The sequence below is a fragment of the Lygodium microphyllum genome, chromosome 5 (genome assembly GCF_053477565.2).
Source record: "Lygodium microphyllum isolate KBCC chromosome 5, Lygodium_microphyllum_v1.1.10, whole genome shotgun sequence".
Taxonomy (NCBI): domain Eukaryota; kingdom Viridiplantae; phylum Streptophyta; class Polypodiopsida; order Schizaeales; family Lygodiaceae; genus Lygodium; species Lygodium microphyllum.
In genome coordinates this window covers 164,890,316-164,962,404 of record NC_141139.1, presented here as the reverse complement: position 1 = coordinate 164,962,404, position 72,089 = coordinate 164,890,316, and the positions used below count along the sequence as shown (strand labels likewise).

Sequence of the window (72,089 nt, the reverse complement as noted above, 5' to 3'; positions counted from 1 at the left end):
TTTCTTCTCATCAGTGCTATGGGGGTAGATGTTGAAGTAGGACTCCAACTTGGACGTCCATTCTTCCAGGTCAGATGGTGAGGAAGATTGCCCATTATACTTTGTGAGAAAGACCTTGTCATGCAAATCATAGGGGCCATGCTGCCCATGAAATCCTTGTTGTCCATACATCCCGTGGTGGCCATACATGCCCTGCTGTCCATACATCCCTTGTGGTGCATTTAGCCCATGTTGTCCATTATAGTCATGTTGTCCATGATTGCCAGGCTAGCCATTTGTACCATATTGTCCTTGATGGGGCTGATTCATATGTGGTGCATGGGGGCTCCTAGGTAGAGCGGGTGAAATTCGACCCAAGGTAGGGGAAGGCCTCAAGTGAATGTTGCCAGCATGGTGGACAGGGGAATTCAATAGGGGCTCATCATGCATGTGAGAGGATTCCCCGATCTCATAAGTAGAAGGGGAAATTCCCTTAGCGCCAAGTATACCCTATGGTCCATGCGACGGTTCCTGATGTGGAGGGCGTCTAGACTCATGTCTAGAGTCATTGGTCTTCTCTTGGGATGAAGCGGTCGCTAACTGAGCAACAAGAGCAGTGAGTTGTTCCAAGGTCTGTTGGGTCTTTGATTTTGAGATGGCCATGTGCTCCATCACTTCATCAAACTTAGACATCATCTGGCGATGGTTGGTGACCATATCATTATGGCGTTCCATATGACGGAGCTCATGTTGACAGAGGGTGTGATTAAGAAGGGTATGTTGAATTATCGAGCTCCACTCGTGATACGCCAGGGTGACCGTTGTGTATTTATGTCACCGACTTGTCAGTTGTTGCAGATGCGGTTGGTACACCGCCCATGAATAATAGCTAGATGACAGCTATCATTATCTACTCTAGTTCTGGCTCAGTTAGTATGCCACCTTAGTTAGTTGAGTTTGGTTTTGAGACCCATATATAGGGTTCTTCTATTTCTATGTACGTGAGTTCTTTTTGGCTTACACAACTAAGAAGAGGAAAAACTGTTTTCAGCCTCCACCTCTGTGTGTATTCCCCCATTGTGCAAGCAAGAAAGCTACGAGTGAGACTCCTTCCTTCTCTCCCACAATCTTGACATGGTATCAGAGCCTTGTTCGTGGTAAGGAGCTCAAGAAAGCAAGCCAAGCTCGCAGTGTTCTGGTAAGAGGAGCAGTGTTGCTTTCATTTTCTGTTTTGGGAGCAGATCTCTGCAGGCAGCACAACCGGAAATTGCAGGAGTGCATTGTCTCAGGTTGAGACGCCCTTCGCGGTGAAGCAAGAGGGCAGTATATGCTGGGGCGAGGGCTTTAGCCCTTGGCGACCCTGTTTTTTTTATTTGAGGCCATTTCGAAGCCTGTTTTGGAGGCGGAAGTTTTCTGCACGCACTCAGGAAAAAGCCATGTTTTATGCTGTGCGACCACTATTCTACAGGTCGGTGAAAAGTTACCACAGATATTGCATCGTATGCTCGTGTGCAGAGACATTGGGAGTTACAGAATCATCCTTGGTTCCTGTATATGCAAAATTGTCACTAGGAAGTGACTGTGTGGTCAAATACCACTTTAGCCAGTTTTGCAGATTTGCCCTTGTGAGGCTGAAGCTGTGTTCTTTACAGTGACAGAATTTTTTGCAGTGTTCTGTAATGGCGTCTGATTCTCTTTCACAGATTGTCACTGAAAAGCTTGACAAGAACAACTTCCAAGCATGGAAGTTTAGAATGACAAATTTCCTTATGGGAAAAGGATATTGGAAATTTGTTGCAGGAAATGAAGAAGAACCAGTTCTTCCTGATGTTCCCAATCAACAACAAATGCAGGCATTTAAAGCATGGCATGAGAGAGCCAAGAAAGTTATGTATTGGCTGTCTATCAGCATTTCAGACTCTATGATTGTGCATATTCAAGATGCAAGTACGCCAAAGGAGGCATGGGATACTTTATCAAAAAATGTATAGCACAAATACGCAAGCCAGGAAAATGTAGCTCAAGCAAGAGTTGCACAATGTGCAAAGAGAAAATATGAGCATCAACGACTACCACATGAAGGTGAAGAAGATTGCAGATACACTTGCTTCCATTGGGTCGCCAGTGGAAGATGATGATTTAGTTTCTGTGACCTTGAATGGTCTAGGAAAGGATTATGCACAGTTCCGAACATCCATTTCCGTCCGTGAAAGATTTCCTGATTTTGAGGAGTTGATTGTTCTTCTAATTTCTGAGGAGCAGAGAAATGGTGGTGCATCTTCTTCAGGAGGAACTTCAAAAGAAGCTGTCTTCTACTCAAATGCTAGAAGAGGTAGAGGCAGAGGTAGAGGAGGCCGATTTGGAGGCCGTGGTAGAAATCAAAATATGCAGCAAACTCAAGAAAACCAGTCCTATGGAGGAGGATGTGGTAACTCTAGAGGCAGGGGGAGCCAAAGAGGTCGTGGTGGATGGCAAAGAGGCCAAAATGCAAACAGTAATGTTGAATGCTACTACTGTGGTAAAATGGGTAGTGCAGAAGAAAGCAATGATGTATGGTATGTTGACTCAGGTGCATCAAACCACATGACAGGTCATGCAGAATGGATGGAGGATGCAAGAAAAATTGAAAGACTAGGATTTGTGGAGACTGGTGATGATACTGCACATCCTATTGTGCAAATTGGAAAATTTCCTTTATCTATGCAGGATGGGAAAAAAAAATACATGTCTGATGTATTTCATATCCCGAATATCACCAAGAATCTGGTTTCTGTTGGTCAAATGGTTAAGCAGGGCTTGCAGGTCAGATTTAATCCTCATGGATGCTTTGTTGAGGATATGAAAAATAAAGGTCGCTTGATAGCAAAAGGAAAAAAGAAGGGCAGAATGTTTACGTTGGATGCAGACATGTCTGAATTGAGTGTAGCAATGTTTGCATATGGGACCGGTGTAGTTGCAGATATTGATATCTAGCATAAACGCATTGGTCATGTTAATGTACTGCGACTTAAATCAATGCAGGCCCAAAATATTGTTGCAGGATTGCCCAAATTCAAGGTTGCAGAAATGCATAAGGTATGTGAAGCCTGTCAGTTTGGAAAACAGGCAAGGAAACCATTTCCTAGACATGTTCAAGAGAGTGAGAAGCCATTGGAATTAATCCACTCTGATGTGTGGACTACTAAAGCTGCATCTCTTGGAGACTGTTATTATTTTGTCACTTTTATTGATGACTATAGCAAAAAAGTTTGGGTGTATTTTATGAAAAAGAAAAGTGAAGTTTTTGGGCATTTCAAAACTCTTAAAGCTATGGTTGAAAAAGAAACAGGTCTGCAAATAAAATGCCTAAGGTCAGATGGAGGGGGAGAGTACCTCTCAAATGAGTTTGCAAGGTTCCTGCAGGAGCATGGCATAAAGCAGCAATATTCATGCAGTCATACCCCACAACAAAATGGAATTGCAGAAAGGAAAAACAGGCATATTGGAGAGGTATCTCGTGCCATGCTCAATGAAAAAGACCTGCTAGATTTTTATTGGGCTAAAGCAGTTGCTACAGCAGTCTACATAATGAACAGGACTCCCACTGCAGCAATACATGGGATGACTCTAGAGGAGAGGTATACTAGTAGGAAACCAGATATTTCTCATTTGAAAATTTTTTGTTGCATTGCCTATGTACATGTGCCAGATGAGTTGAGATCCAAGTTGGATCCAAAAGCTGAGAAGTGCATCTTTATTGGTTACTCTTTGCAGCAAAAAGGGTATAGATGCTATAACCCTTCTACTCGTAAGTTTATAGTGAGCAGAGATGTTGTTTTTTATGAGATGAGTAGCTGGTATAAACCAGTAAATGTGATTGATGATGTAGATGCACAAAATGGTAATGTTGCACAGAATTCAGAGCAGCAGTCACAAAATATTAGTGGACCTAGAGCGTCCTCTAGCAGTGGTTCACATTCTTCGCCATCGACAGGCAGATTGAGATCAAGAGAATCTTCTCAAAGCAATGCAGATAGTGGTATGCAGGTATCACGAAAAGGAAGGAGAAGGTTGATCAGCCCATGTTTGATGTGAATGCAGGTCACTCTTATGTGGATGGTGAATCCAGTGGCTCAGAACAGAGCATTGATGATGAGTTGGGTATTCCTTCTATTGTTACACCTGGAGTAAGGAAGACCAATGATGTTTTGAGAGCACCTGGGAGTGAACCTATTTTGCGCAGGTCTACCAGAGTTAGGTATCCTGTGGATAGGCTGAAATATGATGGATTTACAGCCATTCACTATGCATATATGGTCAAAGTGATACAGGAACTAGAATCCACTTCTTTTGAGCAAGCCATGGGAAAAGAAAAATGGGAGAAAGCCATGGATAAAGAAATGGATGCCTTGGAAGCAAATGCTACATGGGAATTGGTACCTTTGCCTAAAGGTAAAAATGCAATTGGTTGTAAGTGGGTTTATAAGGTGAAGCACAACGCAAATGGTTCCGTGAACAGATACAAGGCAAGATTAGTAGTCAAGGGGTATGCACAAATATATAGCATTGACTATGAAGAAACATTCAGTCCGGTTGCAAGGATGGCAACCGTAAGAGCAGTCATTGCTATGGCTGCATCAAAGGGATGGTCTTTACATCAGATGGATGTAAAGAAAGCCTTCTTGCATGGTGATTTGCAAGAAGAGGTCTATATGGAGCAGCCACCAGGTTATGTGCATGCTGTTCATCCTGAGTTTGTTTGCAGGTTGAAGAAATCTTGTATGGCTTGAAACAAGCACCTAGAGCATGGTCTAACAAGATAGGACAGTATCTTGTTACTATTGGCTTTCATATTTCCAAGGCAGATTTCTCACTTTATGTGAAAAAAACAGAGAAAGGTATTATGCTACTTGTCATTTATGTTGATGATTTGATTATGACAGGTGACAGTGATGAAGATATCTTTCATGTGAAAATGCTATTGAAGCAGAAGTTTGAGATGAAGGATTTGGGAGAGCTGCGTTATTTCTTGGGCATTGAGGTGATTAGATCACCAAGTGGGATACAGCTCTTACAGAGGCAGTATGGATTGGACATGCTGTCCAAATATGGGATGACAGGCTGTAAGCCTATTTCAGTTCCTTTGGAGCAGAATGTGAAGCTGAGCACAGATACAGGTGAGCTTCTAGAAGACCCTACTATGTACAGACGCATAGTAGAAAGTTTGATTTATATGACTATTACCAGGCCAAATTTGAGCTATGCTGTTGGATTGGTCAGTCAGTTTATGCAGGCTCCAAGGAAACCACATTTAGATGTGGCTAGACGCATACTCAGGTATGTGAAGTCCACATTGCAGTATGGACTATTTTATGAGACTGGGGTTCAGATACAGTTACATGGATACACTGATGTTGATTGGGCTGGTAGTATTTCTGATAGACGATCTACCAGTGGATATGTGTTCTCTTTTGGGAGTGCTGCAGTCACTTGGAGCAGCAAGAAACAGCCTACAGTTGCCTTGTCCAGCACAGAGGCTGAGTACAGGGGTGCAGCAATGGCTGCATGTGAGGTAGCTTGGTTGCATAACCTACTTTATGATATGCATCAGCCTACAGATGGGCCAGTTGCCATTTATTGTGACAACATGAGTAGTATACACTTGGCAAATAACCCAGTCTATCATGCTAGAACAAAGCACATTGAGGTGCATTATCACTATGTGCGGGAGAGGGTTTTACTTGATGCCAGGAGGCATATTCCACGGTGGATTCCGTGAGGTTTTACGGTGGATTCCGTAAACTTAGATGACCAGGGCTCATACACAAAGTGGATTCTTTGTGCGAGAAGTTGATGGGAACGCCTGTCCTTTTCGGGCGTTTCATTAATTTAGTGTGTACATGGGTGATTCCATAGCGGGTGATTCCGCAAAATGCATATTAAATTAATAAACGTTTATGAGTTTAGAGTGCGCACTCATAATAAATTAAGGTTAGGATTTATTTCTAACCAGTTGATTTATTTATGTAGCTGAAGACTACTAGGTATTCACTTTTGTTGGTTTAATTGTATTATTTTACTAACGATTGTGAATACTTTAGTTGATGTGTAGAGATAGCAGCAGTGGCGGAGGAAAGCATCGGAGTCTAGCGAGTATTCGACCTATGGATTATATTTTTATAGGCGCCACGCCTATAATTTGTTATGTCTATTGAGGCATCGATTATTTATTATTATTTTGTATGTGCCTATGTGCACGGATATGTTATTTCTATTTGGGACATTATGTTGGGCGTGCCAGACTCCATGGGCACCGTCCATTAGCTTTATTTCCTATTTTTGTAAAAGCAAACTCAAAAGCTAAAAGCTTGCCATATTTTTGTAAATTGGGCTATTATTGAGCATGAAGATGGAAATATACATAAAATACATGCTTTGTGAAGCGCTCACACAAGGCATGGGGGGAGATTGAACCCAATTGGTCTCTTGCTCTTGTCGTTCATGCTTTTTACATTGTTTTTTGGTGCAACAAGGTAGAGTTCATTGTTCTTGGGGACCTTCCGGGATTCACTACGTGAGCATACTGCGACCGATCTGCGCACCAGTGGTATCAGAGTGGAGCTGAGATCAAGAGCTTCCAATCGCTACCCATCTCGTGCGAAGGCGGAGCTCCTGGAACGATCGGGCTCTACGGTCAATCTCGTCGCGAACCGTCGATACAAGCAGACTTCTGGCGATCAAGAACCCCTGTTTCTACTCTCCGATCGCGAAGGACCAGGCTGTACAGGCGGAGGACCACGCATTCATCTCCTTCACCAAAATCGTGGATAATAGACAAAAAGAGTAACTTCCTATTTCATTAAGCTTCAAAGCTTCAAGTTAAAACTTAATTAACTTGATTAGAAGCTTAAGAAGGCTTCTCCTAATCAAATCGAAATCAACGCGGCGTGAGGCTGTCCAGGGCAGCGCGAATCCGTTAAGGACATATTTTTGTCCTAAAAATCCTTGACGGATTAAGAAGCTAAAAGCTTCTTAATCCACTAAGTCAATCAAAGCTTTTAACTCCAGCAAGTCAACAAACTCCAGGTCCTGCACTCCAAAAATCAAGTTCTGCAAGTCAACCGTGATCAAGTCCTGCAAGTTCACTAAGTCGGCTAAGTCTGCAACTATGCAAGTCACCTAAGTCTGCAACTCTGCAAGTCAGACTAGTCAACTGGAATCAGAACTGACTTGTGCTCAAAACTCCTAGAAGGGTTGTTCCTGCGCAGAAACTCCGAACTGCAAAGTTGTTCGTAGCAAGGTATTCTACCCATACGCAGGTTCGTTGAAGTATTTTCAGCATACGAAGAAGAAAATATCGCAGATTTTCTGAAAATTTGAGAAAGAAATACCCAAAAACACATAGCCTTGTAACCCCGAATTTGAGCTACGCTCATCCCGCTAACCCGATTTTGAGTGAGAAAGGTCTTTTGAGTTTTACAGGATGACGGAACCACATATGGATGATCCTATGGCTAAAGACGACCTACCTGAGCCTACCATGGAACAAAAGCTGGATCTAATCATGATGCAATTGGAAGAAGAATGAAGGGCTAGGCAAGCATTGCAAGCGCAATTCACAAAATTACAAAGAGCGTCTACCGACAAAGAAGCACCTCAAGCTGAAGATTTAATTCGACGTACCATCGACGCCACTCTTGAAGCTCAAACCATTCGCAAGGAATCAAAGATAAGTAAACGAAGTTTCAAATTTTGCACTTTCAATGGCATACGAGAAGGAAAGACTGTTTTATCATTCATTAGCCAGTTTGATGACTATTTCCATGAGGAAACTTATCCAGAAAAAGATAAAATCAAGTGTGTTACTAATCATTTGGTAGACAGAGCATCACTTTGGTGGACTGTAGTATGCAAGAGCATAGAATGTCCTGCTACTTGGGAAGAATTCAAGAAGTTCATACAGAATTTCCTTCCACCGCAATTTCATGAGAAGGCTATCAAGCAATGGGATCTACTTCAACAACGGGATCGTGAGCCTATTCCTCAGTATACATAGCGTTTTTGGAATGCACTCCTACAGCTACACATGCTTGAAGACGTACCAGAGACGATGCATAAGCGAAAGTATATGTCTGGACTTCTTGGACATTACTACGCTGAAGTGAACATGTTCAAGCCTGCTACCCTTGAAGACGCCATCTCACTAGCCCACGACACTGAAGATAAGCTACGCGGTAGAGACAGACGACCACAGCAATTCCAAGCCAATGGTAATTATGGATCTAAACAATTCAATTCCAATTTTAGAAGATTTAATCCAGGTCGTTTCTCTTCACCATCTTTCCGCAAGAATTGGGCTAAACCACCTGCATTACCATCCAATGTCAATCCTGTGTGATTGTTTTCTTTGATGATATTTTGGTGTTTAGTCAAAATGAGAAAGAGCATTATGAGCATTTGTCATTAGTTTTTCAATTATTGAAAGAAAATCAACTGTTTGCAAATCCTGAAAAGAGTGAATTCTTTAAGACAGAAATTGAGTATTTAGGTCATATTGTATCATCTGAAGGAATTAAAGTTGATCCTAAGAAAATTGATGCAATATTGAATTGGCCTGTTCTTAAAAACGTGCATGAGTTACGCTCATTCCTTGGTCTTGCTAGTTTCTATAAGAAGTTTGTACGTAATTTTTCATTACTTGCTTTACCATTAACCAAACTTCTCAAGAAAGGAATTGTTTATCAATGGACCGAAAATCAACAGAAATCCTTTGACTTACTAAAACATGCATTAACTAATGCCCCTGTTTTACAGTTGCCTGACTTTAATAGACTATTCTTTCTAGTAGTGACTGATGCTAGCGGATCAGGAATAGGAGCCGTACTAATGCAAGACAACCATCCTATAGCATATTCTAGTTGTAAGCTGAAACCCTCTGAGCTGAAATATTCCACCTATGACAAAGAACTATTAGCAGTTGTACAAGCATTAAGACAGTGGAAACACTACTTAATGGGTTCAGAATTTATGATAAAGACCGACCAGCAAAGTATTAGACATTTACTTAGCCAACCCCAAATTTCTGACCGTCATATCAAATGGGCTTCCTTTATTCAAAGTTTTCATCCTATCATTCAATACCAACCTGGAAAAGAAAATGTAGTTGCTGATGCATTGAGTAGAAGACCTGCAATTTATAATATTTCTGTCATATCTTTTGATTCTTTGATTGCTATGAAAGATACATATCACCAGGATATTACTTTTCATTCTGATTGGAATAAATTAGTACAAAATAATCTCATTCCTGTTGATTCATTGTCATATAATGATGGATTTATGTTTTATGAAAAGAGACTGTGTGTTACTATTCCATTCCGATCTTTTGTTTTGAATGAAATTCATTGTCCCCCATATCAAGGTCATAGAGGTATCATATCTACATTACGTATGTTAACTAAAGATTTTTATTGGCCGCATATGGATGCAGATGTATCTAATTTCGTTTCTGAATGTTTGATTTGTCAAAGAGTTAAGAGACACCATGGTAAACAGTATGGATTACTAATGCCTTTGTCTATTCCATCTAAACCTTGGGAACAAATTTCTATGGATTTCATTGCTGGTTTACCAAATACTAAATCTAGCCATGATATGATTTGGACAGTTGTAGATAGATTTAGTAAGCAAGCATACTTCATTCCATGTAAGAAAACTTTAACAGCGTCACAGGTAGCACAATTGTTTTTGAAAACTGTTTTTACTAACCATGGATTGCCAAAAGTGATTATTTCAGATCGTGATTCTAGATTTTGTAACAATTTTTGGATTACCCTGTTTGCTAATCTAGGCACAAAGATTGATTTCTCATCTGCATTTCATCCAGAAACAAATGGACAAACATAAGCCACAAATAGCACCATTCTAGATCTTTTACGTGCATATACTATCTCTAAACCTCAGACATGGGACACTCATTTGCATTTATTACAGTTTGCATATAACAATACACCACACACATCTACAAACAAAGCACCGTTTGAAGTCATTTATGGATATAGATTATCTACACCTGTTGCATCTTTGTCTAATAGAATTCAGAGTGCTGATGATATTGCTAGTATGCATAACACTATTTTTGATGAGGTTAAGGATATGATTGCTAAAGCCCAGCAATCATATACCAAACAAGCCAATAAGAAAAGACAAGCTATGAATTTCAAAGTTGATGATTATGTTTGGCTGAGAATAGAAAAACGTAGACTGCAAAGTGTAGATAGACGTCCAGTTGTCAAACTAGCTCCTAGATTTTATGGACCATTTAGAATCATTCATAAAATTAATGATAATGCATTCAAGTTAGAATTACCATCTCATTGGAAAATTCACAATACATTTCACATTAGTTTATTGAGACCATTTAGAGGCCAATTACCCGTCCACCCTGTTTATGAAAACCCACCTTTATTAGAGGAAGAGGCTGAAATACTTGAACCAGAAGCTATCATAGACACTGACTTTATGACCACTAGAACTGGCCGAAGGTATTCTAGATATTTAGTAAAATTTAAGAACCATCCTGTAGAGGAAGCACAATGGATGCACGTTAGAGACTTAAATGCTTTCCCCACTCTGTTAGCTCCACATTGAGCTAATAGCAATTGAGGTCAATTGCTATCCCACCCCGGGGGTATGATGCCAGGAGGCATATTCCACGGTGGATTCTATGAGGTTTTACGGTGGATTCCGTAAACTTAGATGACCGGGGCTCATACACAAAGTGGATTCTTTGTGCGAGAAGTTGATGGGGACGCCTGTCCTTTTCGGGCATTTCATTAATTTAGTGTGTACATGGGTGATTCCATAGCGGGTGATTCCGCAAAATGCATATTAAATTAATAAACGTTTATGAGTTTAGAGTGCGCACTCGTAATAAATTAAGGTTAGGATTTATTTCTAACCAGTTGATTTATTTATGTAGCTGAAGACTGCTAGGTATTCACTTTTGTTGGTTTAATTGTATTATTTTACTAACGATTGTGAATGCTTCAGTTGATATGTAGAGGTAGCAGCAGTGGCGGGGGAAAGCATTGGAGTCTAGCGAGTATTCGACCTATGGATTATATTTTTATAGGCGCCATGCCTATAATTTGTTATGTCTATTGAGGCATCGATTATTTATTATTATTTTGTATACGCCTATGCGCACGGATATGTTATTTCTATTTGGGACATTGTGTTGGGCGTGCCAGACTCCATGGGCACCGTCCATTAGCTTTATTTCCTATTTTTGTAAAAGCAAACTCAAAAGCTAAAAGCTTGCCATATTTTTGTAAATTGGGCTATTATTGAGCATGAAGATGGAAATATACATAAAATATATACTTTGTGAAGTGCTCACACAAGGCATGGGGGGAGATTGAACCCAATTGGTCTCTTGCTCTTGTCGTTCATGCTTTTTACATTGTTTTTTGTGCAAAAAGGTAGAGTTCATTGTTCTTGGGGACCTTCCGGGATTCACTACGTGAGCATACTGCGACTGATCTGTGCACCATTACTAGGTCTTATTGATCTAGTTTATGTCAGCACAGAGGATCAGGTAGCTGACATATTCATGAAGGCATTGGGCGCAGAGAAGCTGCGCAAGTTCAGAGACCTGCTTGGTCTGCAAGAATTGGGATTGAGCTCGAGGGGGAGTGTTGAATTATCGAGCTCCACTCGTGATACGCCAGGGTGACCGTTGTGTATTTATGTCACCGACTTGTCAGTTGTTGCAGATGCGGTTGGTACACCACCCATGAATAATAGCTAGATGACAGCTATCCTTATCTACTCTAGTTCGTGGCTCAGTTAGTATGCCACCTTAGTTAGTTGAGTTTGGTTTTGAGACCCATATATAGGGTTCTTCTATTTCTATGTACGTGAGTTCTTTTTGGCTTACACAACTAAGAAGAGGAAAAATTGTTTTCAGCCTCCACCTCTGTGTGTATTCCCCCATTGTGCAAGCAAGAAAGCTACAAGTGAGACTCCTTCCTTCTCTCCCACAATCTTGACAGGGTATACATGTCCGTTTCAGGCATGTCCTCCTGTATATCACCATGGTAATCTTGCGCTGAGCTTGGTTCCTCATTCATGGAGGTCCACGAGTCTCTAATCTCCCTCTGGAGTTCCTCTTGGGCCTTGCTTTTGCCTTTCTGGCCAGCCATCTGGATGTAGTCCACAGGACATGGTGCCAGTAAAAAGGGCGTAACTCTTAGTAGGAAACTTCGATTGCTGAGGTTTTGGGCTTAAGTCGGAGGGGAGACAGCTTCTTCGAGATGAGCTATTAACCTTTATGACAGAAAATTATCAGAATTTTCTATAGGGGTTTTACAGTGGCTATCCTGGAGCGGTCTGCAACCTGTCCACAGTGACCCTAGTGCACAAAAATGGGCATAACTTTCATGCCATAACTCTGATTGGGGAGATTTTTTATTCAAACCGGAGGGGACAAAGCCCTCTTTGAGATGAGCTATAGGGTTTACCCCAAGATTTAGGACAAAATTTTCTGCAATTGGATCTTTGTGACAGTCCTGCAGGACTGTGACCAAAAAACATTGTCTATCCCTTAGTGCCAATGTCTAACATGGATAGAGCATAGATCAAGGGGCATGATCTGACACCTCAATAGCATCTTGAGCATACTGAGCATACTCCCGAGCATCATTGCATACCCATCAACATTGCCATTCATGCATAAGTACATTCGCTGCCATACATCTCCATAGACTACATGTACCTCAAGTGGCATACATGGGTGCCATTATCATTGCAGGGTATTCAAGAGGGATCATTGGGGTAGGGAAGTGTGGCTTATGGAAGGACCTGCACTTGCAAACAAGTATTGGGCTCCGGATCACCGGGAGGTGGGCAAAGTTCAAGGTCTTAAGTGGTAAGGGAGAGTTACCTCTCTTTTGTCTTACCACCTCACCTGGCATCGGCCTTTTTGCTCAGCCGGAGTATACATCGTAGACATTTTTAATTAGCAATCAGCATGAGATGCATTGGAAAGGAGACATTGGGCCTTTTCATGAGATGCAAGGAATGATGAGGGTTGGGGTAGGGGTTACCTTGGCAGTCCAGTGACTCACCGGCTACTACTTACCCACTTTACAATGGCTAATATTCTTCCAAGATCATAAGACAAGGTAGGGGTTAATGACAACCATTACAATGAAATCCCGGGAAGAGGTATGATGCTTGTATGCAATCTTGAATCTCTCCAACAATGGATTAAGCTTAGCAAGTAGCTAAATTGAGAGATTAAGATCAGAGTGACATACCTCTTTAATGCTTGTGATGACCGTTGAAGCCCGAATCGTCATGATGCCACTTGCTCCATTGATGAATTCCGATTGTTGGTTGGGCATCTGTGAAAGAGTGCTTCAGCCTTCGAGTGCTTTTGCTGATGAAGAAGGTTCCCAAGCTTATCCCCGAGCTTGAGCTTCAAGGACAGGAAGCTTCAAGTTAAGCTTTCATGGATGCCCGCAAAGCTTCCATGCATGGTGAGCTCAATATCTTCATCCAGGAAAAAGAAATCATTCATGGGCTGAAGGACTTGTGGGGTATGAGCTCTCAAGGTCAGAGATGGTTTAGCTTGAAGAATTCATGGCTGCCCCAAACTGTTCCAAATAGTGTCCACCTTGTGGCTGAATCCCCGGAGCAAGAGTGTCAAGGAGGAGGAGATCAACGTGTGGATTCAGGGCCTTGAATGGCAGAGGGGAGCAGGGAAGGAGGGCTGGGGCAGAGGGGGGAGGTAGGAGGAGCAGGGAACAGCAGCGCAAAATGCATCGCAAATTGCGGGTTGTTCCCTAGGGTCTCTTCTGGCCTGTGACCCTTGTCAAGGGTATGGACTGTGGTCAGGGGTAAGTGGGGAAGGCTCCTGAGGCTTCAGTCTTACCCTCTCATGGCTTCTCCAGGGAAAAAGATGAGTTCTCTCTGTTGTGTGGCTATGGCAGCTTGCCTGGGAGGAGAGAGAAAGGGGGCTAGAGCAAAAAGTAACTAGGGTTTTGCTCTCTTCTAACTCCTGGGACCCTAAAATTGGCCTGGAACCCTTAAAATTTGCGTAAAAAGAAGTGACAACCTACTATTATAACCGTTTTATCTCCAGATATGTCCAAGTCTCCAGCCATAGCTCCTGCTTGCTCCAAAAAGCTGGAGTTAACTGCAGTCATTGATGTACCTGTACTTGTAAGCTGAGTAACTAGGGTTTTTGGGATTTGAAAAAGGAGAAAGGGGAAAGAGGAAAAGGACCAAATCTTGAAGCTCTGATACCACTTGTAATGAAAGAAGTTGAGGGGAGAGAGAAAGAGAGCTGAGGAGAGAGAAAGAGAAGAAGAAGAAGAAGGAAGAAGACTAGAAGAGGAGAGAGAAAGAGAGGAAAGAGGAGAGAAAGGAGAAGGAAGCCATGGAAGCTGGAGATGAAGGTGAAGAGTGTGATCTTGATAATAACTGGTTGCCCTAATCTGGGGCTCTTACACCTTAAATACCTCGGTCAGTGTGATGGGGTGTCTAAACCCTGATCGGTGTGTATCCCGCTTGTTACATTGCTGTGGAGGAGTTGTGGTGGTGGTGCGGATGAAGGTAGTTGGTGGTATTTTGGTTGTAGGATTGGATGGTGATAGGATTGTTGTAGTTGGAGATAGGGTTGTTCTTTGTTGGGAGTTGCACTCGTGGCTATCACAAGTGTTAGTGTTCTAGGGATTCTGTATGTGACAATTCTTTGTAGGCTTGTATCATGATAAAGGATAAGAATACAGAGTTGAGTGTTGATGAAGGGCTGACGACACTTTCATTGGAGTCTTCAATACCTGCAATTGAGAACCTCTCATATGTGGTCTCTCCCTGGGGATAGTACTAGTCTTCTTATTGTGCACAAGACGTAGTGTGATTAGTTTGGGAGACAAGTCGAACTCTAAGCAAGCTGAGAGTATTGTCCTACACTTGAGGACCCAAACTGTGTATAGATTGTGGTGTAGATATTATGTGAGTGCACGTGCATACGTAGATAGTACGTAGTTAGAAGACTGTTGGTTAGGTTCCTTGTAGTAGTGTGTGGATAAAGCAAGGGTTTAATGGGGTAGAAAAATTTATCGATGTTGAGGAGAAGTACACTTAAAGGCTTTGTAAGACATCATTTGTGATTTTGACAACATGATGTATCATACTTAAGCTCATTGATGCCTTAGCTTTTTGTAGCTAGTGCCTCCTTGTAGTGGTTGAAGAGTACATTTTATACTTTCCATGGTCTCCCATGCCTTGCTTACCATTGTTGATTGCAATGGCATTAAGATGGAGTGCGAAAAAGAATTGTGCAAATGGTTCAGGTGACGTCTAACCATAGGCGAGACAAGCTCTCTAGGTATGTCCTACCCTTTATGTGCCCTGAACAATTGTGGGGGATGTGTAAAGTGTAGGGAACTAGGGACGGAGCCAATCAACCAAGGTCATTGGACGTACCCAAATTGAGGACCCCTAGATGTTGTGCTGTGACCATGAGTGCTTTTCTTTTCTTTTCTTTTTGTTTTCTCTTCTCTCTCTCTCTCTCTCTCTCTCTCTCTCTCTCTCTCTCTCTCTCTCTCTCTCTCTCTCTCTCTCTCTCTCTCTCTCTCTCTCTCTCTCTCTCTCTCTCTCTTTCCTTGCTCTTTTTTTTATAAAATGAATACAACCAATTCCATACATTGAGACGATCAGCCTTTCATTTGGACTGAGAAATGTTGAGATCCAAAGGTTGTGAAAAATGGATATTACAAGGAAGATTGAGTTACTAGCCTCAATGCTAGAGTAACGGTTGTTGAGATGGAGAGAAACACTTGAGATTTTGCAAACCTCTTTGTAACATGTGAGACATCGGTACAATTGAGATAGCAACTGCAATGAGCCAGACGTAGAGTTTGGCCAAGAAAGAGAGAGTAGCCAATGACTATGCTTTGGGCTATACTCAAATGCAATTTGTGCTTTATCTGTAGGGGTGATTTTCTCTTCTAGCAACGGGGCTTCCGTCATGGCTCTTTGTTCTTGGTATTTCTGTTGCTTTTTCTATAATGGCTCTTTGTGGGGTTGGTGGTCTTGTGGTGACTTGGACATTGAATGCTTTCATACAGAGACCTATGTCATCCTGCATCCACTTGATAACTTGTGAGAGTACATGCAAGTCATATGCTTCAATCATAATGAGCAGGTGTAGCTCAAAAAGACATCACTTATCTAAATCCCATAGTGTTGACTTTGATGCATATCACTTGCACTTGATTATCATTACTTGTGTGTGTGTTGGCTTTGCTTTTTATTTTTTATTATCTATACACATTCACAAAACACATTGCTTATTTACATACACGTTCATAAATCCATGTGATGCCAGGAGGCATATTCCACGGTGGATTCCGTGCCACGATGGATTCCGTGAGGTTTTACGGTGGATTCCGTAAACTTAGATGACCGGGGCTCATACACAAAGTGGATTCTTTGTGCGAGAAGTTGATGGGGACGCCTGTCCTTTTCGGGCGTTTCATTAATTTAGTGTGTACATGGGTGATTCCATAGCGAGTGATTCCGCAAAATGCATATTAAATTAATAAACGTTTATGAGTTTAGAGTGCGCACTCGTAATAAATTAAGGTTAGGATTTATTTCTAACCAGTTGATTTATTTATGTAGCTGAAGACTGCTAGGTATTCACTTTTGTCGGTTTAATTGTATTATTTTACTAACGATTGTGAATGCTTCAGTTGATGTGTAGAGATAGCAGCAGTGGCGGAGGAAAGCATTGGAGTCTAGCGGGTATTCGATCTTTGGACTATATTTTGATAGGCGCCACGCCTATATTTTGTTATGTCTATTGAGACATCGATTATTGATTATTATTTTCTATGCGCCTATGCGTCTGGATATGTTATTTCTATTTGGACATTGAGAAGCGTGCCAGACTCTATGGGCACCGTCCATTAGCTTTATTTTCCTATTTTTGTAGAAAGCAAACTCAAAAGCTAAAAGCTTGTCATATTTTTGTAATTGGGCTATTATTGAGCATGAAGATTGGAAATATACATAAAATACATGCTTTGTGAAGCGCTCACACAAGGCATGGGGGAGATTGAACCCAATTTGTCTCTTGCCTCTTGTCGTGCATGCTTTTACATTGTTTTTTGTGCAAAAAGGTAGAGTTCATTGTTCTTGGGGACCTTCAGGGATTCACTACGTGAGCTATCTGCGACCGATTTGCGCACCAGTGGTATCAGAGCGGAGCAGAGATCAAGAGCTTCCAATCGCTACCAATCTCGGGCGAAGGCGGAGCTCCAGGAACAAACGGGCTCTACAGTCAATCTCGTCGCGAACCGTCGATACAGGCAGACTTCTGGCGATCAAGAACCCCTGTTTCCACTGTCAGATCGCGAAGGACCAGGCTCTGCAGGCGGAGGACCACGCATACATATCCATCAAGTCGTGGAGTTACAGAGATAAGCTTCATTAATTTTCTCATTACTTCATTGCAAAAGCTTAAGAGAAAGCTTAAGAAGCTAAAAAGCTTCTAATAATTCTAATCGTGGCCTCAGAAGACCCCCGAAAAATCCGCGCGATCAAAAACGGACCCCCCCCTCACGAAATCAGACGCCGCCCTGCTAGTCCACCATTAAGCTTATTAAGCTTAAGCTTAAATCACTGCAAGTTACACAGGGCAGACAAGTCAGTAAACTCCAGGTCTCGCACTTCTGAAGTCAAGTTCAGCAAGTCAATTGGAATCAAGTCCTGCAAGTTCTGCAAGTCGGCCTAAGTTCACCAAGTCAACAACTCTGCAAGTCTGCTAAGTCTGCAACTCTGCAAGTCAGACTAAATCAGAACTGACTAGTGCTTAAAACTCATAGAAGACTTGTTCGTATGCAAAAACTCTGAACTGGAAAGTTGTTCGCAGCAAGCTGTTCTACCTATCTACAAGTTCATTGAAGTACTTTCAGCAAACGGATACAGAAATATTGCAGAATTTCTGAAAATTGAAGAAGAAATACCCAAAAATACATAGCCTTGTAACCCCAAATTTGAGCTACGCTCATCCCGCTAACCTGATTTTGAGAGAGAAAGGTTTGTTGAGTTTTACAGGATGACTACCCCACATATGGATGATCCTATGGCTGAAGACGACTTACCTGAGCCTACCATGGAACAAAAGCTGGATCTAATCATGCTACAATTGGAAGAAGAGCGAAGGGCTAGGCAAGTATTGCAAGCGCAATTGACAAAACTACAAAGAGCGTCCACCGACAAAGAAGAACCTCAAGCTGAAGATTTGATTCGACGTACCATCGACGCCACTCTTGAAGCACAAACCATTCGCAAGGAATCCAAGATAAGTAAACGAAGTTTCAAGTTTCGCACTTTCAATGGTATACGAGAAGGAAAGACTGTTTTATCATTCATTAGCCAGTTTGATGACTATTTCCATGAGGAAACTTATCCCGAAAAAGATAGAATCAAGTGTGTTACTAATCATCTGATAGACAGAGCATCACTTTGGTGGACTGTAGTCCATAAGAGCATAGAATGTCCTGCTACTTGGGAAGATTTCAAGAAGAAGTTCATGCAGAATTTCCTTCCACCGCAATTTCATGAGAAGGCTATCAAGCAATGGGATTTACTTCAACAGCGAGATCGTGAGCCTATTCCACAATATACAGAGCGTTTTTGGAATGCACTCCTACAGCTACGCATGCTTGAAGACGTACCAGAGACGACACATAAGCGGAAATATATGTCTGGACTTCTTGGATATTACTACGCTGAAGTGAACATGTTCAAGCCTGCTACCCTTGAAGACGCCATCTCCTTAGCTCACGACACTGAGATAAGTTATGCGGAAGAGACAGACGACCACAGCAATTCCAAGCCAACGGTAATTATGGATCTAAACAATTCAATTCCAATTTTAGAAGGTTTAATCCAGGTCGTTTCTCATCACCATCTTTCCGCAAGAATTGGCCTAAACCACCTGCATTACCATCCACTGTCAATCCAAATCCTAAACATATTCCACAAGCAAATCCAAATGTACCCAGACTTCCAGCCATTGCAAATAATGTAACCAAAACCAAGCCAATAGTATGCTACAAGTGTCACCAGCCAGGGCATTTCGCAGCAAATTGTCATTCAAAGAAGCCACCAGTACATATCAACTACCTTGGAGCCATGGACGAAGACGAGAATGAGGATATGCCAAATTTTACTGAAGAGGAGGATGATCCTACTACTACTTCCGACACTTTACCAGGTATGCCTACTCCACATTCATTGTTGACTATGAAATGTATGGTGCATGGAAAAGAAAGAATTATCTTGCATGATGATGGTAGTACCCATGACTTTATTTCAGCAAAATTGGTAAAGGAATTGAAATTGCATACTGTACCTACGCATTATCGCATAAAAGCTGCATTTTTAGGCACTAGGTACAATGGCACACAAGAAGTACAAGATTTAGAAATTCAAATTGGTGCATATATTGAAAGAAGAAATTTCTTAGTTGTCCCACTACAGTCAAGCGACATTATTTTAGGAATGCCATGGAGACACCAGCATAATCCAAATATAGATTATTCTACACACACAATGAATATTAATTTTCAAGGAAAATCTATTACATTATATGGTATGCATGCATCTCATATTTTTCCACTGCTTTCGCATACTCAAGCAAAACGTGCACTACGCAAGAATACTAAATCATATCTCATTTGGGTGAATGAATTGCACGCAAGGGAAAATCATATGCACCCTAGGCATAAGGAATTTCTTGCATATTTTAAGGATTGTTTTGCAGAAGACCTACCACCAGGTTTACCTCCTTCACGTCCAGAAGACCATAAGATTGATTTAATTCCTGGCACACAACCACCTTGCAAAGCACCATATAGGCACAATCAAATAGAGCAAAAAGAAATCCAGAGTCAAGTTGAAGAATTACTAAATAGAGGCTTAATTCGACCTAGCAGTTCTCCATTCGGTGCACCTGTACTCTTAGTCAAGAAAAAGAATAATACTTATCGTATGTGTATTGACTACCGAGCATTAAATAAGATCACTGTAAAGAATAGGTATCCTATACCTAGAGTTGATGACCTTATGGACAAACTGCAAGGATCTTCTATATTTAGTAAAATTGACCTTAAGTCTGGATATCATCAGGTGAGGCTAGATAGAACTGACATATTTAAGACTGCATTCAGGACACAGTTTAGCCATTACGAATTCTTAGTCATGCCATTCGGATTAACTAATGCACCTGCTACTTTCAGTAGAATGATGAACCGTATCTTTCTGAAATATCAGTATTGTGTGATTGTTTTCTTTGATGATATTTTAGTGTTCAGTCAAAGTGAAAAAGAGCATTATGAGCATTTATCATTAGTTTTTCAATTACTGAAAGAAAATCAATTGTTTGCAAATCCTGAAAAGAGTGAATTCTTTAAGACAAAAATAGAATATTTGGGTCATATTGTATCAAAAGAAGGAATTAAAGTTGATCCTAAGAAAATTGATGCAATATTGCATTGGCATGTTTCTAAAAATGTATATGAATTACGCTCATTCCTTGGTCTTGCTAGTTTCTATAGGAAGTTTGTACGTAATTTTTCCTTACTTGCTTTACCATTAACCAAACTTCTTAAGAAATGAATTGTTTATCAATGGACTGAAACCCAGCAGAAATCCTTTGATTTACTGAAACGTGCATTAACTAATGCCCCTGTTCTACAATTGCCTGACTTTAACAGACCATTCTTTCTAGTTGTGACCGATGCTAGCGGATCAGGAATAGGAGCCGTACTAATGCAAGACAATCATCCAATAGCATATTCTAGTTCTAAGCTGAAACCCTCTGAGCTCAAATATTCCACTTATGACAAGGAACTATTAGCAGTGGTACAAGCATTAAAACAATGGAAGCATTATTTAATGGGTTCAGAATTCATGATAAAGACTGACCAGGAAAGCATTAGACATCTACTTAGCCAACCCCAAATTTCTGACCATCATATCAAATGGGCTTCCTTCATTCAAAGTTTTCATCCTATCATTCAATACCGACCTGGAAAAGAAAATGTAGTTGCTGATGCATTGAGTAGAAGACCTGCAATTCATAATATTTCTATCATATCTTTTGATTCTTTGATTGCTATGAATACCAGGATATTACTTTTCATTCTGATTGGCAAAAATTAGTTCAAAATAATTTCATTCCTGTTGATTCATTATCATATAATGATAGATTTATGTTTTTTGAAAAGAGACTGTGTGTTACTATTCCATTCCGATCTTTTGTTTTGAATGAAATTCATTGTCCCCCATATCAAGGTCATAGAGGTATCATTTCTACATTACGCATGTTAACTGAAGATTTTTATTGGTCGCATATGGATGCAGATGTATCTAATTTCGTTTCTGAATGTTTGATTTGTCAAAGAATAAAGAGACATCATGGTAAACAGTATGGATTATTAATGCCTTTGTCTATTCCATCTAAACCTTGGGAACATATATCTATGGATTTCATTACTGGTTTACCAAATACTAAATCTAACCATGACATGATTTGGACAATTGTAGATAGATTTAGTAAGCAAGCATATTTCATTGCATGTAAGAAAACTTTAACAGCATCACAAGCAGCACACTTATTTTTTAAAACTGTTTTTACTAACCATGGATTGCCAAAAGTGATTATTTCAGATCGAGATTCTAGATTTTGTAATAATTTTTGGATTACACTTTGCAAATCTAGGCACAAAGATTGATTTCTCATCTGCATTTCATCCAGAAACAAATGGACAAACAGAAGCCACCAATAGTACCATTTTAGATCTTTTACGTGCATATACTATCTCTAAACCTCAGACATGGGATACTCATTTGCATTTATTACAGTTTGCATATAACAATACACCACACACATCTACAAAGAAAGCACCTTTTGAAGTTATTTATGGATATAGATTATCTACACCTGTTGCATCTTTGTCTAATAGAATTCAGAGTGCTGATGATATTGCTACTATGCATAACAGTATTTTTGATGAGGTTAAGGATATGATTGCTAAAGCCCAACAATCATATACCAAACAAGCCAACAAGAAAAGACAAGCCATGAATTTCAAAGTTGATGATTATGTTTGGCTTAGAATAGAAAAGCGTAGACTGCAAAGTGTAGATAGACATCCAGTTGTCAAATTAGCTCCTAGATTCTATGGACCATTTAGAATTATTCATAAGATTAATGATAATGCATTCAAGTTAGAATTGCCATCTCATTGGAAAATTCATAATACATTTCATATTAGTTTATTGAGACCATTTAGAGGCCAATTACCTATCCACCCTGTATATGAAAACCCACCTTTATTAGAGGAAGAGACTGAAATACTTGAACCAGAAGCTATCATAGACACTGACCACATGACCACTAGAACTGGCCGAAGGTATTCTAGATATCTAGTAAAATTTAAGAACCATCCTGTAGAGGAAGCACAATGGATGCACGCTAGAGACTTAAATGCTTTCCCCACTCTGTTAGCTCCACATTGAGCTAATAGCAATTGAGGTCAATTGCTATCCCACCCCGGGGGTATGATGCCAGGAGGCATATTCCACGGTGGATTCCGTGCCACGGTGGATTCCGTGAGGTTTTACGGTGGATTCCGTAAACTTAGATGACCGGGGCTCATACACAAAGAGGATTCTTTGTGCGAGAAGTTGATGGGGACCCCTGTCCTTTTCGGGCGTTTCATTAATTTAGTGTGTACATGGGTGATTCCATAGCGGGTGATTCCGCAAAATGCATATTAAATTAATAAACGTTTATGAGTTTAGAGTGCGCACTCGTAATAAATTAAGGTTAGGATTTATTTCTAACCAGTTGATTTATTTATGTAGCTGAAGACTGCTAGGTATTCACTTTTGTCGGTTTAATTGTATTATTTTACTAACGATTGTGAATGCTTCAGTTGATGTGTAGAGATAGCAGCAGTGGCGGAGGAAAGCATTGGAGTCTAGCAGGTATTCGATCTTTGGACTATATTTTGATAGGCGCCACGCCTATATTTTGTTATGTCTATTGAGACATCGATTATTGATTATTATTTTCTATGCGCCTATGCGCCTGGATATGTTATTTCTATTTGGACATTGAGATTGGGCGTGCCAGACTCTATGGGCACCGTCCATTAGCTTTATTTTCCTATTTTTGTAGAAAGCAAACTCAAAAGCTAAAAGCTTGTCATATTTTTGTAATTGGACTATTATTGAGCATGAAGATTGGAAATATACATAAAATACATGCTTTGTGAAGCGCTCACACAAGGCATGGGGGAGATTGAACCCAATTTGTCTCTTGCCTCTTGTCGTGCATGCTTTTACATTGTTTTTTGTGCAAAAAGGTAGAGTTCATTGTTCTTGGGGACCTTCAGGGATTCACTACGTGAGCTATCTGCGACCGATCTGCGCACCACCATGTCACTTCATGAGGATAAAAACCAATTGTAGAACTTAGGATTGTACTGGAGTGTGGCACACGCATCTAGTACTCGTGGCAGCCTACTCAATAACAACAAATATTTTGCAACATCGAGTAGCATGGTACCTTGTCCGAGTCTATTGGCAACATGTAGCTCCTCTTAGCTAGCTGCAGCTAAGTCCATACCCTGAACGGCAGTTAGTACTTGAAAGGAAGTTGATGCCACATAGGTTGGGTCTCTTTGAGACCGCCATTTGGCCAATCGCTCCTCTGAGACTGTTATAATATGGGCTCCAAGTTCAGCCATTGTAGCACGGTTTTCAAACCAACGTTTTTCAACTTGACTTCGACCCTCTAATTGTCACTTTATTTTCTCTATCTCAAAGAGGTTTGGTTGGCAAAGCACTTCATTGAACGTCACAGTTAAGCGTAGTTCATTGGCTTCCTCGTCAAAGATGAGTTGCATGTGTTTATATAGGAGCTTATCATAGTGCTCGTTAAGATATTCTTGCTCTTCCCAAATTAGCCGATATGACAAATATTCCTCAAGTTGCTCCCTAGGAAATGTGCCCATGTCCACAAGGACGTAAGCACGTGCGAATAATTTGAGTTTAGCCTCCAACTCGGTCGAGCACTCTGTGATACTTCTATGTTCTATGAAGGCTTGTTCGGTTGCTATCTCATGCAAGGTTCTAGGAGTTTCCCTATGCTTTATTATAGCTAGGGGCTCATGCCTAGATGAGCAAGATTGGTCAATGCTAGGATTGCTTATGTCCTCGAGGTTTTCATGTTTCTCCTGAGGCTTTGCTACTATTGTGTCATGGTTCTCCTCGGATGTGACTGGTATAGTTTTGTCTGATTTGACAGGTGTCCGATTTTGAAGTGTCTGATTCTAGATGGTCCGATTTTCATGTCCGATTTTCGTGTGTCTGATTTTCATGCGTCTGATTTCCAGGTAGTCTGATTTTGAGTGTCTGATTCTAGATGGTCCGATTATGGGGTGTCCGATTTTGGTTGGGGTCCAAGTCCCAAAATCAAACTGTCCGATTCTGGGAATCAGACCATCCAAGTCTAATTCCGAGAATCGAACTCTTATAACAATGTCCGATTCCTGCGGGCGAGTTTCCAAGGATGACGAAAATCAACTTGATTCTAACGATTTTGGTTACGAGGGGCCGCACAAACTTCCAAAATGTAAGAATAGTCCCTAATGAAGGATTGTGTATACCTAGAATAGCAAATAAACTCCAAAATACAAATCGGCAAACAAATCAAACCCTCTTGCCCTATTATGACAGCAGAAACCCTAATGCATGTTTTCCCTTTTTTTCTTTGTTTTTTCCTACCCTAATGCATCCAAATCATAAAGCAAACACCTACCCTACTCTAATCTACCTTTCCAAATCCCAAAAACCAAAAACTTACTTGCTAAGGAGATCGAATACCTCTTCAAACTCCCTCGATTTCTACCTATCTACCTCAAGTATCGGTTCGGGGAAAACCCTAATTCAATGCTCGATTCAAAGCACGCAAGCACTCAAGGCTTGAATTCGTTGGTCCCGTCAATGGAGCCAAAATGTAGAGGCAAGTTTAAGCTCAACCACCAAGACCCACTGACCACTTATTATTCAAGTGTTTCAAGCCGAGCACTAATGGCTACCTCTCATATAGCCGACGCGCTATCTATCTCTACGAGTGTAGTGAGCTTATCTCCATGCCCGATCGAGTTGCCTCTTCTCCCAAGCACTCCGATAGCTCCACGATCCAAGTGCAAGCTTCCACGAGCTCAATCCTCAAGCTCCACGCTCCAAGCCCCATTGCCGCAAGCAAGAGAAGATAAGAGAAGATAAGATAAGAAGAGAGGAAAAGAAGCTTCACCACGTTCCCTCACCCTCACACACTCACTCCCTCACACTCTCACACTCCCTCTCTCGAGCACAAGCTCAAGCAAGCAAGAAGAAGAAGAAGAGAGCTACTTTTGGCCACACACAAGAATGAGCTTCTCATTCACTTTTCAACTTTATATACAAAACCCTAAATCCATTTTGGGCGGTTATCCCCTTATCCCCTTTTTTACATGGCCGACTATGGCCTAGGCCATTTTTCCCATTGTCCTCCTATCTTCCTAGCTTTCTTCCTACCACCCATCTACCTTTACAATTTGCATGGGTGAGAGCCCAGCACTCTTAAAATAAATCATGCTGGTCCTTGCGCTCTTTTACAAAAGTATTGACTTATACTTTTTCTTGTGCGCCTCTCTCCTTAATTTAGGACTTTTTTACACTTCTTGTGTTTCCAAATTCTTCTTTGGCACACCTTTGTCTTCCATTTCACTTTTACCTTGGCCTTGTCTTCTGCTTTAGATTTTCCAGATTTTTCACATTGTTCGTTTGAGGGTTAACACTCTTCTACCATCTACCCCCACTCACTTAGCTAATCTTCAATTAAATTCACGATTGGTTGGTGAGATCCAAACCTCCAACAATCCCATCAACCACACTCGCAAGCTACACACTTCTCGCTCCTTCATCCCTTGCATGCAAGAAGTTGATCTCCTTCGCTTGTTCCTTCAAGTTAATCTCTCTCTCTCTCTCTCTCTCTCTCTCTCTCTCTCTCTCCCCCCAAGGCCCTCAAGCTCTCTAGCTTATGTCACATACTCTCTATCCCTCTACCTCTCAAATTGGGAAAACCCAAGAAGGAAAGAAGAAGAGATAGAGAAGTTATAAACAAGATATAGAAGAATAAGCTCACAAGCCCAATTGGAAAGCACTTCCCAGTCTCCATAGTCTAGCTCACATGCAACATAGAAAGCTTCAGTGATGAACACAAAGAAAGAGAAAAGAGATAAGTTTATTATTATCAATCATTTTTGGAATGCTTCCATTATGGTTTTTCCAACCTTATGTTCGACTTTTGAATTTCAAACCTTAGGCAAGGCCTAAACCTCATCAGTGTTGCCCTTCACTCATTCCTTTCAAGTCTACCTTCAAGGTCCTATGACCCGTGAGACTATCTAATTGCTTGAAAAACATGACTCACTTCTCATGTGCTATTAAATGCACCTTAATTTACAATTTGCATAGAAGTGAGTCCAACACTCAAAAAATTCTAATTTTACACATTTTAGTTCCATTCAATCCTTGTGATCATTGACATGGTTGGTTTCTATATATGGATCATTAAGCTCTTGGGAACCTATTGTACATAGACTTCAAACATGGGTGATATAATCATGGATATCTTCCTTGTCATTCTGGCTCACATTCATGAGTTTGACTATTGGGTTATCCGTATACCTGGCTTCTAAGAATCTCTTAATAAAGAGGTCCTTGAATACTTGTCTTAAATTCATGAGAGATTTATAAAGGCAAGCTCTATAAAGATTGACACTTGATTTAGTATCCATAGATATTCTAGATCCAAATCCTCATATTACTTTACAATTTATTCCAATCAGTCTATGTTTATGCTTTGTTTATTGGAAGTCCAATTCAAAAATTCACTTCTTTATCTAAATTCTATTCATTGTTTGTTTTAAATCAAAATTCCTTACTAAAAATGTTATGGACTACACTTTCATCAAGTCCAAACTTAACATCCTTTTTCTAGGGTTCGAGTTCTATGTCTATAACTCTAATCAAGTAGATTCACTAATTTTATTAATCATCAAAATGGTATTTGATTTATCAAGTGCGCCAATCCATAGAATGTGACCTCCATGATTACACTCACCCACTTTCTACCTCACACATTGTATATTTTTTATTTTTTGAGCAAATTATAACACCACATTGTTTTGACATGTAAAAGTGGCTTTATTATTTAACCCTCTACACAATTCCATAATTCTTAGGGATGTGACACAAAGACAAATTAGTCACTCTAAAATAGCTATTTTATTTATAAGTTTCCATTTGTAAGCTCTTTACCCAGAGATGACCCTTTACTAAGTTGATGACCCTTTTATCATGATTGTTCCTACCTCTTTCTAGATTTGAGACCTACCACCCCAAATAATTGGGATATGCATATGTGCAATCATATTCCTTCCTCATTTGTACAAGAACTTTATTCCTCTGTCTCAGCTCCTCACTTAAGTATCATCATGTTGGTTTATCATTTTGAACACTTTGTTAATTCTTTTCTCAAAATACCAAGTAGCTTATCCTCACCTTTTTTTGTGAGCTTTAACTCTAGTTGTCATAGATACATTGATCTTAGGGAGGATCCAATTTTTATCCATTTCTTAATTAATCAATTTGTTTTTAATATAGTCTCTTCCTAACTCTCTAAAGTTACAACAACTCCCTTATGAGTAACTTTCTCTACTCCACATTTCCTAGTAGGGAAAAATATAGTTAAAAGTTAACTTTCTCTACTCTACATTTCCTAGCGAGAAATATTGTTAAAAGTCAATTTAGAATATTAACTAAATGAAGTATCATGTCTATGCTAAGAAGAACCTAAATTTATTAGCTTAACATGGGAAGGTCAATTTCTTCTTTATTGTTGGTGTTTGTAGCAACATCGCTTGCTATCTCATTCGCTTCGAAAATTGTCAATCATGCATCGATTCCTTTTTTTTACATCTATCCTTCTCTTAGGTCCCATAGTCATCTACGAATAAAACCTCATAGCACCTTAAAATGATTGCAGACTTTGCTTGAATTGACATGGGATAATGAAACAAGGTTGATGTAAAAGTTGAGAAGTAGAGGAGATGAAACTAGGCCAAATTAAATAGAGCTAGCTCTCTCTCTCTCTCTCTCTCTCTCTCTCTCTCTCTCTCTCTCTCTCTCTCTCTCTCTCTCTCTCCATGCAAGCAATATCAATGTTGCAAGATAGCAACTAGCAAGTGATTCTTTTCTTCAATTTGTACTGTTGTTTAAGATCTCAAGGTTTAATCATGTGACTCTTTAGGCCTTGTTCATGCATGCAATTGTGGTCCCATTTTTGAATGGGGGTTTTAATGTGGGGAGGAGAGAACATTAGCCTAATACACTACACTCAGGATCCAACTTTTCAGGTGAGGATCCAAACAATTATAGCAAATCTTAAAAACTTCCCATAACACTTTTTTATCCAACTTGACAATGTTGGGAAGGGGGGAAGAGGATGCTCTAAATCTTATCAATGTGCTCCAAGGAAGATCAAGCTAGGGTTATCAAAAACCTAGATTAGATTTCTAACGTTAAACTATCCTAACTAGATAGCTTTGGCTAGTTGGGAGTAGAACAAATAAAGTTGGCATTAGAAAAGGCAATAGAATAGTTAGAGAAACTTGTGTAGTTGTTAGAATTCTTTAGCTTAAAATTATTGGCTTGATTTGAAAGCAAGCTAGTCCAATTGTCCTCAAAGAGAAGAAAGATCTAACTATGCACTTAACAAGCAACATACGAGCCTTTTTTTAGTGAAATTGGAAATCCCCAATCCCCTTTATCCTTACAATACGTACAATTTTTCCAAGGGACTCTGGGAAATTGAAACTAGTTTTGATCTCCACTCGAAATAAAGTTCTTTCAAATTGTGTTAAAATTGTTAATCCTTCAATTTTCTTCACCATCAGTACTCTTCCCACCAAGTGGAGATGAAGCCCACTTATTCATTAGTATTCTTCCCACCAAGTGGCGATGAAGCCCACTTATTTTTTCATTTGTCCTTAATCTTCTTCATAACACATTCCCATCTTTGGTTCCTAGTAACTCCAAAACCTATGGTGAATCCCCAACCGCTTGAAAAGCCACCCCTGCTAAATAGTTTTGTAGCATTGTTGAATCATCCACATAAGGATTTCTTCAATTATGCTTATGATCCCCATTGTTGAATCAACCACGTGAGGGCTTCTTCAATGATGCTTATAATCCCCATACTGTGGTTTACTTTGAAGCTCAAAGTTGGTCAAAACTTGTTGAGGTGGTCCCATAAGCTTCTAAGAGCCTCTCATTTTTAACTAAGTTATCAATGTTGTCTACAAATTGGTTCAAAATCACCCAAGAGTTATAAGAAGGGATGTACATTTTAGTTACCTTGATTAGTTTTATTAACATAATTCAAAATCACCTAGAGTTATAGGAAGAGATTTACATTTTAGCTTACCTTGATTAATGTGATGAATCTCCTAGGAAGGGATATATATTATAGCTTACCTTGACAGACATACATACATACATACATACATACATACATTCATTCATGGAGCTAACCTGGTTTGGAAGCCATTCTCTGGAGACGGACTTAAAACATTGGAAGAAGTTATTTCTGAAGCATTGGATTTTGAGACTCAAAAGTACTTCATGTCTCAAAGCCAACAATTTGGGCATGACAGGAGAATCCGTGTAACAAAATATATCTCTAGCCATTGCTCATGCTTTTTTTGTGCATAATAAAAACTTTGGACCAATACGTTCCCAAAGGCCGGACAGATCTTTTCGAATGCTACAGGTGATTCGTCTCTGTCTCTGTCAATTTTGAGCAAAGGTAACTTGCTTCCTTGGATGATACTTTCGGTTCCATAAATTTGTGTCGAGAAGGCTTATGAGCGCTCTTTCAGCCTCTTTCAACCTTTTTGATATATTGACCATCTTTTTGATGGACAAAAATAGGATTTAAAGGAAAACGAATTTCTAGATAGCTCATAGCAAGTTGCTGATATTTAATCCTAATGAGGCGCAAATCGCACTAACGTCTAGACTCAAGACAGCACAAATTTCTTTCAGCGAGTTTGCGATGTATGGTAGAACTACGAGAGGCAAAAGGTGAGGGTCCAAAGACAAGAAATTTGTATCTTTATGGAATTGGAAGGTTTCCTTTTCTGGTTGTGCTGCTGCTGCACAAACAAAACGAAAACATACAAAAATGCAAAAAGAAATCCCGAAAGCACAGAAACAAACCCCAGCACCACCCCCCTTCACCAAAACCCAAAAAAAAAAAAAAAAAAAAAAAAGACAAAACAAAACCAACCAAAAAATAGAACAAGTCAATGGCAGTTAACGCTTTCATGGACAGTAGTGACAGAAGAGCAGAGGTCTATTCTGAGTAAAGTAGTATACGAGCCTCTTTATAGTAGTTCTCGTTAAAAGAGATGTGTATGTTACAAAGAGTGTGAACTGCTGTTAACTAGCCAATCGGCATTCTAATCTCCAGGTTGAAGTTCCAATCCTTCTCCCGTAATCATTTAATCGGCTTTCAACCTGATTTAAACAGGAGAACTGCGACCTGCCCCAGATAGAAGTACACAAAATGCTTTGTCTCGTGGGTCACATACGAGCCTGCCAACCCAAGACGACGACAATTCAGAATTAGCAACTCTGTATTATGAACACTTACTAGCCAATTGTCCACTCACCAAAATTGCGACCGACAATGCAATGCCAGGTCGGATTGTACTTCTTGTCGAATTCTTTCTTTATGTATGCAGCTATGTCCTTCTCCACATTGTATTTGTCTAGTGCCTTCACAAACATCAAGATTCACAATGTGAGAGGCTTCAGGACACATGCTTTTGTTTCCTGTCTGACAGCAAGCAACATTTCCACCTTACCCACGTGCATACCCTTGAAACTGAACATGAATTTCAAAAAAACTGGGTGGGAAAGAACTGCCTTCCGAATTCCTTGTCAAAAAGCTTTTACATAATGGCACTAATGCTAGCACAGAGGGAGAAACCAGAATTGTATGAACATTGAATGGGCAGGCATCGTGTCAAGCATATTGCAGATCGAAGATCGGCACGACCTTCGCAGAAAACATGGTATGTGTGAATACCTTTCTTACTTCTTACATACAATTGTATACACAAGTGAAGATGTAAACGAGTCTTCAAATCAATGCACTGTTGACAGAGAAAGAGAGAGCCGATACATGCACGCATCCACCAACAAGGTGTGCGGAGCAATACAATGATCGAGTCTGCCTCGTGGCGTGTGCAGACATGCTCCATTGTCTGATCTTTACCTTCAGGCAGATAGAAAATTATTCATATCTTTTCGTTAATTGCACTGATGCCCTTGTGATGTCAAAGACTGGAAGATCCAGATCAACAGCAGTCTGGTGCATTCTTCAAGTTTCTTGTGTTGAACCACACAATTACAGACCCATCACTGGTAATCCATCCCGTTTTTTCACAACTCGAGCATTGCTATAACATGAATGACCTTCGACTAGATCTCCAGACAATTTATCATCCTGTAAATTTAGCACCAGCGACACCAGATTCCCAACCTTGTTCTTGATCCAAATCCAAATACAGTCCCTACTTCTAGCATATAAAATCATCAGTTTCAACACCTTTTTAGGAACAATCAAGGTTCGTAACTCAATCTACTGTTGAAATCTCTTCCTAACTGATCCAAGGTGGCTTGGTGTTCAAACATCTTTCAGTAGTTAATTCTTTCTTCATACAATCCTCTTGTGTGCATATTCTTAGCGCATATTTGATCTATGTTAGCAAAACAGAGGCAGCCCACAACCACCAAAATGTATCTATAGTCAACCCACTACTTTAAGGATGAAACAATCACCCTCACACCTTTGATCGCCAAACCAAGATTTTCCCACAAACATCATTATTGTTCTTCAATCATCAACAATCAATGAGTCCAGAAACTTCACCAGATAAAGCATCCTAATTCAGTCCCCCGTTTCCTAACATTGCTATTGGAAATATTTACTCATTAAAATAAGCCTCAAGAAGGGACAAAATTAAATTTAAATCAAAACTCAGAGTTTTAGGACAAATGCCTTAAAAGTTATGTAAAGAGGAGACCAAGAGGACGGCCACTTTTACCTCCATTCATTCCATTTAATGTATTCATCCCCAAACTTCATTAGCCATAAGCACCACCCTGCTGCTGCCACCACCTATCCAGATCCTCCATAACATGCCCACTGAGCACAACTGCCGTTGCTCCAAACAGAACCTCCTGCTGCCCTCAAGTCCAGATCTCTAAGGCTGAGCACTGCTGGTTCTGCCTCGGGGCTGCATTTTAGCTTACACACCATCTGCTCTTTTCCAGGAATTACAAAGCCCTCCGGTTGTTTCATGTAGATTTCCTCATCAATGTCACCATGCAAGAAAGTTGTTTTTGCATCCATTTGATATAGCTCTAAATCCAAAACAGCAGTAAGAGCAAAAAGCACACGTAAAGTGGTCATCTTCACAACAGGTGAGAAGACCTCTTGGAAGTCAATCCCTTCCTTTTGTGCATACCCCTTGGCATAGTTACCAAGAACGAGGAACAGAGGGAACGGCATTATATATATATATATATATATATAGAGAGAGAGAGAGAGAGAGAGAGAACACTTAAGCCTAGATTCATCTAGAGATATATATTAATTTTAGGCAAGCGAAAGAGGCGTCAGGCAGGCGAGAGAGGTGGGAGTCACGGGAGGTCTGCCTGGCAGTCGAGCGCCAAGTAATCGGGCCAGGCAGTCGAGAGAGGCGCGAGAGGTGGGAGGTAGGTCAAGCAGGCGAGAGGCGAGAGGCGGGCCAACTGGCGCGAGGCGGGACAGGACGTGATCAACGTTTTTTTTTTTAATAATAATGCCCCGCTGCTGGAATGGCCGTTCCAAACAGGGAACGGCCCGAAACGGGACAAGGAACGGGCTGGAACGTTCCACCAGCGTTTCCTAGGCTCGGACCTCCCGGAACGCGTTAATCCGTTCCTAATTGCCGGAACGAGTGTTCCCTGTTTCTATGCCCCTTGGCACCTAGCCTTGCCTTGTACTTGGGTTTCCCATCAACTGTCTTGACTTTGTACACCCATTTGTTTGGAAGTGGCTTCCTTCCTTTGGGCAATGTCACAATATCCCAAGTATCATTTGCATATAGAGATTTAATCTCTTCCTGCATAGCTAGCTCCCACTTACTACTGAACTCACATGACTTGGCCTCTTTGTATGTAAGAGGCTCACCCTCATCTGTAAGCATCACATAATGCAAGGAGGGGTTAAATCTATGCGGTTGCCTTCTTACGCATGTAGACCCGCGTATCCAATTATCAACATTTTCAGGAATTGGGTCTACATCTAGAGGTATATTATTCTCAGCATTTATTGGCTGCTGTAAACCATTTTCAGTATGCTGTTCATGGTGTACGGCACCTTCATTTTCATAATCAGCAAGCCTATCTTGCTGTCCATGACCTCTTTATACTTCTATTTGCTGTCCATCATCATCTAGCTCAAAAATAACCGGTTGATCATTAGTTTCAGCCTGTGGTACAACACCTTGAGGCTCATTTTCCATTAGAGGCTAAGGTGCCTTTCAGCAAATTTGCCTCATTAAACATAACATTACGGCTGCGAATAATTTTCTTGGACTGAGGTAACCACACTCTGTAGCCAAATTCACCCTCATCACCATAGCCCATGAAAAATGCCTTCGATGGATTTTGGGTCAAGTTTGTTCCTCAACTCATCCCTAACATGTACAAAAGCATCACAACCAAATATGCGTAAATGGTCATATGAGGCCAATTTGCCAAACCAAACCTCCTCAGGGATGTCATTATTTAAGGACCTATTTCGATAGCGATTGCAGATGTGAACCGCGGTTTTGAGAGCCTCCCCAAAATGCGAGGAAGATTAGCAATGGACAGCATGCAGATGTGAACCGCGGTTTTGAGAGCCTCCCCAAAATGCGAGGAAGATTAGCAGTGGACAGCATGCACCGCACTCTTTCACATAAAGTCCTGTTATATCTTTCAGACACCCCATTTGAAGGACTGTAAGGGGCTGTAAGCTCCCTCTTAATACCATGCAAGTCACAAAAGGACTTGAATTCAATCAATGTGAACTCACCCCCATTATCAGTTCTCAAGCATTTCAGCTTTCTACATGTCTGAGTGGTCACAAATGCATGAAAAGTTTTAAAAACAGCAAACACTTCACTTTTCTTTTTCAGCAAGTACACCCAAATCTTCTTGGAACAATCATCAGTAAAGGAGACAAAATATGCAGCACCACCCAACGATTTCACGGGCATACTACATATATCAGAATGACTAAGTCCAAGACATTGAACTTATGTGAGACACCAAAGTAAAATGAATTTTTTATTTGCTTTCCAAACTGACACTCATTACAAAAATCAAGTTTAGAACCTTTTCCATCAACCCTCTTCAAAGAGGTAAGGACATCAAGTCCTTTTTGGCTCATATGGCCTAATCTCTTATGCCATAACTCCAAGTGGCTGCAAATTTCAGCAACTGCAAGAAACTTGCCATTCAAGGCTTTACAATGCAAACAATACAAAGTGCCCTTCTTGGTTCCTTTTGCAATCAACATGGAACCCTTTTTCACTTTCCACAAACCACCACCAAACAGTGTGGTGTAGCCATGCAAGTCAAGCTAAACAACAGATAGTAAACACTTTTTAATGCCAAGCACATATCTGACATCTTTCAACACAAGCTCTTGACCATTGTCTAAAGACAAGTATACTATGCCAATCCCATCAATGCTACAAGCATGGTTATTTCCAAGATACACCTTTCCATAACTGCCTGCATTGAACATAGCAAAACACTCCAAGCGAGTTACATGGAAAGAGGCACCAGAGTCTACAGTCCAAGTCTGAGTGACACCATCATCAACTGACAAGAGTGCATCAATCACATCAACCTTGGTAATCTGCATATCATGCATGTGACATACAAGGGCATCATAATCAACTGCACATAATACATCAGCCTCTGTATCTGAAACCTCTTCTATGACCACGCTAGAGGCCACATTGGCCTTCTCTTTGCCTTTGGTTGTCTCCGATGCATGTGTCTTTTCTTCCTTCTTTTTATCTCCTACATTCTTCTTTCTCTCTTGTTCCTTCTTGTAATACCTGCAATCACGTTTCTTGTGGCCCTTTCGATGACAATGATAGCAAGTAATGTCACTCTTTTCCTTTCCTTTGCTCTTGCTCCTATTTCTCTGCCCTGCATTTGCACTTCTCTTTTCAGCCCTGCCTCTTACATTATAAGCTGAATTGCTGCCTTCTCCACTAGACATACGTCTAATTTCTTCATTCAAGATAGAATCCCTCACCCCATCATATGAAAGATTGGGGTTATTGCTAAGTGAAACCACCAAGGTTTCCCACAAGTCCGACAGTGTCATGATCAAAAAGATCGCCCTCAACTTATCATCAAAGTCTAAATTTGTATCTTTGAACTGATTTAGAATCCCTATGAATGCACTTAAGTACTCAGATGCAGGCTTTGACTCATCCAGTCGCATATTCACCAACTTGCGCATTCAATGCACATGATTAACAGGTGTGGTGATCTCATAAGTAGTTTTCAGCTTTTCCCATATTGCATAACCTATATCTAAACCCTTAATGTCTGTCAGAATGTCATCAGTGGCACCCATCTTTATGTAAACCACAACCTTTTTTTTCACTCTGGCCCAATCTGCATCAGACATTAGTGCAGGTTTATCTTCCTGCAAAAGCATCCTCACAATTCTTTAGGAACAAAATGCCTTGCATACGGTCTTTCCAAAGGTCAAATCCGTGACCATCAAACCGTTTAATCTCTATCAAACTCTTGATGTCTGAACTGGAAGAAGTTGCAGCCATTTTATCACGAACATAGGAGTAAATGCACTAATCTACAGAAGCACAAACTGAACCAGTAAAATACATTGTTGTTCTTCCTCAAACAAAAATAAATCTCTATTGTTTGTTCGTTGACCCTGCCCCGTCACGTTTGACACTTGCCCGCCGCCTGCTACATGTTGCCCGTCACGCGTCGCCCGCTACCCACAGAGGTCACTGCCTATCGCCCGCTTGCAGAAAGTCGCATGTTTGCTACCGCCTGGTCCACATTCCCGTCGACCTGTCTGCACGATTGTCGCCTTGAGTCCTGCTACTACATGCTTGCTGCCAATGGCTGCAAGCCCGGTAGTCGTCGTCTGAATCTTGGAAAGCGTGCAGAGTCTTGGCTATGATACCAGTTGTTGGAAACCAAGAGGGGCACAGTTGAGAGAGATGGAGGTCGAGTAGAAGTGAGCGTGAGAGTGTGACAGTTGGAGAGAGTGTAAGCAGAGTGAAAGGTACGAGTCGATTAGAGTGTACCAACAATATGTTGGTACACAAAGAATAAAATGTATTTATACTTAGGGCACGTAAAGGGTGTGTTCACGTGTACAATGTGTGTGTACTATACACGCAGGTTACCGGGCCTTCATATCCCAACATAGTCATTGTAAAAAAAGCATGCCACTACTGCATTTGTTTCCTCTTTTTTCTTTGGTTTCCATGAAGTGTGCAATGAACTTTGTCTAACACCACGACCTGCTGCCACTGATGGCCCACGAGAAGGCTACGTAGCCACTAATCCTAGTGGTCTTCTACATGAAGCACCATGCCCTGCTAACCTTGGAGTCCATGTTGTTGGATCCACTGCTATATTTGGCATCCTCCTGGCATGCGAATTCCCCATACAAGTGGCTATGCGGTCAAGTAACTCTTGCCTTTTCTCAATTGATACATTGGTGCAAAAATGCACCTCTTTTCCCTCCTCATGTAGAAGATGGGCTCTCACTTTATCAGCCCCACTAGTGTGAGCATAAGAGCAAAGTTTGCATTTCCAAGGGCAAGCCCCTCCACCTCTCAATGGCACCCCTACATCTACCTCATCCCACCATGACCTAGTAGTGCTTCGACTTCGTCCAGTTGTTGACAAAGTACCTGCTAAGGATGATGAAGATCCCATAGATGTCAATCTTGCCACCTATATAAAAGTGACAAATAATCACTAAAGTCCAATGAAATTGCAGAAATTTGCAGCCAAAATTTCAACATGCATGTGTTAAATGTTTGCTAAAAATACCGAACTTTAGTGCTACTTCAGCCTATATTCCTTTTACTCAAAATGCCACAAATTTGGGGCATTCCAGCCTGCATTCCCTTGCTGAAAATGCCCCAAAATTTGGCGTATTTTCAGCTCCCAAATTTGGGGCAATGAGTGATTCAAAATGCCACAAATTTGGGGCATTCCAAGCCTGCATTCCCTTACTGAAAATGCCCCAAAATTTGGTGCATTTTCAGCTCCCAAATTAACTCATTGACCATACTGAGACATGGGAAATGGAGCACAATGGCAACAAATCATTCCAAAAGAATGATAAGAAGAGAGTAGCTGATGATGAGGAGTATTCAGCCCCAAATGAAGAACAAAAACAACGGCAAAAGCAGCCATCAAATCAAAAGAAGATGAAGCCCTATGCACCTCCTAATGCTCCTTAATTTCGCTCCAATCTATACCCACAAGCAAAGCAACTTTCCGAAGAAGAAAAGCAGCGCTTCATGAAAGAAGGGAAGTGCTTTAAATGTGGACAAATAGGCCACATAGCAAAGCAATGTCCAAACAAAGGACAAAGCAAGGTTTCTGACAACAAGCCTAAGTCGCCAGTGAAAATCAATGCTATCAGTGATGTAGTTGCAAACACAACTCACACTCCAGAGATGCGCAAATTATTAAAAGCTTGGGGACAGTTGCAAGGTAAGCAAGCACTATTCTTGATAGATCTTGGGGCGAATGAAAATGTCATTTCCTTGCAATTAGCTAAAGAGCTTGGATTAAAGAATGAAGAGATGGATACTCCGGCAGAAGTTCGCCAAGCTTTAAATGTCGATGAAGGTGACACAGTGAAGACTGTGACACCCTACATTGGCAAGCTCAAGTTTCAAATTCAAGGCTACAGTGACGAAGATACCTTCTATATCGGAGACCTTGATGGTTGTGATGTGATTCTTGGCATGCCCTGGAATCATAGAGTAGATTCAACCATCTTCTCTCAGAAAAAGAAAGTAGAACTCACCAACAAAGGCAAGAAGTACGAGATCCAAGCTGGAGTTTCTGGAGACACCATACCTATGGTAAGCCATATACAAGTCTCTAGAGCAATTAAGGATTGTGTTCAATGTTATTTGCTTTATGTCACTGATGTAAAAGATAATATAAATGCTAAAAACCAAGAGCGACTTCAGCTCTTGGAAAAGTACAAAGATTGTTTTTCGAAAGATCTTCCTTATCAGCTTCCCCCAGAAAGGCCAAAAGACCATCATATTGATATTATTCCGGGCAGTTCTCCTAATATAGCACCATACCGTGTGAGCCATCCTCACAAGAAGAAATCAGAAAGCAAGTCGAAGACCTACTCAACCGTAGGCTAATTAGGCCAAGTAGCTCACCATTTTGTTCACCGGTTCTTCTTGTTCAAAAGAAAGATGGCACATTCAGGATGTGTATTGATTATCGAGCCCTCTGTCAGAAGTGGAGCAGCGGTGGAAGCATAAACATGTGCTGAAATAAATTGCTGAAACACAAGACAAAAAGAGAAAAGAAAAGAACACGATACAGATGAGAACTCAGATGTATGCACGGGAAATGGAATCCATATATCTGAACACGAGACAGTCGCATACAACAGTGAGTCACTGGCTGCGTGGGCACTGGCACTGGCTCCTCTCTCCACAGAGTCTGCAGATGGTGAAGTGAAGTGACTCACTGAGGAGGAGCCATTGAGTATAAATAGGCTGAAAAAGTGGGGAGCAATAATGCTGGTCGGACAACATTAAAGCTGGCCGACTGGTGCATAAAATGCTCCACTGGCATAAAATGCCACACCAGAAAAATACCTAAAATACCTAATAAAAATGCCCAACCCAGATCAAGCTCAGACTCACACATGAGCTGACAAATACTCTGCTAACACCCTCTCTCAGATCATGAGTGATCTGATACAATACAATAGTACAATGAAAAGGGATCAGAAACTATACAACATAGAACCACCAAGGAGAACCATGGATACCCAAGCAGTGGGTGATCAAGCCACCACCAAGGTGCCTCGGAGAGAACCTGATGTCGATGTCGATCGTACCAAACACCTGAAAATAGAGAAGATCATAGCATGTCTCTGTGTCCATCACCAATGTCTCGCAGTAGCATACAAGACCAGCCTGTCAAAAATGCCTCTGAACATAGGTGACCATGGATTCCCCGCCTTTGGCCAGACCGCCAAAGTGTCCCCTCATGTGAGCTCTAGACGAAAGCCTCCCGCTCTCTGTCAGATAACCAGCTCAGCATGAACCTGGATGTCAATCCCAGCTCCAGGATTTGATTCCGCCAGACTGAAGTCGATGCGTCAGGGACGTCCCTCTCTGGAACCTGTGCACCTGTATAAAAATATAGATGAGGCGCGGCTGCCCCATCTGAACACCCGCTCACACTCCCTCTCTGGCACAAGAGAGTCGTGAGGGATGACCTCATCACCACCACTAGAAAGCAGCCGAGGAAGGGGCCACCAAGCCCTTCCCGCGATCCAAAGAAGAGGATCCCTTCCGCGCCTTGGACTTCACCTTGGTCGGAGGATCGAAGTCGGAGTCTGATGAAGGAGAGGACTCATTGGTAGAGCCAGCATCCCGCTTCGTCTTCTGCTCCTTCCTGGAAGCCGCTAACTTCTTGCAGTCCTTCCGCAAATGTCCCTTCTTGCCACAGTGGTAACACTGGGCCTTCGACTTCTTCTTCCCGTCAACCCTCTCTGAAGCTACATAAGCCTCACCTCCATAATGTGCCGAAAGCCGCCCCTGTAATCTCAAGGATGTCGCATGGTTGTCCTCATCAAAATCTTCAGGAAGAAGAAAAGGACGGAGAGGTCGAGGAATAGCTCCACAGACGATGTACCATAACCGCTTCTGCACAAACCAAGCTTTCATGACAGCACTCCATGTGAGATAATCAGGTCCATGTAACTTATCATCAGTGGAAGTGCACGGAGGAGCCATATGGAGAGGATAAGAAGAGAAGTAGAGAAGAGATGGAATTTAGAGAGGAAACACAGCCAAAACACAAGCACAGACTGCAGAAAATGAGAGTTCACATGCAATATAACCCAAAATCTGATCAATAGAAGACAAAATCTGCTGCAGAAAGTCAAAAAATCAGTCAAAAACTGCCAAAAACAGCAAAAACGGCCTGAAGTAACAGTCACCCAGCCACGAGAGATGCTGAATCAGCAAAACGCAGGCTGTAAACTGGAGAAAAACAAGTAGAAAACTGTCACCAGCAGCTGCAGATGAAAAACGCAGGCAGCAAAGGGTGCGTAGGCAGCAGAGGGTGCGGAGGCAGCAGGCGATGGCAAAACTGCAAAAAACGCAGGCTGAAAACAGCCCCAAAACAGGTCGCCTGGCTGCGACAGCAGTCGTCTGATCAGCAGGGGTACAAAACAGTCCTGAAATCAGCAAGAAAACACAGCAGAAACACAAATCCTGAAAACTGATACCATGTCAGAAGTGGAGCAGCGGTGGAAGCATAAACATGTGCTGAAATAAATTGCTGAAACACAAGACAAAAAGAGAAAAGAAAAGAACACGATACAGATGAGAACTCAGATGTATGCACGGGAAATGGAATCCATATATCTGAACACGAGACAGTCGCATACAACAGTGAGTCACTGGCTGCGTGGGCACTGGCACTGGCTCCTCTCTCCACAGAGTCTGCAGATGGTGAAGTGAAGTGACTCACTGAGGAGGAGCCACTGAGTATAAATAGGCTGAAAAAGTGGGGACCAATAATGCTGGTCGGACAGCATTAAAGCTGGCCGACTGGTGCATAAAATGCTCCACTGGCATAAAATGCCACACCAGAAAAATACCTAAAATACCTAATAAAAATGCCCAACCCAGATCAAGCTCAGACTCACACATGAGCTGACAAATACTCTGCTAACACCCTCAACAAAATCACTGTGAAGAATCGGTTTCCTATTCCCAGAATTGACGACATTTTGGATCGTCTAGGAGGCTCAAAGGTTTTCAGCCGCATTGATCTAAAGAGTGGTTATCATCAAATTAGGGTAATACCACAAGATGTACACAAAACTGCTTTCCGCACTTCATACGGTCTTCATGAATTCTTGGTGGTTCCTTTCTGATTAACCAATGCAACAGCCACCTTTAATCGAATGATGGAGCGCATCTTTAGAGAGCATTGACAATATGTCGATACTTTCTTTGATGATATTCTTGTCTTTAGCAAGAATGAAGAGGAGCATCATCAGCACTTGGAGATTGTTCTACAATTACTTCAACAAAATCAACTCTTGGTAAATGGTAAAAAGAGTGAATTTTTCATGCATAAAATAAATTACCTTGGGCATGTCATCTCTTCTGAAGGGATTCATCAAGATAATCCAAGAATGGCCTCATCTTCATGATGTACATGAGGTGCGATCGTTTCTTGGCTTATGCTCTTATTACCGCCACTTCATCAAGCATTTTGCACATATGGCTTCTCCACTTCATGACCTTACAAAGAAGAAGACCTCTTTCCAATGGAAGGAAAAAGAGAAGGCAGCCTTTACAAGGCTGAAAACAGCTCTTACTTCTGGACCTGTTCTTATCATTCCAGATTTGGTAAAACCATTTGTGGTGGAAGCAGATGCTTGCAGTGATTGTATTGGTGCAATGCTAAATCAAGAAGGCCATGTTGTAGCCTTTGAAAGCCGCCGTCTAAATGATGTGGAGAAAAGGTATGACATTTATGAAAAGGAGCTCTTAGCAGTGGTTCATGCTTTGAAGATATGGAAACATTATCTTTTAGGCAATGAATTCCTTATTAAAACTGATCATCAAAGCTTGAAGTATTTCAAAACTCAAAAGCATTTGCAAGAGAAACATGCAAGATGGGAAAATTTCTTGTCTATGTTTCATTTTCAAATTATGTACACTCCACAAAATGTAGTTGCTGATGCACTTTCTAGAGTGCCTCACATTGCAACTATTACAGTGGCTCATCATGAAGATTTTCAAACGATGAAGAATACTTATGATGAAGATACTGATTTTGCAGCAATTTGGTCAAATTTACAGCAAGGAGGTTCTCATCCAGATTATTCCATCAAAGACGGTTACCTTCTCATGAACAATCGCCTTTGTGTCACTCTTCCTGTTCGACAAAATGTGCTTAAAGAAAGTCATGAACCCCCTTATGCAAGGCATAGAGGGAGGGCAGCCACTCTAAGTGCAATTGAGTGCTACTTTTATTGGCCAAAATTACGAAGAGATACACATAACTTCATTGAGGCTTGTCTAGTATGCCAAAAATCCAAGTATGATAGGCAGAAGACTCCAGGATTGTTGCAACCTCTTCCAATGCCCAAAGATCCATGGGAATCTATCACAATGGATTTCATCTCAGGTATTCCAAGAACACCTCAAGGTCATGATATGATTTGGGTCATAATTGATCGATTCAGCAAGCAATCACATTTTATTCCATGTCATAAAACATTGAATCCGCACAAGCTGCAAGACTTTTCATTCAAAATATCTTCAAACTACATGATATGCCTTCTGATATCATTTCAAATAGAGACTCCAAATTCACAAGTAACTTCTGGCATGCTTTATTTGAGAATTTGGGAACCAATTTAAAGTTCTCCTCAGCTTTTCATCCTCAAATGGACGGCCAAACAGAGGTGATGAATCTCACTCTTTTGGATATGTTGAAAGCTTATGTTAGTAAACATAAGTCACAATGGGAGAAATATCTTCCATTATTGGAGTTTACAGTGCACTCATCCACAGGAAAAGCTCCAAATGAAATAGTACAAGGTAAAGTGATTCCTCCTCCAATTATTCGCACTAAAGATAAGATTTTTGCTCCTGATGAGTTTGCTTCAGATTTAAAAACAGCAATGGATCAAGTTCGAGCCACTATCAAAGTTGCCCAAGAGCGACAAAAGAAGCAAGCAGATAAACGAAGAAGACCTTTGGCTTTTGAAAAAGGTCAATATGTCTTGCTAAAGTTTGATAAAAGCAAGCTTAAACAAGGTTCCGGTCAAAATTCATCTTTTCCAAAGCTCTCCAGTAGATACTTTGGATCCTTCAAATTGATTGAGAAAATAAATGAAGTTTCTTATCGACTTGAGCTTCCTGCTCATTGGAAAATACACAATGCTTTTCATGTAAGTTTGCTAAAACCTTACATAGGACCAGAACCAAAGGAACCCATTACTGAAGATCCCCCAGAAGTTGAAGAAACAGAGCAACTCTTGGAACCTGAACAGATTTTGTTTCACAAGATTCGAACCACGAGAAGTGGCCTAGTGACACGAAAATTCTTACTAAAATTCAAGAATCTACCCACAACAGATGCACAGTGGGTAGATGAAAAATTCATGAAGGATTATCCAGACATTCTTCAGCGATATCAAGAAGCTTTTCAGCTGAGGACAGCTGAATAAAAGCCAGAGGGCTGTCACAACTCTATAGAAACAGAATTTGTATCCTTTTTCATTAATTTGTCTATATAATGATTAATTAAATTTGTTTCCTTTGCACTAATTAGATATAAAGAAAAGTGCATTGGAGCTGGCCACTGATGAGTGGTCACACATTATGGTGGACCCACACGGTGGGTTAGAGAAAAGATAGTTCACACTTCCACCTATATGGCCCGATTGGGCGCCTGTGACCAGAACTCACGCATATCAGGGTTAGACTCGCACACAGAAAGGATTGATGCCTTGAAGGGTGGGCTAGATCCGCCACAACAGACAGTTAAATCAACAAGATGGCATGATCATGAAATGCTTGTACAATGTGCATGTGTGGGCTGAAAGCTTGAAATGCACATTTCTTTGCATAGGAAAGTCACATGAAGATTCTGATACCGTTTTTGCGATGTACACGGAAAAGCCTTTCATATGACACCTATATTGAGGGGCCCCTAAATTTTAGGAGCCTCGAATTAGCCTAAAAATGCTAGTCCTAAAAAAATAGGGATGTCATTCTAAAAATAGTAAATTCTGTACTCTGACTGTGCTTACTAAATTTGGTTGTTTCTATTCAAGCGAATATCATAATTGTTAAGCATACTACGTTGTTCGGGGCGTTTACAGATGTCAACCACTCCAAGAAGGTAAATGGTGTGTGAAGAACCGCAAGATGAGTAGGAACCCCCTCTGAAGCTGAAGAAATGGGATCCCCCTCACAAAAAGAAAGATGAGCCTTCTCTGAATCCCTTGATGAATCCCCCTTGAAGAGAGATAGGGAATCAAGAAACTCATGGATCACAGCCTTTGAAACATCAAAAGATGAAGAAAATGCAATCGGCATCGAAGGAAGAGAAGAAACTTGAAAACTCAAAAGAAGATGATGATAAAGCATTGAACCATGCTAAGTGAGCAAAGCTGATACAGCAAAGCCGAAGCTCTAAAGATAACTACATTGTCCAATTTGAATCAAGCGGCAGCACCTGTAGGAATTTTGCACAATGAAGGAGGCGAAACGTAGTCCTCCAACAATGGGATGTCAAAGATGTATATTGAACGTGAAGGATAGTTGTCGAGGGAGTGGAACACAATCTTCCAATGCCGTCGGAGTCGAGAAAGAAGATGACCAACTACGAACATATACTCTGGAAGACGAGGATCAACAAGACAGCAAGACAACCTGCCAAATAAGAAAATCCAACCCTTGATGGAGCAGAAACTCCCAAAATGTAAGTGTCTGAGGTAGCAAGTGATTGCTAGAACCGTCGCCGATACCAAGGAGGTGTCAAATTACGAAACACAACCTGAGAAGCTAACACCCGGTGGAGAGCACTGTCACTAAGTAGAGAGAGGTGATCTGGCAGCAAAAACGTAGGTGCTTATTGACGCCAAATGGAGATGATGGTCCCTAGATGGAGAAAGAGAATCTACACCCAAAATTATAGGAACAATCTAACTCCAAATGGTGGAGATGGTCATCAGGTGGAGAAAGAGAATCTACAGCCCAAAATGTGGCCTAAAAGGTGTGAAAGGTAGGGCACCCGATGCAAGGAGAGATGAAGACCATGAACAACAATGTCCTCTAGGTGGGATGTGAGCAGCAATGGAGAGAGAGTAACAAAACGTCGAAAGGAATGAATGTGGGGGTGGATAAACGGGTGAAATCAATACCATATATATAGGCATAGATTGTCTACGGTGTCACTCACTAAACATCGGAAGGAATGAATGTGGGTGAGTAAATAAATGGGTGGAGTCAATGCCGTATATATTGGCATAGACTGTCTAGAGTATTGCCCGTTGAGTCTCTCAAGTAGCGCCCAGACTCTCTCGAAAGGTGCCCAAAATGCCTTTTTGAGGTTGTAAATGGAAAGTAAAAACAAAAATGAAGGAGAGAAACAGTATTGAATGATGTGCTTTCTCAACAGATGCATTCTTCTTAAACAAGCTGCCTCATAAATACTTCCACTTTATGCAGCACATCATTTCGTTGCCCCAATTGCCAACCTTCTATGAGTTCAAATGTCAATTCTTGTGTTATGTGAGGCTGCATGATCAAGTCCACAAGAAGACCTCCCCATATTTCTATTCAGAGAGGGGTCTAGTAACCCTTGCTTCACAAGGAAAAATCGGAGGTGGCAAAAACTCTCAAGATACTAAGGCAACTCAAACAAAGGGTGACACCCTTGTCTCAGACGAAAACAAAGAACTTAAACCCATCTAAAAGCAACTCCCTAAAAAGAATAGATTTTGCACACACTCCCCAAAAAGAGTAGGTTTTGCATGCACTGCCAAAGATTGGGCCATGTAGACAAGGATGTCGTACTAAGGCTTGGGATCTCCTAGCTAGATAACTGCAAAAAACCGTAACTATCTCCACTCCCCTTGGACAATTGAGTGGGGCTATGCTTCCCTCTATTGCCCCATATGCTACTTCTCGCACAACTGCCACTCGACATATGGCACACAGACAACCTCAACATCCTATGTCTTTCAGTACTCCTAAAGAATTAGGTGACCTGTCTGCTAATCCCTCACCCGTAACACTCCTTGCATCCATTCCGAGGTCTCGTCTTGCAACACCCCCCTCCCAAGACAACTTTTCCACCTCATCGTGAGTTTCATTAGTAGAGATATGTTGATGGACAAATACAATTGTGGTCACACCCTCAAGCTAGTATCTCTAGATACCTTAGAATACTCTAGGCTAGTCCAACATCCTTCAGCACTCTTAGATCCTTAGGCTAACGAGTCGAGTCCATTCATTCATTCACACATCTCTATTTTTTATTCATTTTAGCTTTCCTTTTTGTCTTGTTTTACTTTAAATCATCTCATTACGACGCTCTTTTTTTGAAGATTCTAATCCGACACTCCAACACTCCATGCTTGGTGATACCATCATCATCAGTCTGATTTGGTGCCCTCAATAATGCTTTGGGCTGCGAGCATTCTTCTTCAGTCAGTGCAATATTTTTCCTTCATCTTCTACTTCCTCTTTCTCTCTCTACTTCTCTCTGTGTTTGAGTTTCTCTTCTGCTGTACACTCTCACATGGTATCATCACCCAAGTGAGGACACAATTTCAAGATTTCTTGCAGAAGAGCACGTTTTTATCATGGAGAAGCAGCCCACATCTTCAAAACGCAGATTTTTACCCTGCGGTTACTGCATTTAGTGCTCATTCAAGTGGTCCAATCCCTGTTTAACCTTTTGGCAGCCAAGCAACTTCCTTAGGAGGTAGGCAACACCATCTAGGCATTAGGTGGCTCCTGTTTTTCTGCATTTTACTGAAAATGCAAATTTAATGCAATAGATGTTAGCAATCTAGTCAACTCATGTGTGAGTTTGGGCTATGCCTAATAATATTGGGTATTTAATTTAGGTACAACGTTTCGGGCACGTGGATATCTATCCTCTGCTTATGGATTGTCGTCACACATACCTTGGGTCAATCACTCCTATGCAAGGATTTCCATCCTCTGCTCCATGTGTCCCTATCCCTCACCTTGGGCTCCACAAACGATTACCATGCCCATACCCAGTCCGCCCTTGCCCACATTTGGATGTGCTATACACACTTCTCATATCCATGGTGGGCACTCTCGGATTACTTCCCAAGTGTACTCCGCTCCCCCATCCTATCCCCCCTATTCACCCTACCCCCATTATACACCTTCTCCATCTTCTAGCACTACCACTCCTATTGCAACAACCAAAAATGCCTTCATGGATAAGACTCATTTTAACGAATCAAATTTTACCACTTGGTCGACCCTCATGCAACAAGTGCTTGAATCTCAAGGACTTTGGACCTTGTTATTGATACCAAGAACCCTCAATTAGCTCACTCTGATCGCATCCATCAATGGAAAGCCCACAATGCCACAGCCAATGTTGAGTTAATGCAGGGGTTGCTTCCTGAGTTTCACTCTTAATTACAGCATATTCCCCTCACATCTTAGCATTCAAGTCATCTCATTGACCGCTATGCGGCATAAGTTTGCACTTAACTGTAATATTTCCATGCCATTAAAAGTTAGTTGATTAGATTAAAAGTTAGTTGATCAATTAATAAGTTAGTAAGATTACTAACAAAAAACTAACTAATGTTAATTATTAACGATTTTTATTCAATTAAAAATGTACTTTTTTTTTAAAACCGAGAGTTATAATCCGATATTTTTCTCCGATTGACAAGGACCATAGCCACCCTTCACAGAAGTTACAACGTGAACAAGAGTTATGAGCCATATTAATCACTAGTATTAATGTATATAATATGGATGGTCCAAATATATTAGATTTTTGGGCAAAAAAAACTAGCATATTTTAGATATTATTCTAAAAATATATGGAGATTTCTAAAACTAGATGTCATTTTTAAAAAAAACAAGTGATCTTTTAGTTAGTTTTGAAGATTTTATAAAAAGAAAAAAAAGAGAGAGATTGGTGAAATTGCGCGCGCCACGATCGCAGTTTGCAAGCAATAGACAACACTTCGAACAGGAAGAAAAAGGAGTGATCGAAAAGATTTCTAACCAACCGTCTTAAAATTTTACCCCCCTTTTGGAGCCAATGGAACCATCAAATTTATGATTTGAGCATCAGATCACTGATTTTTCCAATATCCCCTCCACCAAGAGCTCTTTTTCTCAACCACAGCCCCTTTTCTCTAATTTAATATAAATATGAGGCATGAGGAGGCACAAGGAAGCAAAAGGAGACTCCGAGAGGCTGCGAGAAAAAGAGAGAGAGAGAGAGAAGTTACCCCAAGAGGCTGCAAGGGAAAGAGTTAGCTCAATTCCCCCTATCCTGGTCTTTGACTTAGCCATCTTCTCTTACGTTCTTCCATCTCAAAATCCATTCCTTCCTTATCTCTCGAATCTACTTACAGACGATGGCCCCCAAGCGAAGAATGTCGCATACGGATGGCTATCCTACAACCAGCAACAAAGCTTCGGATGAAGACATCACTGTCAATCCAACTGCAATACCGGTCATAAATAATGTATCTTCAAATTGATAGATGCTTGCTTTGATTCTCATATGAGATACGTTAGGCCCCATACTATGATACACAAGTATAGGTCATCGGAAAGGATAAATTTCATCTCACATATTCGAAAGATGGAGCTTGCAAAGTGCATGTATCAAGGAAAGTTAATTGCACCTAGTTGCATATGGCTTATTCATTGATAGAGCAATTACAAGGAAGAATCGGTCAAGGATTATAAATGGCATAATCATTAAAAAAATGACATTAAAAATTGTGCATACAAGTGTTAAGTAAATTTTACATAGAATCACTCCTTGATCCCAAGGGGAAGAGTGAATATGCAATGAAATTTGTTGGAGGTAAAGGCGCCTCCGCCTAGCCGCCCGTGTATTACTACACTGACAGTCACCGCTACTGCACACTACAGGTGGCGGGCATCCATCACCATCACTTTATTCTTTATTCTTTTAGTGACAGTTTGAATAAAGGAAGGCCCGGTGACACATTGTAACTGTTGGAGTTCCCATTTCTTGCCTCTCTCTTTCTTGCTCTTGCTCTCCCGCCATAGCTCTCGAGTGCAAGCTTCGATCATTCTCACCTTTCAACTGGTATCAGAGCTCGGCTTCCCGACTCTCGAGCTTGGTTTGTGGCATTCTCAACATCCCATCGACTCCCCACTTGCATTGGGTCTCCTTCCCGACAGCCATATCCGACTCCTTCGAGCTCCCGTCACTCCCCGGCTTCCCGAGCACCTTCCCGGCCCCTTTGGGCACCCTCAAGGCATTCACACAGAGGTATTGATTCACTCTTTACAAGGTTTACCTCAGTTTTCAGCCCTCTTGAAACAAGGTAGCCATTACACTCCCAGCTCTCATTTCATATGTGGGTTGCTCTCCCCTTGTTGGAGCTTGTTTGAGACCTTCCTTGGCTTTAACCGGACCCCTCTGAAGCTTGGCCACCATTTTTTACAGCCCCATGACCAGCTTTTACAGTTGGCGGAATCACGCAGCCCTCCCATATGTGTCTTCAGCATTGACAGTCACAACAGCAGCTCTCCCCCTCCATTGGCACTTAGAAAGGCTCCATTTCAGGCATATGAACATGCTTTGATGCTTGGTTTTGATGGTTGATGTGTTGGCATAGCATTTGGACTGATTTAACACTGTTTTGGGACTGTCATAACAGTCCACAGGCAGTTTATGAGAGTGTTACACTGACATTTGATGCTACAGCTGGTTTGGCATTGTCATTTGATGCCCGGTTGGTCCCGTTTGATACCCGGATGTTAGGGGAATGTATGCCTATTGTTTGGCAACCATTTGGAGCTGATTTTGGTGCTGAAATTCTCAGTTTTAAACAGTAAATCACTGCTGTACACAGTTGAGCTGAAGTCATTTTACTCGTGTATGCTTAGGCCTATGCTTTTTGGGCTATGTTTCGGACATATATGGTGATGTATTGACACTTGGGGCTCGACATAGAGCTTGGTTTTGATTCGGGATCATTGGTTGAGCTTGAGCTCGCTTTGCAAAGCATTTGGATGCTCCGTCTTGGATGTACTTATAGCATGTATGTTGTTATGTTTGACCGGTCTTGACATGCTTAGCCTATGCCATTACTACATGCTAGTTACACTGTTTGGAGCCTATTGCTACTAGAGCTCGGTCTTGGCTTGACCTTGGAATCCCGGAGCTTACTTGAGCTATTTATTGGCTTGCCAGAGTTGTATCTTGGGATGTACTTGATGTCTTACATGCTTATGAATGCTACATACGCATGCTCTACCGCCTACATGTCCGGAATGTACCATTGATGCTTGATCTTGGACACTTGTTACTGGTGCTTGTACATGCTTTGTTCGAGCTTTGTTGCTTGATATTTACGGCTTTTGTGCCAGTGCGAGCGTCTTTGGATGCTTGACAGCCATTGAACAGGCGGTCTATGCTTTTGAGACTATTTGGGATCTTTTACCCTTCAAGATGCATGGTTCATATGTCTTGGTTCCTTTGATGCTTATGAGCTGACTCTTTGCTTTGGGTCCCTCTCTTTGTGAGCTGACTCCTACTTGTGTCAAGTCTTGGTAGTGGCAGGAACACTTTGCCCCGTTGACTGGGGGATGTGCTGCATGGTTCATATGTCTTGGTTCCTTTGATGCTTATGAGCTGACTCTTTGCTTTGGGTCCCTCTCTTTGTGAGCTGACTCCTACTTGTGTCAAGTCTTGGTAGTGGCAGGAACACTTTGCCCCGTTGACTGGGGGATGTGCCTACTCACTGGCAGATGTTTGTATGACATGTTTGGGTATTGGATTCATGCTTATCGACTGTCATATGCCTATGTTATGCCCGCATGATGCCGGCTTTGATCTTGGTAGTATCTGATTGACTTGGGATCCGATTTTCGCACTGTTAGCTCTCATTTACTGAAATCTGTAATTTATTACAGCAAGCATATATGGAATGACATGGATTTTTCATGCTAAGATATTCTGAAATGATGTATTTTCACTAGTACTTGGTGAGCAGCAGCTTTGGTTACACTTTTCTCGCCATTTTCTCTCGATTTTGGTGATTTTTTTGTCATTTTCTGCAGTAAACAGCAAGCAGTTTTGAACTGTCTACAGTCTTCCAGCCTGCATTATGGCGAGTTCGTCCACTAATCATGCTATTTTCAACATCACTAAGCTTGATGGTACAAATTACTCTTATTGGAAGAGCTAGATTTGGCAAGTGTTGGTGCAAAAATCGCAAATCAAACCTTTGAGGTTGAGCGGGCATCCGCATGCAACTATGCCAGATAAGGAATGGCTTGAGCTTGATGAGTTATGCAAGTCCACTATTGTATTATCTCTCACAGAACAGGTTCATTACAATGTATTTGAGGAAGAACAGAGTACATGGCAATTGTGAGATAAAATCAAGAATCTCTATGACAAGAAAAGTCCAGCGAGTCAGATGTATTGGCTGAAGAAGCTTATGGATCTGCGCATGAAGGAGAATGTGACTATGTCTGCTCACTTGAGCCAGGTCCATGCTATACTCAAGAACTTGACTTCGCAGGACATCACTTTTGCACAAGATGTTGCTTCTCTTTTCTTACTTGGTACTCTTAATGAGTCATGGGATGTATTCCGCACTGCATTATGTGCCTCTACTGCTACCTTGAAATTATCTGATGTTGAGAGAGCTCTTCTGCAGGAAGAGGTTAACCGTAAGAATTTGGATGCCTCTCGTATGTCGCATGCTATGACAGTTAGAGGCAGGAATGATGGATATAGAAAGCATGGCAGTGGCAGTGGCAGTGGCCGTGGACGGGATTCTCAGAAATCCCGGTCCAAGCCTCGTGGGAAGTCACGTAGCAAATCCCGTGGCAGGAATGCAGATGTTACTTGTCACCATTGTGGGAAAAAGGGCCATATTAGGCCACAATGCCATGAACTGCACAATGAAAGGTGCAAAGATAAGGGAAAAGACAAAGTACAGGATAAGTCTTCTGATCGCAGCATAGTGCCTGCAAAGTCTAGTGTTAAAATTGAAGAGATCAATATTATGCAGCCTGAGGATGTTGATGATGATTATATCCTTGCAACTTCTTCTAGTGCTTTGCAGATAACAGAGATACACTCTATGTATACATAGTGTTGGCTCTTGGACTCAGGTACGTCCTTTCATGTGACACCTTGCCGAGAGTGGTTTCATTCATACCGTACTGTTTCAGGTTCTGTGTGCTTGGGTCATGACAGCTCTCTTGATATTGTGGGCATTGGTGATGTTAGGCTGCAGTTTCCTTTTGGCAGCAATTTTATTATGCACGATGTACGTCATGTACCTGCTTTGACACGCAGTCTCATGTCAGCTGGACAGCTTGATGACGCAGGATATCATGTATCTTTTGGAGACTCTGCATGGAAGATCACTCGTGGCAAACTTGTGATTGCGAGAGGTGCCAAGGCTGGCAGCCTCTATCCCTTGATTGTATCAGCTTCTTCCCTTGATCATGTTTTGTCTGTGGGTTCTATCCTACATGTATCTCTTTGGCATGCCCGTTTGGGCCATATGTCTTTGAAGGGAACGAAAATACTTTCTAGTTTGCAGTACTTACCGCCCCTTGATTATGCATGTTTTGATTCATGTGAGCGTTGTCTTTATGGCAGGCAGACTAGGTCTACGCATAAAAAGTCTGGAGACTGATAGGCCACGCATGAGTGAGCCCTTGGCATTGGTACATTCGAATGTCTGTGGGCCCATGCCTTGTCAATCTATGGGTGGTGCTAAGTATTTTGTTACTTTCATAGATGATTTTTCACGGAAATTTTGGGCTTATCCCATTAAGCTGAAATCCGATGTCTTGGCTATGTTTTAAAGATGGCTTGTATTGGTTGAGAACCAGTCTGGGTATAGGCTAAAATGCCTAAGGACAAATAATAGGGGTGAGTATGTCTCACGTGCTTTTAAGCAATTATGTGATGAGAGGGGTATTAAGCGTCAGTTGACCGCCCTCTACACCCCCCCCCAGAATGGTTTGGCTGAGCGGATGAATAGAACCATCCAAGAGCATGTACGTAGTATTCTTAGCCACATAGGCCTACCACAGAGCTTTTGGGCTGAGGAAGTTAGTAAAACTGTGCATATCATAAACAGATCACCTTCTAGTGGTTTGGATTTCCAAGTTGCCGAGCAGGTATGGACTGGAAAACCTCCCTCTTATGCGCATCTCCGTGTCTTTGGATGTGAGGCATTTTGCCATATACCCAAGGACACGAGAAGTAAGCTGGATCCTAAGAGTGTCAAATGCATTTTCCTTGGTTATGGGGATGCAGGCGAGATGGGTTACCGTCTCTGGGATCCACAGGCACGGAAAGTCATCCGCAATCATGATGTAGTCTTCCATGAAGACAAGATGCATAAGCAGCCTGAGAGAGTTGTTGAGATCCGCAGGGTCATATTTCAGGAGGAGCCGAGAGCTCCTGCACAACCAGTTGGACAGCCTACAGCTGCAGCAGATACTCATGGTCAGGGTGTTGGACAGACAGCTAGGCAGGCAACAGAGCCTGTCGTGAGACGGTCTACCAGAGACAGACGTCCACCTGATAGATTTCAGCCCTCGATACATTATGTCTTGGTTACAGATGCCGGAGAGCCTTTCAGAGGCTATGCGCAGGGGTAACAGTCACTCCTGGGAGAGGGCTATGCAGTCTGAGATAGACTCCTTACATAAGAATGAGACTTGGGATTTGGTTTCCTTGCCTAAGGGCAAGAAGGCTTTGCCATGCAAGTGGATGTACAAGTTGAAAAGTACCCCTGGACACCCCAAGCCGGCATACAAAGCTAGATTGGTAGCAAAGGATTTTAAGCAGGAGCATGGTGTGGACTTTGATGAGGTCTTTTCTCCTGTGGTTAAGATGACTACCCTGCGCTTAGTTTTGGCTTTGGTTGCTCAACTTGACCTGGATTTATACCAGATGGATGTCAAGACCAATTTCTTACATGGAGACTTGCATTATGAGAATTATATGGAGCAGCCTAAGGACTTCGCAGAACCTGGCAGGGAGCACCTAGTGTGCAAATTGAAGAAAAGTCTTTATGGCTTGAAACAAGCACCTAGGGAGTGGTATCATAAGTTTGATGCCTTTATGCAGTCACAGGGCTACAGCAGGAGTGCTATGGATCTGTGTCTTTGCACGAAGAAAGCCCGTGATGGTTCTTTATTGATTTTGGTCCTCTATGTGGATGATATGCTGATAGCAGGAAAAGCTCATGATGAGCTAGATGCTCTTAAGGCTCAGCTCAAGAAGAGCTTTGAGATAAAAGATCTGGGACAGGCCGCTCACATACTTGGTATGCGCATTAGACGCGACAGGCATCACGGACTCCTCTACTTGTCATAGAGGGAGTACATTCATGAAGTCCTTGAGCGCTTCCGCATGCAGGACGTAAAGCCTATTGGCTGTCCATTGCCTTCTTATGTGAAGGTATCACAGGTTGATTGTCCGCAGACAAATGAGCAGAGGGCCAAGATAGCCAAGATTCCCTATGCATCCGCAGTGGGCAATCTTATGTATGCCATGATAGCCACTCGTCCAGATATTACCTTTGCAGTTGGTGTTGTGGCACACTATATGGCTACACCTAGTAAGAAACATTGGGATGCCGTGAAGGGTATCATGAGGTACCTGAAGGGCACTACAGATATGTGCATATGCTATGGCAGCCAGGATACAGGAGTCGTGGGATACACTGACTCTGATTATGCAGGACATGCAGATAGTAGGAAGTCCACTTTCGGGTATGTATTCACATATACTGGAGGTGTTATTTCTTGGATATCCAGGGTACAGAAATGCACGGCCCTTTCTACTACAGAGGCCGAGTATGTTGCAGCCACTGAGGCTTGCAAGGAGGCCATTTGGTTGGGTCGTTTGGTTGCTGACCTTGGTATTGATGCTATCCCTACACTGCATTCGGATTCTATGAGTGCTATTCAATTAGCCAAGAATCCGGTCTTCCATGCGAAGACAAAACACATTGAGGTGAGGTATCATTTCATACGTGGGGTTGTTGAGGACAAGTCTGTTGATCTTGTCAAGATCTCGACTGACCAGAATCCTGTAGATCTGCTCACGAAAAGCCTCTCTACAGAGCGCTTTGCCTTCCTCAGGAGGTTGATGGGCGTGGGATGAAATGACGTCTTTCCTCATCATGTTGTACATGTGTACATGCCGTACTGTCTTTTCCTTTTTCTTTTCACTTCTCACTAGGGCAGATTCGCCTTTAAGTGGAAGGTTGTTGGGAGTAAAGGCGCCTCCGCCTAGCCGCCCATGTATTACTACACTAACAATCACCACCGCTGCACATTGCAAGTGGCGGACGCCCGTCACCGTCACTTTATCATTTATTCTTTTAGTGACAGTTTGAATAAAGGAAGGCCCGATCACACATTGTGACTGTTGGAGTTCCCATTTCTTGCGCCTCTCTTTCTTGCTCTTGCTCTCCCGCCATAGCTCTCGAGTGCAAGCTTCGATCCTTCTCACCTTTCAAAATTGTTATCATGTCTATTCTTATACTGTTTGGGAAAAATACAATTGGTTTTTTGTTGGTTGATCGAACAACTCCCTAAATGCTTGTACATTCAGCTGATTGTTGAATTGTGGTTTGGATGATTACTCCAAGTGCTTGTGATTGATGGTAAATTCATAGCGGGAATCTATGATGACAAATTGCCATGGGGAATAAAGGAATGTTTTCTTAGAAGACGATATTAGGTTGATTGCCTTGATTGTGCTCGATTCTACAGTGGCTATCTAGGTGCATTTCTTTTGTTTGTCAAGTTCCAGTGTGTTTTCCATGAGTAGTTTCTACATTTCCCACGTTGTCCACACTTTTGGACATTGTCCTTGCCACTTGGATTTTTTGGTGGCCGTATGGAATTTTCTAGGTATTTATTATGCCATGACCCTAGTTGGCCAGCATTTATGGCCTTTCTAGACTGTAATCCGCCAATTTAGAGGTTTTATGGCTGTTTATAGCCATTCCCCACTTGGCAGTCATTCATATCATCGTCTTATTCCTTCCCTGGCAGGTGCACACTCCAACTCCGTCATCCTCCTCCATCTCCGATGCTACCGCCATCATCAACCTAATCCGATGCCCTTGCTGACACTGCAGAGTATGATCAATCCTCCTGTATTCAACATTTGTTCCTTGTTCAGTACAGGTTTCTTTTCTTCTTCTCTTGCAAATTGTCTCTCTCTCTCTCTTCCTCTGTGTTGAAGTTCCTTCTTCCATTGCACACTCACAAGATCGAACTTGGCAAGAGTTGAGCCGATCCCATAAGGTCAAATGATCCATCAATGATCCAATAGTGGGATCCTCCATCAGGCAAAGAATAGGGTGGATAACAAACACCCTAGGATTGAAGATATCATGGATACACTCCACCTTGCATGACCAAAACGAGTAGTTGGAACCATCAAGCCTCCCTAGCAAGCTCCCACTTCATCTCTTCCTACATAGCAAGCTCCCACTTTTACTTGTTTTCACATGACTGTGCCTCTTTAAATGTCAGCGGCTCACCCTCATCAATCAACAAAATGCAATCCAAAGATGGCTGAAACCTCTGTGGTTGCCTTCTGACTCGTGTAGACCATCTTACCCAATGATCTGTATTATCAAGCAGTGGGCTTACATCCTGAGGAATGGGCACACCATCACTAGGTGGGTGATTTTCAGCATTTTCTTGCTGCTGTAATCTGTTTTCAGCATGTTCTTCTTGCTGTCCTATTTCATCTTGTGCATCTATTTGCTATCCATGATCTTCTGGCTGTAGCACAATAGGTTGCTGCTCATTTTCAGCATCGAAAGGGACAGAACTTTCAGCTAATAGCTGCTGAATGGCTGGCTGTTCATGCTGAAATTTGACCTTCTTTTTGTCAAGATCACTATGTGTAAGCAACTTTGCCTCATTAAATACTACATCTCGGCTGCATACCATCTTCTTGCCCTGAGGAAGCCAAACTCTATAACCCATCTCTCCCTCATCTCCATATCCCATGAAGATGCCCTTGATGGATTTCATGTCTAGTTTGGTACTTTGTTCTACAGGTACATGCACAAAGGCATCACAGCCAAAGATACACAAATGGTCATATGAAGCAGGTTTGTCAGACCAAACCTCTTCCAGGAATGCCATTTTCCAATGCACGATTGGGAAAGCGATTGCATACATGAACTGCAATTTTAAGAGCCTCTCCCCAAAACTGCTGCAGGAGATTAGCTGTGGACAGCATGCATCTTACTCTCTCACAAAGTGTGCGGTTAAATCTTTCAGCCATGCCATTTGATGCAGGATTATAAGGGGCTGCCAACCCCCTCTTAATGCCATGCATCTCACAAAACTTGTTAAATTCTTTTGAGACATACTCACCTCCCATTATCTATTCTTATGGCTTTCAACTTAAGCCCTTTTTGTGTGGTAACAAAAGCATGAAACTTTTTAAAAGAATCCAACACTTCCATTTTGCTCTTAAGTACATACACCCATGACTTTCTACTGAAATCATCAATGAAAGTAACAAAGAACCGTGCACCTCCATACGAATTAACACACACAGTGCACACATCAGAGTGTACTAGGTCAAGAGCATTAGACTTCCTAACGACACCAGAGTAATAAGAAGACTTCACTTGTTTTCCATATAAGCAATCATTACAAAATTCGAGACCAAAGCCTTTTACATCAAATCTTCCTAAAGAGGAGAGAACCTAAAGGCCTTTCTGGCTCATATGACCAAGTCTTTTGTGCCAAAGCTCCATCTGTGATGGACTTTAGCCACAGCCAAGAACTTGCCAGGTAATGCTTTACAATGCAAGTAATATAAAGTTTCCCTTTTGCTGCCTTTAACAATCAGCATAGAGCCCTTATGGACCTTCCAAGATCCACCACCGAAGGTAGTAAAATACCCTTTAGCATCAAGCTGCCCATCTAATAGTAGACTTTTTTTTATGCCAGGTACAAGTCTGACATCCTGCAAAATCAACTCTTGGCCATTTTCAAGAGCCAAGTGAATGGTGCCAACACCCTCTATCTCACATGCATAGTTATTACCCAAGTAAACCTTGCCTAGACAACCTGCATTGTATTCAAAAAATGATTCCAAAGAGGAAGTAACATGAAAAGAGGCACCGCTGTCCACTATCCATGATTGTGACAGCCCATCATGAGCTGAAAATAAGGCAACAATTACCTCCTTTTTGGTGATGTGCATATCACCTTTTGCTACCATAATATCTACATTATTACATGAGGCTATAACAAGTATCTCTTCAGTGTCAAGAAGCTCTTCAATGACCACACTAGATGCAACATTTGCCCTTTGCAACTTCTTTTGAGGAAGAGCTGTCATCATCTTTCTTATCGTCCTTCTTTTTCTTACCCTATGTTTCTTTCTTGTTTGCTCTTTCTTGAAATACCAGCAATCGAGCTTTTTATACCCTTTACGCCCACACTGATAACATGTGACATCCTGTTGTTTGCCCTTGCTTTTGCTTCTGCTTGTACCTTTACTGGCTGCATTACCCCTCTTTTCAGACCTGCCTCTCACATGGTAAGCTGAGCCACTGCTTTTACCACTAAATTTTCTTTTGATTTCTTCATTAAGGATTGAACCTCTTACACCATCAAAAGTCAAAGCAGGATTGTTGCTAAGTGACACAACCAAAGATTCCCAACTGTCAAACAAAGTCATCAATAAGAAAATAGCTTTCAATTTATCATCGAAAGCCGCCAAACCAGAGTCCTGCAACTAACTCAAAACCCCTGTGAAAGCACTCAAATGCTCAAATGCTAGCTTAGACTCATCCAACTCCATGTTCACAAGTTCACGCATAAGATGCACTTGATTCACATGAGTTGTATTTTCATAAGTATCCTTAAGTTTTTTCCGTATAGCATAATCTATATTAAGACGCTTGATATCTGTAAGTACATCATTAGACACTACCATCTTAATGTATGCAATGGCCTTCTTATTAAGTCTAGCCCAATCCACATTTGTCATAGCTGCAAGCTTAGTATCCAAGAGAGCATCTTCACAATCCTTGAGAAACAAAATGCCTTGCATCCTATCCTTCCACAAGTCAAAGCCAATGCCATCAAACCTCTTGATTTCAAAGAGGGATTTAGTGTCACTGCTACTAGAAGCATTTGCAGCCATTTTTCAGCAATAAACCAAAATTTCAATGCTGCAATTTATGACAGCAAAAGTGAGCTGAATATTCAGCAGATTTCAGCCCAATTTTTCAGTAAATAATAGCAATTCAGTTCAAGTACATGTATTGCAGTAGAACGAATGACTTTCAATAGCATGACTGTAATTTCAGCATACATTATATGCATATATCACTAGCAGATAACTCCCACTTCAGCAATACCACCAAAAATATATATGCACCAATCCTAGATCTGCAAATGATCACTAAGACTGCTGCAACATGAATAATCAGCAATACATCAACTCAATGGGAGCTGTCCAACATGTGTACTGCATGTGTATGTGCTTGTATCATCTTCTAATACCCAAAACACCAAGAAATCTCTGCAATTTCTCCAAAATCGCACAAGCGGGAGATAAAAAATGCTCAAATCACTTTGCTTATAACCACAAGATTGCTTCAGCAATATTCCCAAAGTGCATTTCACGCATTAACTTTGCCAAAATCCACATATTTCAGCAAAGACCCCAAAATTTCACTAACCGATCTGCCCCGACTGCATTAATACATGTTCCGAAAGCATAAAACGGGCAAAATTAGTAAAATTTCACAAAACTTTGCAAAAGCCCCAAATTTCTCGGGTCCAAATGTGCCAATATCAGCCAATCTGACTCAGCTAAACAAAATTTCACCAATACAGCAAAAGCCCCAAATTTTATGGGTCTAATGTTGAGAAATTTCAGTAAATTTGGCAAAATCCCCAATTCAAACGCACACAATGTCTACAATTTCTGACACAGATGCCTCAATTTTGCAAGAGCAACACTCAACTTGGAAAAGCCCCAATTTTCTAGGCATAAATATGCACAAATTCGCCCACTATGCTTGCATGCGCAAACACCCAGAAAAAATGAGATAAAATAACCCAAAGATTTCTGCTTTTTTTAAAAAAGAAGAAAGGGTCCGTTGACCCGGCATTCAGGTCCGTGACCTGTCAGGCATCACGTCGCCTACCCAAACGCCGCCCATGATGGTCGCACTAGCGCTTGGCTATCGTGTCTGGCAGCGTGACGCAAGAACCCCGTCGTTGACCTGTCTGTCTGACTCGCGCTAGCTGATTTAGCTGGTGCTTGGTTGTCATGTGTAGCGGCTGGTGCTCGTGTGCACAGCGAGTTGAGGTCGCTGGTCTACAATGTTGCACAAAATACAAAGTCAACTGCTGCTGCCCGCTGGTCCACTCTGGTAGCGCTGGAACTACTGCCTGGTTGTGCTCGACTGCTACTCGTCTGTCTATCGACAATCACGAGATGCCTTTGACCTCGGGAAGCATGCACTCTAGCTCTAATACCAATTTGAAGGGGTGAGTGCACAATGGAGTGCGAGATCAAAGCGTTAGCTAAAGAGCAAAGCTAAGCTGAGAGTTAGTGAACGCAGAGATAGGTGTACCGTTTCTAATGGTACACAAAGAATAAAAGAATGTATTTATATGTTAGGGTACATTAAGGGTGTGTTCACACCCGTAAGTCTATTTATACGGAGACGAAGGGACTTTACACCCAACAGAGGAGAGGATTCATGAACAAATGAGCTAGGTGACCTCCGAGCATGGCGTGAATTGGCACGAAAATCTCTCCATCTCTCAAAAGAAGGACAGGGACCTCATCTTCTAAGTCAGCAAAGAACTAGTGATAAGACAGCTTCTATATTCTACAAGACATCCACAAAAAATCCGCATTTTGGTGATAGACAACCCCGAAACAAGGGGAAACAGCTACAAGATCACAACGAAGTCGATGCAGCGAGTTTGCCTAGGGGAGAAATATTGTCGCCTACACAAAGAAGCTGTCATCTTCAAGAAGAAAGCTATGTTTTCTGCAAAAGCTGATGTGGCAAGGTTGCCTAGCAATTTGGGGTGGTCTCCTCCGCAAGAAATCGGCTCAGTCTCTCTCTTAGGTGATGACACTATATGAGAGTGCACAATGGAAGAGAAACTCGAACACAAAGGAAGAGAGAGAGAGACAATCTGCAAGAAAAGAAGAAAAGAAACCTGCACTAAACAAGGAACAAATGCTGAATACAGGAGGATTGATCAATCCCTACATGCAGCCCGCAACGTTAGTGAGGGCACCAAATCAGGCTAATGATGACGACAGCACTGAAGACAAAGGAAGATGATGGAGTCGGAGTGTGCACCTACCAAGGAGGGAGGAGAAAATGCATAGAAAGGCAATAAACTGAGTGCTCTAGAATGAGCTACTTCCTCTATCAAAACAAGTAACAGACAGGCCAAAGCTCCTAAAGTCCTTGTTTGACTCTCAAACTTGAGACTCACAGGCAAGAGATGACAAGGCATGACAAACGTGACTACTTACAACTTCAAATCCACAAAGTCGCCTAACTGCTCTATTCAGAACAACTCTCTATTTCCATCCACCTTGAACAGTCTTCACCTCAACAAGCATTGAACACCCTATGTCGCCTCGATCTCGCTTAAACTCCAACATGCGGATAGATTCACTTTCTGTTGCTCCTCGCAACTCCGTACAAATAAAAAGAAGGAGAAGATATGCTCATTGATTGCCACAAGGGTGAACACAAAGATCTCATAGCACTAACCACCAATGTATTACCTTTGGAAAACGTGCTACCGACACCAATTTTCCAACTGACACTTTGTTTTCTCATCACTTTTTTTATTGTTTTAAATAAATAACTTTAATGTTTTCATTAATATGCCACATCAACAATTATTCTCAAGGCTTCCTTTATTGAACTATCACCACTTTTGCCTTCACAACTTGTGCCAACTATTGATACATTCACCAAAAGTCAAACTTGCTACCAACAATCTATACAATCTTCTCATGCTCTATTGGAGGTCTCGGTTGTATACACACCTCGCCTCCCATGCACACGTCTCACCTATCACACAATCATTTTCTCACATGCCCCCATGATCCTTTTGTAACATGCCCCCTTGATCCTTTTCATGCATATTCCCTTGACTATGTCATCTGCCTCCACCTGTCCTATTACTTGCCCAACGTAGACTTTGCAAACTTGCTGTTAGTTAATTATGTAGATTCATGTTTATGGTTCAATGGCATTTGAATGACTCACAACTCATGAGATATTCTGATACACCATACATCATACATCATAGTTGTATTTCTTTTTCATTTACTGTTTATTGAGTTACAACTCATGAGTACTCTCGTTTTTCGAGTCTATATGACATAGTATGAGTCTATAACTATTCACTTTTGAGCCTTCAATCTTGAGTTTACTGTCTATGACAAGTTACAGTAATAGTCTTAAATTGAATCATGATTCGTGTATACTTTAAATTTGTCAAATCTCCATTCTCTTCTAAGTCCTAATGTTATATTTTTGAGGAATTTAAAAGTTTTGATGTAGAGGTTCAACTAATAAGAGTGGTGGTTACCCCATCATATATTTTTAGTTATATTTATGACTATATTTTTTATTTTTATACCTATATTTTTTGGATTCTAGTTTCACCATTTCAGACCAAGGCCAAAGCTCTATTTCATGACTCCGAGACGTGTTTTTGTTTCGTCGTTTTTGAAAGTCTTGGCAACTACACTTGCTCTAACCCCTATACATATGCATTAATTGGCTAGAGCCCGTACTTTAAATGGCCTAAGCCTTTGAGGCTCGATCACACACATATCACTTGCGTGTTGTTCACAGACAGGAGATGATTGAAGTTCACAGTCATCTCCTACCTGTGAATCTCGGTCCTAGTTAGACGGTGACATTACAAGCTGCTTTGACATTCATTCTAACATTTCATGTGTTTTGACGAAGGAGGCAGCTGTTTCTAGAGTGTGCATTTTAATGCATTACACTTTCGGTTAATTTTTTTGTGTGTTCACATTGGCCATCCCAATTGTCCACCTCAATGCATTTCTTTTTCAGCGACCGGAGGTTGGTTTCATAGTGATGTTTGAGGGCAACTGGTATGCAAATTGCAATCAGTATTTTCTCTACCTCTTGATTGCTTGGATCAAGTTGGCCAGCAATTATGGCCTCTATAGACACTGAGATAGCAGTTGACCAATTTTTTTAGCTTTCTACTTTTTATAGCAATGCCTCCGATGGATGGTCATTCATTCTTTTTGTAGATTGCACCATACTCCAACATCCAATGGCTTTCCTTTGTCATTTGGTGCTTCTTTCTGTCATCATCCTAATCCCGTGCCCTTACTAATGCTTTGGGCTGCATGCAGAACGAATCCATCCACGTAGTATTCCACATTCTCTTGGAGTTCAATGCAGATTTTCTTCCATTCTCTTCTTTTATTGCAATCACTCTTCCCTTCTCTCTTCATGTTTGTGTTCTTCTTATGTTGCGCACTCTCACATGGTATCATTGCCAAAAGAGAGGACCCGGAGGTTCTATAAAGAGGAGACCACACTCTACTTGTTTGGTGCAATCACTTTCTTCCCTTCTCTCTCCATGTTCATGTTCTTCCGTTGCACAATCTCACATGGTATCATTGCCAAAAGAGAGGACCCAAAAGAGGAGACCACACTCTACTTGCTGATTGGTGCAGAATTGTCACAAAGATTGCAAATGTTCTACATTATTTGGGCCTTCTACAAAGTGTGCAGGGCATCTACAACTTTTTGGAAGGATGTAGCTAATTTCTCCTCCGTTCAACCTGCCCAACACCAAAACGTAGCAATTTGTTGTGTGTTTGCAAATTTCCTTGAAGAGATATGGACTACTGATTCAATGCTTTTGATGACACCAACGAGGAGTCCATCCATCCTTTTGAAGACAAGCACTCTCGCAATTAGAACATTGCAAAGAATAACATGAAGATTGAAGGTCAGAGCCGCGATCATCTAGAGATCATCACTTTGACAAATCTTGAAGATCGGAGCAATCTCGTCCCCCCTACTTCTCTCCAAATGTCTAACATGGCTCCTACAACAAGGCCCCCTATGGCTGTTCTAGCAACATGTATACAAGTGCCTATTCTTCCATCATTACCCAAAGAAGATCACATTGATGGCACTTCCTTTGAATGCACACTTGATACCTTCAACCTATGGGCATTTGTCACCACCCCTATACCCTATTGGTGGAGGATCCCCGCATTGGTTCTACAATGGACCAAGCTACTCTTTGGGATCCACTTAACTCTACAACCTGATCTTTTCTCTTTATAAGTTTGCAAGATTCTATCCTTGTGCATGTGCATAGATTTCAGACCACAACGGAGGTGTGGACAAAGCTATCTTCCCTCAATTTTAAAAAAAAATTTATCCACCAAATTACCATTGAAAAGAAGCTCCGAATGCATTTTGTTGCTAGCTCTCCTTCAACAAAGGATCACATCAATAAATTGAATTATGGGATGAGCTTGCATCCCTTGGTAAAATGATCTCATCAAAGAATATGGCGATGATGTCAAAGTGCAACGAATGCAAAAGCATATAACCAAACTCAAAGAAAATGAACATGGAGAGAAGAGGGAGAGAGAAGGAGACAATAGAACGCAAAAGTCTACAATGAATGAATGCTAAAATGAAGGAACCAAAGATCTACAATGGGCTGTCAAATGTATCTTTGCCGAAGATGTCTCTGCACCTACGAATCTCAAGTGTGAATGAACATGGGCAGGCCACCCATAGCAGAGGTGTGGACAAAGCTATATTCCCTCTATCAAGAAAAGACGTTTCCCCACCGAATTACCATTGAAAAGAAGCTCCGAATGCATTTTGTTGATGACTCTCCTTCAATTAAGAATCACATCATCAAGATAAAGGAATTATGGGATGGCCTTGGCAAGATGATCTCATCAAACAATATGGCAATGATGTCAAAGTGCAACAAATGCAGAATCGTATGACTGGACTAAAAGAAAATGAACACGGAGAGAAGAGGGAGAGAGAGAAAGAGACAATAGAACACAGATATCTACAGTGAACAAATGCTGAAATGAAGGAAGCAGATATGTACAACGGGGTGTCGAATGAATCATCAAAAATCTCTCTCCACCTGCAAATCTCAAGTGAGAATGACCAGAGGCAAGCAAGCCTATTTAGTAACAAATATGCAGGTAGGCCAGTAAAAACTCACCAACTACAACCAAAACAGTTTGCCTACACCAAATAAGTAATAAAATAATGAAAAAAATCTGCAACTACTGCTGCAGACTGCCCGGATCTGCTCTGCGAACAGCTGGCAACTGCATGAAACTGTCCAGCCTGATCCAGAAATGCGTAAATCTGCCCTAGAGTGACTGTACTTGCATGTGCCCATCCAGGGGATGACTAAATCTCTAACAGATGATTCTCCTTATTCATCTTCCATCCGTGCAAATCGAGCAGAACATCATACAACCTCATGCACAATATGAACAGGTAGCCAGAAACACACTGCTCCCATAAAGGATGCAATATAGGGGGATAAAACATTCATGATGGCCACTTCTTTACTGATGCATTGTGGATATAGGAGCCAGAATGCCATCCGAAACAGAGCTTTGAAAGATCGCACACGCTACTAGTTCCACTATTGCCTTCTACATTCCTCGTGCAAATACAATACATGAGCAGCATTCTTCGACAAAAGACATTGCAGGCACACAACAGCAAGGGAGGACAATGCATTGAGCATTTCTATCCACAAATTTATGAATGCGAAAGGTCATGCAGTGAATAAAGTGTCTTGGATAAATTGCAAGCATGTCCAATGTCAGCTGCTATACCTTACATAAGTTGCAGAGATGCAGAGCCTACACCTCCCCGTTTGCAATGTTTATGCCAGGTTGTAAAACAACGTGATTTTAGTTCACCGGGCGATATTAGCAAATGCTGCGGCACAGACAACAAATCGACGTCCATGAAGGCAGACAGACAGGGGCACACACACACACACACACAGATGATGAGGCCAACCTGCGAAGCGCATTCGATGGCATCCTGCTGCATGTCTTCGGTCATGTCCGCATTCTTGATGATAGCCTTTCTTTCAAGAGCACCTGTCCGTTCCACCACTTTCTCTGCCATGTTTTCTGGTAAAGCACACAAAATGTAAGGAAGCTTGACGTTGCTGGATAAACAAAAACGACGGAAGATTGCTCCACAGCAGGATACAGATGGACGGCCTATACCTGATTTTCCGAGAGAGAGAGAGAGAGAGAGAGAGAGAGAGAGGGAGGCGAGGGGGCGGCACACAAGGAAGTAGAGGTGGTTACAGGAACGCGGCTCTTGCCTTCTGATTGGAAAGAAAGGTTCCACTGGAATTAAAAGGATCTAACGTTAGATTTGAACGTCCCCACCTCCCTCTTCTATAATATGCGTAGATCAAAAAGGTTGCATCTTTTTGTTTGTGGCAAGTATTTCAAAGCAATAAAAACCATGTGCTGTCTTTCTTTTTTGTTTTTTTTTTTAATAGAATGCCAATTCAGGCAGTTAATTTGCAAACGTAGAGCCTGAAATCCACCTATTTATCCTTGAAAATCGAACCAAGCTATGCACACAAATGCCTTGTCGGTTGCTCTAAACACTCTTGGTAACATGTGTAATGTTGCTCAAATATGGTGCAAATAGGCATACAGGCCTTTGTGCCCAACAACTTCAATAGATTGAAATGATCTTATCGAGCATGAAGGGGGGACATAGAGATCAGAATGGAGAGCTATCATATGGGGAAAATGTGGTCAAGTTTGCAAGTGCACAAAAAGGTTTACAGATATAAAGTAAATTTCAATGTGGAATAAGACTTATACATTTAGAAATCTAAAGAGACTAATCTAAGAAGGGTGATTAAGCTCTCACAAGTTGGAAATTCAACATGGGATTTTTTTATTTTATTTTTTTTGCCCCTACAATTGAACCATCTAAGCTCAAGGGCTAATTTGTAAGCTTGGTGGAAGGAAGTATCAAAGAGAGATTAGGATTAAATAGATGGAGAGACAGGAAGTATTAAATTATTCTTGTGAAACCCTCTAGTTAATAATATGACATGCATCCCAACAAGAATCAATCTTATACTTTCTCCATGCAATTTGAATTATGCGTGTGACGTGCCTTGTGTCACATGGCATGTATTTCTGAAGTGCCCAAAGATATGAGAATCTTAGGATCTCCAAGCATTTTTTAGCCCCTGTGATTGAACTATCTAAGATCAAGGGCTAATGTCAAAGCATAGTGGAAGCATCGAGGAGACCTTACAATATATACTAGATTTCCTCTCACACTTCGCACACAAGGAACACTAGGCTACTTCAAGACAACTTCACACAAAGTTATTGGGAAGCAGCATCCAAAGGGAAGCATAGTTGTCATATTATCACATGACAACTTTACTCCCTTCATCCCCTATGTATTCGAGTTTGGGTTGTTACAATTCTCCCTCTTTCTTGATAGACCATCAACTTTGCTTAGCTTACTTCTTCATCCCCTACGTGTTCAAGTTTAGGATATCATATTTCTCCCTCCCAACTTCTCTCTCTCTATACTTTCATATCTTCCATTTCTCTCTCAACTTTTTTAGTCATATTTATGTCTTTTTTCACTCCCATTTCTCTTTCACACAACTCTCCCATCATTTTATTGTCTTCTCTATCTCCCTCTCCCTCAAATTTCCCTAAATCACACACACACACACACACTCTCTCTCTCTCTCTCTCTCTCTCTCTCTCTCTCTCTCTCTCTCTCTCTCTCTCTCTCTCTCTCTCTCTCTATATATATATATATATATATATATATATATATATATATATATGGGAAGGGCATGCATATGGAAAGGTACATATGAGTATGTCTTATTTAGCATATAGACACAAATGGGTGCAAAAGTAGGGAGTCCAAGTATCGTTCGTGCGTGCGTGCGTGTGTGTGTGTGTGTATGTATTATTTAGCAGGTAGACACAGATGGGTGGAAAAGTGGGGAGTCCAAGTATCGTGTGTGCGCACGCACATGTGTGTGTGTTGTGCTCTGTGTGTGTGTGTGTGTGTGTATGTGCGTGCGCGTGCAATAGGACTTAGGAGATGGGGGTTTTCATAGTTTCCAAATGGCAAGCTCAACAAGTTTTGCTTCCAACAAATGTGTGTGCATTATACACTTGCGCATTTTCTTGTGCTCCTTTTTCCTTTGTTTAGGACTTTTCTGCACTTCTTATGCTTCCATATTTTTCTTGGCGCGCCTTGGTCTTCCGTTTCACTTTTGCCTTGGCCTTTGTCTTCTGCTTTAGATTTTCCAAATTTTCCACCTTGTTCGTTTGACGGTTAACATTACCCCCTCCTAGACGAGTGCTAGTCCCATGGCACTCACCGTCATAGGTAGCAAGCTTTGGCATGCACTGAAGACGTGGGTGGAAGGGACATCTGTGGTTGCCATGGAGGAGTGTTGGTGGTGGTGTGGAGGAAGGTCATTGGGGGCACATTGGTGGCCTAGGTGGCTGGTGCTAGGGTTGTTGGAGTTGGTGGTAGGGCTATTCTTTGTTGGGGATTGCATTGATGGCCAGCACAAGTGTTGGTTTGTTGGGAACTCTGCACATGACGATTCTTGGCGGGCTTACAAGATGATAAATGATAAGAATTCAAAGTTGAGTGTCGATGAAGAGCAAACGACACTTTCATTGGAGTCTTCAATACCTGCAGTTGAAATCCTCTCATATGTGGTCTCTCCCTTAGGGTAGTGCTAGTCTTCTTTATCATGCACAAGACGTAGTTCAATTAGTTTGGGAGACAGGTCGAACTCTAAGCAAGCTGAGAGTATTGTCCTGCACTTGAGGACCCAAATTGTGTATATATTTTGATGCAAATATTATGTGAGTGCTCGTACATACTTAGATATTACGTAGTTAGAAGACTGCGGGCTGGTTTCTCGTAACAACATGTGGATGAAGCAAAGTTGTCCATGTTGAGAAGAAGTACACATGAAGGTATATGAGACATCCTTTGCATTGTGACTGTACGGCGTAGCATAATTGAACACAAGGACACTACACTTTCGGTAGCTGGTAGCTATTGGATTTGCGTGATGAGGACGGTGTACTTTTCATGGCCATTCGTGCGGTGCTTACCACAATTGATTGCAATGGTATTAAGGCAGAGTACAAGAGAGAATCGTGCGAATGGGTCAAGGTGACAGGTCTAACCATAGGCCGAGACAAGCTCCCTGGGTATGTCCTCCCCTTGATGTGCCATGAACAATTGTGGGTGATGCGAAAGGGCGAGGGGACTAGGGATGGAGCCAGTCGACCAAGGTCACTGGACGTATCTAATTTGAGGACCCCTAGGTGCTGTGCTGTGATCGTGGGTGCTTCTTATCTTTTCATCTCTTTTCTTTTTTTTTCTTTTCTTTTTTCCTTTTCTTTGTTTTTTTCTTTTCTTTTTCTTGTTTTTTTTTTAAAAACTTGCCTGAGTACAACCATTGCAATATGTTGAGGCTATTAGCCTTTCAATGGGTTGGGAAATGTCGAGCTTCGAAGGCTCAGGAAATGGATATTACAATGGTGATTGTGCCCTAGCCTCGTTGTTATAGAAGCAGTTGTTGAGATGGGGAGATACACTTGAGATTTTGCAACCCTCTTTGGAACGTGCGATGTTAGTACAATTGAGGTAACCGCTGTTGTGAGTGCACGGTGTAGAGTGTAACACAGAAAGAGAAAGTGGTTATGATCATGCTTTGGGCCATGCGATGTGGGCGATCGGTAAGGGTGATTTTCGCTTTCAACAACGCGACTTTGTCGCAGCTCTTTGTGAGGTTGGTGGTCTTGTGGTGACTTGGGCATTGAACACTTTCGCACAAAGACATGCGTCGTCCTGCATCCACTTGTCACTTCATGAGAGTATATGCAAGTCGCATGCATCAAGTACAACAAAAAAATGCAATCACGTCAAGATATTACTTTATCAAAATCCAATGATGTTGACTGCGATGCATATTCCGGTGCTTGTTAAAGACGTGGCATATATTAGCAATAGGTAAGGAAAGTGTATACAAGTGGGGAGCCTACCCCTTTAACCATTTAAAGACAAAGTTATGGCCGAATGGCCTTTGTTAAGCAGCTTATATATCATAGGGGCTACTCTATTTGTATGAGACACGGGTGGTCGGGCAACTGGGGCTGTGCCAGTGAGGGACTCATGTGAGGTTGGGCGGGGAAGATATCGGCCGGGACCTGAATGGTGTAGTCCTTGGCTGCAACTGTTTCCAGAATGCTTTTGAATAATGCATCAAACTCTTGCTTGTCTCGAGCTACCCTCTCCTCTTTCGAGCACCTGGTGCCCGAGCGTCTGGTGGGGGCCTGCACGGCCAGTGTTGCCATGCCCTGTGTGCTCCCTTGAGCCCTCGTTCTCTTGGCTTGGGGATTTTTTGGCCTACATTCTGGGCGGTGTCATTTGGGGCCTCTTTTCGGCGCGTACCTCTTTTAGGGTAGGCACGTAGCGTTTTGGTGGGGGCTCTAGTGCCTTATGCTCCCTCTGACGGCGGCTCCCTCTGACGGCAAAGAGCTTCCTTACAGGCCAGCAGCACTATGTGGTCCATGACTGCTACCATAGGGGAACCTGCAAAATGCGAACCAAGGGTTAGGCCCTGAGGTAGGATAAAACTATTCGCATGGAAGGGATTGCATAGTGGGTTATTAAGCACATACGACGAGGAGGGGTGAGGTGAGGCATGTAGTGTTTGTTGTAGAGGGACAACCCCCTGTTGATGTTCGTTTTGCCTCCAACCATTTGCAGATCTTGGATTATGCTAAGTTGCATGGATTGATTGTCATGGAGTGGAGCAAAGGTCATCCCCGGAAGGATAGACCGAAAAGGGGAAAGGTGTATAGAAAGGGACGGTGCCCCATCTACACCATCAGGGATGTTGGTCAGGGCTTCCTATGGTGGTAATGAGGGTTGCATGCCCTCCTCCTAGAGGCAGGCCTGAGGAGCTCAGTATGTCAAACCCAACTTTTCTCCCTGCGCTTGACTATCATTGCTTGTGTGTGTTGATATTATCTATACATGGTCACAAAACTCATTGTTTATTTATGTACATATTGACGAATCCATGTCACTTCTCGAGGATAAAACCCAATTGTAGAACTCAGGATTGTACTGGAGTGTGGCACACACATCCAATACTCGTGGCAGCTTGCTCAATAACAATAGATATTTTGCAACATCGAGTAGCATGGTACCTTGTCCGAGTCTACTGGCAACATGTAACTCCTCCTCAGTGAGAACCTTATCAGCCAGAGAGTTCTCTTGTCTAGTTCCGGCTAAGTCCATACCCCGAATGGCAATCAATACTCGGAAGGAAGTCGACGCCACATAGGTTGGGTCTCTTCGAGAATGCCATTTAGCCAATTGCTCCTCTGAGACTGTCATAATCTGTCATAATCTGGGCTCCTAGTTCAGCCATTGCAACACGGCTTTCAAATCGACGTTTTTCAAATTGACTTCAACCATCTAATTATCGCTTTAGTTGCTCTATTTCTAAGAGAGTTGGTTGGCAGAGCACCTATTGAATGTTACAGTTAAGCGTAGTTCGTCGGCTTCCTTGTTAGAGGTGAGTCGCATACGTTCATGCAGGAGCCTGTCATAATGCTCGTCAAGATGTTCT

At 41.7% G+C, this 72,089-nt stretch overlaps 1 protein-coding gene across 1 annotated transcript; it reads right to left on the bottom strand.

Annotated features, from left to right (window-relative positions):
- Positions 1-30,521: 30,521 nt before the first annotated feature.
- LOC148036638 (Dynein light chain type 1 family protein) lies at positions 30,522-66,793 on the bottom strand. Its single transcript, XM_087679180.1, has 4 exons — positions 66,637-66,793; positions 66,422-66,537; positions 30,840-30,945; positions 30,522-30,762 (listed from the first exon to the last, which is right to left on the bottom strand). Exons 2-4 carry the CDS (start codon positions 66,530-66,532, stop codon positions 30,680-30,682), a joined length of 300 nt encoding a protein of 99 aa, XP_087535306.1. The 5' UTR covers positions 66,533-66,537; positions 66,637-66,793; the 3' UTR covers positions 30,522-30,679.
- Between the last annotated feature and the right edge of the window lie 5,296 nt (positions 66,794-72,089).

Coding starts and splice junctions, on each gene's coding strand:
- LOC148036638 (XM_087679180.1), bottom strand. CDS start 66,532: ATGGCAGAGAAAGTGGTGGAACGGACAGGTGCTCTTGAAAGAAAGGCT. Junction 30,946..66,421: donor CCATCGAATGCGCTTCGCAG/GTTGGCCTCATC, acceptor ATGTTTGTGAAG/GCACTAGACAAATACAATGT. Junction 30,763..30,839: donor CATTGTCGGTCGCAATTTTG/GTGAGTGGACAA, acceptor TTGGGTTGGCAG/GCTCGTATGTGACCCACGAG.